At 49.6% G+C, this 72,089-nt stretch overlaps 1 protein-coding gene across 1 annotated transcript; it reads left to right on the plus strand.

The window, feature by feature from the left end:
- The first annotated feature begins 16,346 nt into the window (after nucleotides 1–16,346).
- LOC125940822 (uncharacterized) lies at nucleotides 16,347–36,040 on the plus strand. The gene is made up of 4 exons (XM_049657417.1): nucleotides 16,347–16,716; nucleotides 17,121–17,378; nucleotides 35,584–35,803; nucleotides 35,865–36,040. The coding sequence occupies exons 1-4, from the start codon at nucleotides 16,363–16,365 to the stop codon at nucleotides 36,038–36,040; spliced, it is 1,008 nt and encodes a 335-aa protein (XP_049513374.1). The 5' UTR covers nucleotides 16,347–16,362.
- Nucleotides 36,041–72,089: the final 36,049 nt, after the last annotated feature.

Here is a 72,089-nt window from a genome sequence, read left to right on the forward strand (position 1 = left end):
ACGAAACGACCATGAGAGCACCAAGACGCAGGTAGCTCTTTCATGACCTACATGACACACGTGTCATGAATCATGATATTCATGTCATGACCTGTCATTTATGTTCGTCGTACACTATTGTCGTAGTATGCCAATTTTGGTAAATACCAAGTTGACGATACGACCATGAGAGCACCAAGACGTAGGCGGCTAGATAGATAGATAGATAGATACTGTCAAAGTGGCAAATGTTCGCCAAGAAATGCTTCGCATTTAAAAATTGCTATAGCGAACGGAGAGTCGCGCCGCTTTTCTTTTTTTCCTCCACCGTAGTACCGTCATCCGTCCGCTAGGGCCTAACTGAAGTGCATCTTGGCGCTAGCGTCGACTGAGCGTCTGCTATACGAGAACCAATGGGAGGTATAGGAAGATTCACCCCCCTGGCTTGAGTGCGTGTTTGTTGGGCTATGCATTTTGTTCATTCTTTACTTCGTCGACATGCACAGCCAAGTTTAGAGTAAAAAGAAAGAAAGACACAGCCGTGATGGTTAATAAATTTCGCATTGGTTTGAATCTTCTGGAATCCTATGTTCGCTTATTATGTATAAATTTCAGTTGTGAATGAAAATTGCTTCTGCAGGTTGTCACTTTCGCACTGAGTGGAGGTGAGTCTTTTTCCAGTACGAAATATGTGAATAAAAAGAAAAATGCCTGACCCTTATTTGTATTGAATTTTGGCTGACTGAGAAATCGGCCAGCTTTAGTTGATCCACTTCACAGCACAAGAACAGAATGAACGAATTATGATGCCAGGAAGTTATTTTCTTTATGCTAGCACCCACTTTATCTACGGACTAGTTGAACTGTAGCCCTAAAATTAAGTACGTTAGAAATTTTAAATTGACTACTTTCGCGAAATGACGAAATGTAACATGTTAACCGCAAATATTGGTAGTTAACGATGGTTTGCTATATAAATATCTCTCATAATTGCTTGGCGCTGGTGTGTACGAGCGATGCCCCAGTGATTTAAAAAATGAATAGAAGCTTGCAAGGTCCGGCAGAGAGAGAAACGAGAAGGGAAAGGTTAACCAAGGACGACGCTTGGGGAAAGAGAGGGGGAAGAATATAAAGTCATTCACAGAGATCAGTCGCAGAGGAAGGTCCAGTCTCCTTCAAGAAGTGAGCTTTTGTGGCCATGCACGAATGCGTCGGCCATGGTCCCACAATCTGTTCCTCTGCCATCTAACGTGCTGAGTTGAGCTTGAAGAATCCGTCGTTGAGCGTCAAAAGCTGGGCAATGAGCACCCGCACGAATTGCATGCCGCACTGTTAGCCATTCCTATGAGGAATGAATAGGAATTTGTAAAAAGGTCCGGCAGAAAGAAAGCGCTTCCGAAACACGGTACACTTGAGCGGGTTCCCCTCCGCGATTTGGCCGCCGCGCGGCCAGCGGACCTGCACGAACATAGCCCGCTTGCATGCGAAGTGGGAAAGGAGGGCTTCCGCGGCAACCATCCCGGCTTCGCGTCCTCTCCCGCTACCTTCTGACCTCATCAGTGACGTCATGGAGACATTTTTTTTTTGTTTTTTAATTATTTCCAGTTGGATATCCGGCAACCGCCAATGATGGAAGCGCCGCCGCCTAAAGTTCTTTTCCAGGGGCTTTTCTCCGTGAGTGTCCGGTGCGTTCGCGCCACTATACGCCACCACGGCGGGTGATTAGCACCAACAGTACCGGGTGCGAACCCTTGAGTATTAAATGTTTTACGGCAGGCGATGACTCAGGATGCATCCGAACGCTTAACAGGTAAAAAAAAATAATACTACGTGGGAATAGCCGGGTGGCGTGGGGTCTCCCTTGCGTCTTCTCTGGACCTCAATAAAGTTATTATTGCGATATCAATTATATGGACACTTCAACCGGATTTCTGCCGTCGGCGTCGCCGTCGCCGTGAGGTTCCCTATAGATAAAATCTTCGCCGGGAGGGGGGGGGGGGCGCACTTTTACTCTGCCGACATCCGCGCTCGTCGCTCCGCCCGCACCGTCTCTTATCTCCCCATGGCTCTGACCTTTATGCGCCGTGCATTCGCCGCTCAGTTTCCGTTGAAGCGATAGACCGCACGTACTTACCTTCGCCGCTGCGGCGTTTGCGCTTGCTGCCAGCGCTTTGACAGTCGTTGTCTGCGGTCATTCAGTGTGATCTATTCATGTTTGTGCGCGCTCACACCACGCTTGTTCATTCAGTTAGTAATACTCGGGCCACATTTTCCAACGCACGCTACACATGCAATTAATGCTGCCCGGATCGGCAGTGCAGCGCTACAGGTGTGTCTCTTCGCACGCGCTGCCCACGGGAAGCGCTTCTCATCAACACCACCGTTTCACACGCGCCTTCTCGTGGTCATCGAGTCTCTCTTCATGTCGGTCTACTTACGCCGCAGCACACCTGCTTACTTAATCAGCTCATGTTTACTACAATTCATATTGCTACCAAAGCCGCTCACCTTACTTCGTATGACATTGCTGTGTTGCTATCGCATTCATCGCTTCGCCCTTAGGGCGAAACTGTGACATTTTTTCACTCACTCACTAAGAAAGGTATCGTTCGCCTAAACCTACTGAAAGTAATTTACGTACGTTCGACCTGAGGCTCAGATAATCCACAGATAGCTGCCCTCTCGAGAAGTTGATCAGCGCTTCATCGGGATATGCTCAACTGATTCAGTCAAATGAGCGCATGCTTTTTCACTCACGTCTTTGTCAATCAGACTTGGAGTGTTGTGTCTCTGTCATTTGCGCGCGGCAGTTTCTTGATACGAAGCTTCATTTGACCGTACACGGGGATGCATCCAACGCTACATATTCCACACCTCTGCGGATAGAGAGCGGCCAGCTTGACGTCTTGTTTGTCATATGACTGCATTATGAGCCCTCAGGTGGCGCAAGCTGTGTGTGCTGGCCATCATTGCGTGACGCTATATGGAGTGACCGCGTCGGCAAGGAGACCTCACAGCATCGCACATTCGCGCCGTGGTCCTCTGAACGAGGCGCAAGTGCGTGGTGTAGTGATTTTCTTTCTTCCTTTCGTTGGGTTCTACTTACCGAGCCTCTCTGACCGTTGTAATGTTGAGGCGGCTGTACCTTTCACGCTCCTGCAAGGTTCAGAGTACAAATAAGTGATTTAATAATGAATGAATGAATGAATGAATGAATGAATGAATGAATGAATGAATGAATGAATGAATGAATGAATGAATGAATGAATGATCTATTCCCGCTTTGATAAAGCGTGAAAGCCAACACAGAACAAGTAGGGCGCTTTAACTTGAGGTGGTTTTGGGCTGACTCTTAGAAAGTCGTAACTGTAAGTCACTACCTATAGTGTACTAGATTAGTACACTATAATCTAGTACACTATAGTAGACTATAGTTGTGCTCCTCTCGGTGGCAGTTGCCAGCTTGCTCTGTCCATATTCCCCTCTCTGTCCATTGCATGCATATGAGTGCTTTTATATCGAATAATAATGTCAATATCATGTTAGTAACTGCAGTTAGTAATGATCACACTAGTTATATTAACTTACTAAAAATGTAACTTATGCTAATGGGGCTCAACTACAAAGTGATCAGTGGTCTAGTTAGACCTATGTGATATATAAGCAGTTTCAGGTTCATGAAGTCGCTTCTATTCTGAAAAAAGAAAGTAAATAATCAGGAGATGCACTGTTCCGTTCGTCATATCTTTTGTGTACCTTCAGTTAATAGTGGGACTGCTGCGGGTGACTGCACTGCGCAGATACGAAGAAACGCGAACACCCAACAAACAAAAACGGCTGCTATACTCCTTTACAGTTGATTTCATTGTTATTTATAGCCGTATTTCTGGGTTTGTTCTAGCGAGCGACTATGTGCATGTGAACTTGTAAGCCAAAATTTCTGTTAGCCTCGCGCTCGACTGATGGCAGTGACGTCAACAAAAGGTGTCTCCGTGGCTGTAGTCACTGAAATTAGTTTTCTCTCAACGCATGCATGCATGGCATGGCGCTCTCAATCGCTCTGTATACTTTTTCTAGAGATAATTTTGTAAATGACAGTGTTAATGGGTGAACAAATTGGATACTTTTAAACCTATTTTATAAAACCACATCCGTCATTGCCAACGAGTTTAGCCACGATTCCATGCGACAGTCGCGAAATGGCGCGTCGCGCTAAGCCACAGTGTAGTTAAAGAGGCCATGACACAGTCTTCTAGCTATTCTCAGTTTATCATCGTGAGTAGACTGGAAATTTCAATTGCTGTTAAGGCCCTCCTACAGACAGCAACCATCATTTTGGCGTGTGTTGTGCGACGTTGGAAATTGTGCCTACTGCGTCAGAAACCGCATTGGACGTATTACTTCTCTGGCGTCCAACGGCGCAGCAAGGGCGTGCTGCTCAGTTGTGCTCGTAAACTTCACACTCGTGCGATAAAAGCAGTATAAAGCAGAGAGTGCCTGCAGAAACTATCTCTGGCTGACAGCCGTGACGCACATGCAAAAACAAAATAACACATGGCGACCCCGACGTGTTTCGGTTTCTATAATCGCTTCCGGTGATTGCAGTACACAAAATAGTGGCCTCCAAAATAGGCTTCCGTTATTTCTAGGCAGCCGCAGCTTGGGGGTGCCAGTCATTTTGGTCACCAGTCTGTGATACCAGACTGCTATCGGTTCAGCTGCGATATTCAAATATTGAAGTACAAATTTTGTACCACCGCCAGTGCGCTCTAATTTTTCCAGCTTATACCGTGGGACGCGTACCGTATAACATGCAATGCACAATTCAAGCTCAAAAATTGGGCTCATATGGCTCCCTTAAATTCATTATATAGGATCCGTTCATAAAGCCCACATCTCTGTGCTGCAGTTAGAAGACGGTGGTTTTCGGCGGCCAGACCATGGAAGAAGGAAAGCGTAGGAGAGGCCCGGGCAGAACGGACGTGATGGAGAAAGTGTGCCGGAAGTCACGTGCTGATTTCCGCAAAGGAACACTGGGACTGGTACCCAAAACGTCAACGTTGTCATAGCAACCGCGCTCCCGAAGCTCTTGCTGCTGCTCTAGGGCTTTGAAAAGTGAGACAAGTTTTTTTTTTTTTTCTGCCCGTCTCTTTCTCGCAGCATATTCTGTTCTCGAGACAAGCTGACTTTGGAGTGTGGTGTGTAAGCTTGAAAGTTGTGTTTAGGGTCTATCATTGTGTCAGCCAGCAACAGAGACACTCAAGTAACCACGGCGCGGGTCTCCGTCGGCTTCTTCAACATGCCGCGGAAAAACACTCCAGGAGCTCGCCTACTTCACTAAAACTGTTACAGAACGTTCTCTTTGTTCTGACGCACGTTGGCAGCACACACTTCCGGCGGCTCGTAACAATGCAAGTGAATTCAAAAGCTCGCGCTTATCTTCTCCGGCGAGCTGATTGGAGGCGCAAAGAGAGATGTCACACCAGCATGGCTGTACTTCCGGCTTGAAAAACGTCACGTTAAGGCCTCTCCTATTTTGTTCCTTTCCTCCATGGCGGCCATATCCCATTGTGGTATATAGGCACGGGTATAGTGCCTGATGAAGTTAGGAAATTGCAAGCCCAAGTTGGAATCAGCTAGCGCAAAACACGGATAATTGGAGATCACAGGGAGAGGCCTTCGTCTTGCAGTGGACATAAATATAGGCTAGTGTGGTAGTGTGTTTAGGGAGGGCTCACGGCTGCCGCACTTGATGTCGAAAGCCATGAGATGGCGCCACCAGAGTATGGGCATCATGCACCGATGCGCTACGGCGCTTGGCATACATCGCGCCTGATAATCTGCTTTTTAATTGCTAACACGTCCTGCTTCGATGGCATTCTGGCTGAGCCAGGGTTCATTCTGGGAACAGAGAAGAACTGTGGAAATGCACATGCAATTCTTACAATTACGTATCACACATAAGAAAAATGTATAAATGAAAACCTACTCTTTCATATGCAGATATCACTCAAACAATGCATGAATATTATGTAAGGAGACCAGCTACTTCATTTCTAAAAGCCACAGGGTCATAAACCTATTGCACATGGCTAAAGAAATGAATTAAAATGATTATTTACCTAATTACTAAATTATTTAGGTAAGAAGACTAAAGCAAACCAACAGTACAATTATTTTTAATTAATTAATTATTCGTTTAATTACAAGTTTTTATTACTTGACCTATTTCAATGTAATTAATTAGACACATTCAGCTCTTTATATTGCGGTGACAACCGCTGTGTATAATTCAAACTGGAATACCTCCGGTAATATCGATCAAGCCTTTATTTTAAACATTGCGTCGTTTGAGGTACTTAAACTACAAATAATTACGGGGGATGCTTAGATCTTTTTAAGAATGTGAAGGGGAAAGCCTAGTTGGACCTATAGCGATGCGGAATGAAGCTCTGACCCATGCGGCGACGTATAAAAGGTGCGCTGCCGCCGTTTCCAGAACTATAGACTGTAATGCGGTTTATTGACAACTCAGAAACGCCACCGTCTCAGTCGAGCTTCAGACACCGAGAGCGCCAGCCCATCTTCGTCGGCGGGCCGGTGATGATAGTGCGTCCATAGGGCGCGCCAGTCTTCTTCGCTACAACTGCCCCCTGGAGAAGAAGGAGCCATCCTGGCAACTCAAGGAGAGGAAAGGACAAGGGGGTCGTAATAGGGTTTAAGCCTCCGGACGTCTCGCGTCCACGACGCCTCAAGTCAGTAGATGGCGTTAGCGGATCGACGACGTAGTTGACTGGCGTCGTCTGTTGTACGACGCGGTAGGGACCGTGGTATTGAGCGACGAGTTTAGAGGACAGACCAGGGGTGCTTGAAGGTATCCACAGCCAGACTAGTGAGTCCGGCTGGTAGGTCGGTCATCATCGCGACGGAATTTTTGGAGACTCTGGTCTTCCTCCGTGAACGAACGGGTCAGCTGACGGCATTCCTCGGCATACTTGGAGGCTTCAGACAGAGGCGTGCCCTCTGATGGGTCAGGCCTGTAAGGGAGAATAGTGTCGAGCGTACAGGTAGGTTCACGGCCATATACGAGAAAGAATGGCGAAAATCCCGCTGTGGCCTGTGAAGCGGTGTTATAGGCGTACGTAAAATATGGCAAAACGAGGTCCCAGTTGGTACATACCGATATCATGTACATGGATAGCATATCGCCCAAAGTACGATTGAACCGCTCAGTTATACCATTCGTTTGCGGATGATAAGCTGTAGTGGTGCGATGGACGGTATGGCACGCGGTCAGAAGGGCGTTAAGAACTTCGGAAAGAAACGCACGCCCTCTGTCACTCAGAAGTTCCCGCGTTGCCCCATGACGCAGTATGAAGTGATGCAGGAGGAAGGACGCAATGTCGTGGGCTGTCGCTGTTTGCAGACAGTGACAGTGCCAGTGACAAGAACTTTTATTGGTCCTGAGAAACTGGCCAGGGGGAGCCGAAGGCTCCCTCAGGTCAAGTCGGTGGCTCCGCCCACGATGGCACCGGGAGGCGAAATCCCGTTGCGATATTGTGGGCCCTCTGGACTGCCTGGAGTTGGATGTGGTGGTGGTCGCTTCTTAGGAACTCCTCCCACTGTTCCTTTGTGGCAAGTATAGAGTTTTCTATGGTTGGGCACAGCCAGAGCATGTGATCGAAAGAGCATGAGTCGGCTCCGCATTTGGGGCACGACTGCGGGAAGTGCTGTTTGCAGTGCCGCAGTTTCTGGATAGCGGGTGAGGTGGTCGACAGCGACAATAATTCAGCGATTTCCAGCTGATGTGCAGGGAAGGGGGCCGTAGAGATCGATGCCGACGCTGTCGGGACGGACAAGGAATGGGCTGCAAAGGTCCAGAAGGACAAGGAGCAGGCGCGCAGCTTGCGTCGTTGGCACGCTGTGCACGAGCGAATGTACTTTCGCAGAAAATTATACATGCCACGCCAATAAAAGCGGGAGCGAAGCCTGGCGTAAGCCTGGCGTAAGAGGTCGGCATGGGCGCATTGCGGGTCTGAATGGAGGGCGGAGCATACATCTGCGCGCAGATGGCGGGGAACGACTAACAACCATTTGCGACCGTCGAAGCGTAATTTCGAGGATAGAGAACACCATCCCGCAACCCGAAATGAGAAGCTTGGCGGCGGATAGCGCGTGAAGGGCGTGTTGTTGAAGAGTCAGAAGTGCAATCCATAAGTGCCGAAATCCAGGGATCTTTGCGTTGCTCCACAGCCACGTTGACGTGCACAGGCGACGAAAACGCCGATTCGATAGCTGAAATGCAAGTCAGGTCACTTGGTGTAGGCGACCGAGAGAGGGCATCCGCGTCGATGTGTATACGGCCAGACCGGTAAATGACGCGTATGTCGAAGTCTTGTAACCGTAGAACCCATCGCGCAAGGCGGCCAGACAGATCTTTTAAAGTCGATAACCAACATAGAGCATGGTGATCTGTAACGACGTCGAAGGGGCGGCCGTACAGGTAGGGTCGGAATTTTCCAAGGGCCCAGATGATAGCCAGACACTCCTTTTCGGTGACGGAGTAGTTGGATTCCGCTTTCGTTAGTGTTCGGCAGGCGTAGGCTACTACGTATTCATCATGCCCACTTTTTTGCTGTACAAGCACGGCACCAAGTCCTACGCCGCTGGCGTCGGTGTGGACTTCTGTGGGGGCCGTGGGGTCGAAATGGCGCAGTACGGGAGGCGAAGCGAGCAAACGCCGCATAGTTTCAAAAGCATCGTCGCAAGCTGTGGCCCAAGTAGAAAGTCGTGTGTCGCCGCGAAGCATCTGAGTCAACGGAGCAATGATAGAAGCAAAATTCCGGATAAAACGGCGAAAGTAGGAGCAGAGCCAGATAAAGCTCCGAAGTTCTTTCAGGGACGTGGGTTTTGGGAATTCGGCGACGGCGCGAAGTTTGGAAGGATCAGGGAGTATGCCATCTTTCGATACGACGTGTCCGAGTATAGCAAGCTGCTTGGCTCCAAAGCGACATTTCTTCAAGTTGAGTTGGAGGCCTGCCTCGGTGATGCACTGCAGGACTTGTTCGAGGCGGCACAGATGTGTGGGAAAATCTGGAGAAAGGATGACGACATCAAGGTAACAAAGCATGTCTTCCATTTTAGCCCACGAAGCAGATTGTCCATCATTCGTTCGAATGTAGCAGGGGCATTGTAAAGCCCAAACGGCATAACGTTAAATTCATATAGGCCATCTGAGGTCACGAAGGCTGTCTTCGGGCGGTCGGCAGGATCTTGCCAATAGCCTGAGCGTAAATCGAGCGAAGAAAAATACTCCGCGCCTTGCAAACAATCCAGAGCATCGTCGATGCGCGGTAAAGGGTAGACGTCTTTGCGAGTTATCTTATTAAGACGGCGGTAGCCAACGCAAAATATAATTGAGCCATCTTTTTTCTTAACCAGGACTACAGGCGACGCCCAGGGACTATTAGAAGGTTGAACCACTCCACGCTCAAGCATTTCGCTTACTTGGTTTTCAATAACACGGCGCTCCGCAGGTGATACACGAAAAGGCCTCTGGCGCAGTGGTGCGTGGGTGCCGGTGTCGATCTCGTGACGTCGATGTGCGGCCTAGTGGGACGTGTTGACAGTCGAACGTAGATTGGTATTTCCGTAAAAGGCTGAGAAGCTGCGAACGCTGCGTAGGGCTCAAGAGGGCATCTACTGAACGATGGAAGACGTCTTGCGTAGGCTGGGAAGAAGGCAAGCTATAACTCAACGAGTTCACGTCTGAACAGGTGTTGTCAAGAGGCGCGTTAAAGATGGTTAATGAATCGGCAGACTGAAGACGTCGAAGACACTCGCCACGACGTAAGACGAGGGGCGTGGCCTTAGCGTTGGAAACGAGCAGTCGCGTGCAGCCACCGCTGACAGTTAGGACAGCGAAGGGAAGGGAACATCGTCGGCGAACAAAAATGGGACAAACAGGGCAGCAGTGTCAGTGGCGAAAGTAGAGCAGGCATGCGCAATCACCGAAGAGTGCGGAGCGATCGTAGTGTCTTCTGTAACAACCAGTTTGTCACCGAGGTCGTGTGAACGGGTATCGGGAAGCGGAGAAAATTCAACTTCGGCGCGAGAACAATCAATGACGGCCTGATGATCGGAAAGGAAGTCCCACCCCAAGATGACGTCGTATGAACAGGATGAGAGGACGACGAACTCGACTGTATACGTGTATCCTTGAATGACGATGCGGGCGTATCATGCGGCAACAGGGGTAATGCACTGGGAACTTGCTGTCCGGAGTGACAGCGCAGATAAGAGCGTCATTACTTTTCGAAGCTTGCGGCAAAGTTCTTCCGTAACTACTGAAACGGCGGCGCCTGTGTCGACAATGCCAGTGTGACGACTCCTTCAACAGGTACTTCGATTACGTTCGTCGGAAGAGAGCGAGGCCTTGTGTGGTTCGACTGGTCTCGCCTCTTGAACTGCGGTAGCTAGTTTTCCTGCTCCGATGGGGCCGGACGCCGCCGCAAGGGGGAGAGTGAGCGGCGACGAGGGGATGGCGAGCGACGATCACGGGCCGAAGGAATGACGTCGCGCGTAGACGGCAAGTGCGAATCATTTGGCGGCGAGAAGGACGAAGCTGGCGAAACGTAGGAGGAGACAGGGTGGTCATGACCTTGAGGCCATAAGCGACGGCGACAGTGCCGTGCCACGTGACCAGGGATACCACAGAAGAAGCACACGGGGCGATTGTCGGGTGTAGGCCAGGGTCCCGTGCTAGCTGGTGATCTGGTGGTGTACACTGGAGGGATTGTATGTGGCGGTGCAGCAAACGGTGGTGCTGAAAAAGTCGATGGAGGTGGCCGTGCTGCAACCTCGGCGTAGCTGAGAGGTATAGACAATGGTGGCGCTGCACGAGGGGACTGTATAGCTTCGGACACTTGTTCCTGGAACATTTGACGCAACGGAGGAGCCAAGGACGGTGTGGGTCCGGGGACGGCGGTGAGGGCGGGCGACTTCGGAGCGTATGAATTCCTTGATTTCGCCGAGCAGATAGTCGTTGTTAGTGACAGCGGGTAAACTTGCAATCGAAGTATCGGGGATAGAAGAACGTCGAGTGAGCAGACGTTGCCTCCTGAGTTCGTCGTAGCTCTGACAAAGTTCAGCGACCTCAACCACGGTCCACGGGCTTTTCGAGAGGAGCATTTGAAATGCGTCGTCTTCGATTCCCTTCACCACGTGACGGATCTTGTCAGACTCAGTCATCGATGAATAGACGGGCTTGCAAAGGTCCACAACATCTTCTATGTACTTGGTGAAGTTTTCACCGGGTTATTACACAAGTCTTCGGTCGTCCTGCGGTGCGGAAGCTCCGTGCCGAAGAGCGCTTGTGCAGCCGTATCCAGCACCTCGACCAAAAATTATAAGGCGGTTTACTGACAACTCAAAAACGCGACCGTCTCAGTCGAGCATCTGACACCGAGAGCGCGAGCCCATCTTCGTCGGCGGGCGGATGATGATAGTGCGTCCATAGGGCGCGCCAGTCTTCTTCGCTACAATATATATATATATATATATATATATATATATATATATATATATATATATATGATGTGAGGGCTGGGCGTGATGGCTGAGGCGTGAAGGCTGAGGCGAGAATAATAGGGTACGAACTATTTATTAGAACATAGTGGCACGCGCCAAAAACCGTGACCGTCCGTGGCGGCGATCGTAGCGAATGGGAGAGAGCCCTGCCTCCTTTGGGCTTGGCGTTGAGTCGGCGTAACAGCGCTGTAGGTGGCGCTAGCGATGAGATAGGCGGCACATGTGGGCGCTCACCTCACATCCCACCCCAGTCTGACTGACCACGTCTCGTGGTCAATTGCTTCTGCACACTGTCACACGCGCGATACCACACCCACACACATGCGCGGGAACGCTGCAACTTCACTCGAGCACAAAGTCGTCGAGGTGGCTCGGTAGACAGCGAGTGCGTTGGGGCCGTTGAGGCTGTTGCTGCTCTGTAGAGGCGACAACATTTGCTGCTGAGGCAGGCGTGGTCTCTGCATTGACGACGGGCTGTTGTTCGATCACTGGAGAAACTGGGGGCACGTAGGGCTTGAGCTGGGACACGTGCACTGTTCGTGGTTGATTAACAAGACGAGATGTCAAACTTGACACACGTAAAGCTCTAAATGTGGATGGTGTAAGCTGCTCGATGAGGCGGTAAACACCATTGAAGCGAGGTGCCATTTTCTCATTGGCAACCGGTGCCTGTCGCCTCACCCAGACCATATCACCGACGGTAAAGGTGTGAGAATGGTGGCTGCGGTCGTAGCGCTCTTTGCGTGCACGTTGGGCTGCTTCCGAATTGGCGGCTGCTTCGGAGAGCTGCATTGTTGTGTCGCGGATGCGCTCGGCAAGGGCGGATTGCTGGTTGATCAAGGCTGGTTGTCCATCATTTCTGAGGGAGCGGGCGTTGACGCAATAGGCGTCTGTTTTCTGCGTCGTTGTCGTCGTGGTCGTTTTCTTTGTGGCTCCTACCGGCGTCGCAGTGTTGGGTGACAACACCCTGATGTCAACGTCACCACTTCGAAAAATGACCTTGGGTTCCGCGGTGTCCGTCGTCTCAGTCACATAAGTAGAACCGTAGCCCATGGCGAAGAGTGTGATCAGTGCGCTGACCAGTATCAAGAAGATGATGGTGGCACCTGCCACAGTTGCGAACGTGGCGAAGCTCCCTTTTTGAGCATAATCGTCTCTGTGCTGGACTTCGTCAACCCGTACGCCGTCTGGCCATATGCCAGGGTGCCGTATGACGTGGGGCCGTAGGCCAAGTTTCCGTAGGTTGTTTGGTGAGCCACCGGGTCGTAGTGAGCCATGCTCACTGATTGAACCTTGGCAGAGCAACTTCTTGACGTGAGTTTGCAGGAACTGCCGGTCTTCTGCAGCGTACTGGTAGGGGCTTCGACTGTATGGCAATGTGTCATGTAGTAGGTCAATGCGGTGCTGCATGCCAGTGAAATGGCCAAGATCATCATCGTGGCGAGCAAAAACAGCGTTGTGCTCAGCCAATCTACCTTTTATAACTGACCGCTGGCTGAGAGTGAGCTGGCTGCCAATTTGGGCTGGTGCAATATCGGAATAAATGCGTATGGGCACCGTGTCAGAAGGGAGGGCATCTGATGTGATAGACGTACTCGAGGGCCATGTCTGGGCTGCTAAGGCTTGCCATGGTGGCTGTTCTGACGAAGGCAAGGTATCTCGTTGCAGGCAGTCTTTGAAATTGGGTCTGGCTTGTGGAAAGAGGCTTGACCGAGCTGAGATTACAGCGTTTGCCATTCTTGGGACCAGTTTTTGGCTAGCGGTAATGGTGACGTTCGTGGCTCGATGCTGCAGCTGGGTTGGTTCTGGCGGCTCGAAGATGAGACGTGCCTGCGCTGCCGAGAACCAATCCTCACCAAGAATGAGGGGGAGTACATTATCTTCCAAAACAGCAGCTTCAACAACTCCTGTGGCTGGGCCGATGGATATCTTCAAAAATGCAGCACCAACAGGTAGCACTGTGCTTCCTCCTACCACCACGAGTGGAGGCTCGGTCCATGGGATGATCATGCTTGCGGGCACAAGAGCTTTAGAGATTAATGTCACCTTGGACCCAGAGTCAGGAAACGCTTCACACTCACCGACTCCATTGAGAGTTGCGTTGAAGAAGGGGCATTGCTGTTGTGAACCGTCAAGCGGAACGGTTGCACTGTGCAGTGCTGGGGGCTGGTGTGTCTTGGGCATGGTTGGAGGCGCTGGTGATGATAAGCGGCTGGTGCGTGTAGGGCACTTGGATGCCAGATGACCCAAGGCATGACATTGGTAGCAGACAGCTTGAGACAGGTCTTGACCGCTACGAAAAGCTGGAGCGCCATACTGTGCCGAAATAGCTGCATAAGTAGCTTCTTGTTGCTCTGCGGGCAGCTCTGAAATGCGCGTTTTTGGTGTGGCTCCTCGGGAGGACTGTGGTGTCGATTGTTCTGAGCGAGGCTGCTGGCGCTCTGCGGGCTTAGCGGCACGAAAGGGTTGCGACGGCGGTAAAACAGAACCGGCAAATGGTGACGGGCTTGCTTTGGCGTGCAGATGTTGCGCACTCTTGTCGAGGCTGGTGCAAGTAGAAATAAACTCAGCTACCGTGGGCGGCCGGTTGGCTGCTATGGCGGCGAGGATGTGTTGTTCCCGTAAACCATGCAGCAGGTAGTCAATCTTTTGTGCCTCAGAAAGGTTAACGGGGCAACGCTCAATGATCTTCAACTTGGCAAAGGCATATTGATGTAAGCTTTCGGATGGGGCCTGGGTTACCCTCATGACCTGCTCTTGCCACTCAATGAGGGACAATTCTGTACAAAATGTGTCCTTCAGGGCGGCACTCCACGTGGCCCAGGTGCTGTACTGGTTGCCGAACGCGAGATGCCAGTCTCGCGCCGTGCCTTTCAGCTTGCTAGCTGCAATCAGGCGTGTGGTGGCGTCGTCCCACGAGGCGAGCTGCTGTACTCGTCGTACGTCGTCAAGCCATGTATTGACACTGTGACTGTGCAAACCAGCGAATTGCGGGATGGACGATGACAGGTCTGGCAGTGTCGTCACCGTTGTTGCAGGGCGAGGTAGCTGCTGGAACAGCATGGTGAGGCTCTGTAGAGTGGCTGGGTCCAGCGTCAAAGACGCCGCAGCGTTCGAGGCGGATTCATTCGCTTCAACCGGGGGGGTAGCTTCACGCTGCTGCTGAATGTCGGCTTGCAAACGCTGAACGAGCTCCTCTTTCGAACCTGTGATGTCCAGCTGTCGACGGGCCAATTCTTCGCGTATAAGGTCGACGCCGAGACGCGACATGGTCACCGCGTCGAGATTCTGCCACACAATTCCCGGCATGGCGTTGCGGAACGAGGCTGGGCGCACGGGAGACTAGGCGAGTGATCGCTAAGCCTAGTTGTCGACTAGGGCTAGTCAATATTCACGGCACTCTTCCTATGACGGCCGTGCTTTACACAGACGAGCGGTAAAATGGCAGGAGTATCTTCAGGCGTGAGTCTTCGGCGGCGTGAGTGCGTAAGTACAATGACGGATGCAGTTGAGAAGGCGTACTGACCGGCGTTCGACGCTGGCGATGTTGCTGGCGTTCGACGCTGGCGTTCGAAAGGCGTTCTTGCGCTGCCGTGGCTGTATGGCTTGGCTGAGGTTAGGGGTCGACTGCGCCAGATGTGAGGGCTGGGCGTGATGGCTGAGGCGTGAAGGCTGAGGCGAGAATAATAGGGTACGAACTATTTATTAGAACATAGTGGCACGCGCCAAAAACCGTGACCGTCCGTGGCGGCGATCGTAGCGAATGGGAGAGAGCCCTGCCTCCTTTGGGCTTGGCGTTGAGTCGGCGTAACAGCGCTGTAGGTGGCGCTAGCGATGAGATAGGCGGCACATGTGGGCGCTCACCTCACAATATATATATATATATATATATATATATATATATATACATACTGTACATGTGCACAGTATATACAGTGCTTATATAGCACTTGTGCACTGCAGCGCCCCTAGCGGTCTCCATGCAAACCAGGGCTACGGACGACGAGGGACAAGGCTGCTTCGCCCCTGAAAGCACAAGTCTTTCGAGATAGCCATTGCTCAGCAGCACTGCCATACGCAGCGCCCGGCGGAGGAGAACGACGCGGTGTCTTGCGCGTGGTGGAAGACGGTGCGCTACCTTCCCTCCTTCTTCACTCGCGAGATCGAGCAACCATCCTCGGCTCACGCTTTCATTCGCACCCACAGTGCACGGCCGCGTTGTTATCGTAATTATACGAAACATCACGGCGACGACGAAAAGTCGCCTGGAATATCCATATAATTGCTATCACAATAATAATTACAAAATAAATAAAATTACGGAAGTAAGATACAATTTCGGAAAAGAAACAATGTTGTCCTTTTGTGTCTCTAATAATGTTATTATAGCTGCAATATACAGGCGTCCCTGTGGCCCAGGGAAGGCGCTCAAAAGCGCCTTTAGTGCTGTTGTCCGGCGAGCATGTGGATGCGCTGTGGGTGATTGGCCGAGAAATGAGTGGATTATTCCAAGTTATTGAAAGCCCGAACTGAGAAACGGTGCGTGACGGGTGAAGCTCCTCGTCTTTCTTTAGCTGTGCAGCCTCCGACAACGCATAATCTTGGTCTTAGGCAGGCTTGTTTTGATTTAAATCGTCGCGCTTGACACAGGTTCTTCGTTGAGATGCTTCGGCGATAATGTGTCGTGTGCGTCACACCCACGAGAAAGCATCTTCGGGAAGAAGCGGTAAGTATCATCATCCGCATCGCCACGGTGGGTAGATGGGTAGCATCGCGTTCCATAGGCCGGCAGCCATGGCGCAGCTCGTCGCCTACCCGCTGATCCTGGCGCTGTGCTGCTGGACGGGCCAGGCTGTCGTGTCGTCAGGCAAGGCCGCCGCGTCGGGCCAGCCGGCGGCCGCGCTGGCCTCGGTGCTGACGGTGCTCAAGCGTGCAGCTAGCGTTACACCCAAGAACTTGAGCTTGGACGAGCGCGAGCCAGTGCTTACGCTTACCTGCACCGTGGGATACAGCAACTTCGGCGCAGTCTTTTGGACGCTGTACGACCGCGACCTGCGCGACATCGGCCATGTCGAGGAAACAAGTACACTCATGGACGACGGCCGCACCATCGCCAAGGTGTCCGTGCTACGCATCGGCGGGTGGCAGGCGAGTTGTCTTTGACCATGTTTTGCATCATTACGCATACCGGCTGAATGCACATTTGGGGAGCCTAATTTCCCTTCTCACATTCACCGCTTTAAACGAGCTCGACGCATTCAATTTACTAGAACCGTGCACGCCCATGGCGTACGAGTTTCAACACTGGCTTACCTGTGCCGATTATGTAAGATCGGCACGCCGTGCCTCTTCGGTCAGGGTCGGAGAGCGTCTCAATATATAAGCGGACAACACCCCCCTCTGGCCGGGTATGTAGCACAGACTACCAACGTTAATTGTTCGTGCACGTTCACTTAGTGTTCCGAAGCTTTTCCACCCAGGTGAGCAATTTTATAGCGTTCGTGCACCGTGGCTCACAAACAATCGTGGCAATAAGGGCTACATGGTTGCAGGTGCTGCCCACCGAGTCCGGCGCGTACCCGTTCAAGTGCAACACGTTCGCGGACTTCAAGGTGGCCTCGGACACGGCCCTTGTCCACAGCGAGCTGACAGACACGTGCACGCCCTCGGATGGCAAGTGCGAGGCCCGGGGTGCCCGCTGCGTGCAGGGACAGTGCGCATGTGTCGACGAACGCCACCCCCTGCGCCTGCGCTCCGTGCACACCGTGTGCTGGCCCAAGGTCCGGCTCGGGGGCCACTGCTACTTCCAGGTTCACTTTGTATCACTTGTCTACCGAGTCGGACCTCGACCGTGTCATGGCCGTACTCGAACGCAGCAGCAATGTAGCATCTACGTTGCTGCCGCGTTCGAGCGTGCTCTTGATTTATGCAAGCTGCGAACGCGTTCCACCGTGCTTGGGATCAGCGGAAAGTGAGCGCAGTGCAGAGCAGCATGCGACACGGTCAGCAGGGACAAGAAGTACTGCGGATTGGGCAAGTTGGTGCATCGTATTCGTGACTTCCTTTAGCGCAACTCAGTTTGAGTATGAAGGGAAAAAGGGGCAGGTGACAGGGTGAGCGCAACTCAGTTTGAGTATGAAGGGAAAAAGGGACAGGTGACAGGGTGAGCGCAACTCAGTTTGAGTATGAAGGGAAAAAGGGACAGGTGACAGAGTGAGCGCTCACCCTGTCACCTGTCCCTTTTTCCCTTCATACTCAAACTGAGTTGCGCTAAAGGAAGTCACGAAGGGACAAGAAGCCCTTCACCGGTTTGCGGGGCTAATTTTGGGCTCATCTAAAAACGAATCTACGCGCAATGCATGTCAGCGTGAACAGGACGACACAAGGAGACAGGACAAGGCGCGCTACTCTCAACTGACATCTTAGGGGCGAAGCTCCTTATAGCGGAACCCGTTCCGTCCCCGTCGTCGTAGTAGTGGTGTGTAACCAGTAGTGTGTAACCAGTCTGAGAAGAATGAGAAAAAAAATTCCGAAGTTGTGTCCGTAGCGCGGAATCGAACCAGGGACCCCTCGCTACCGAGCGCGCGGCGTTAGCCCACTACGCCACGAAGCTTTTTTTTTTTTTTTTTCTTTATTGCCGGAACTTTCACTTTGTGGACACCAATTTCAACAGTTCTTGCCAAAAAACAAAATACATAATCATACATATACACATACTTTCACAGTTGCATGCATCCATGTTGTGCGGTCAGCCATATTTTGGCTGCCATGTCATGTCAGGTTTAAAATTCTTTTAAAGTTGCGAGGGGCTCAATCCTCGTCAGCCAATCCGGGGGGCATTCCTGATCTTTAATTACATCGATGAACTTGGAAACATCCTCCCGGAAAAGTTGTCGCGCAGGCCTTCGGTCAGGCTCACAATAAAAACCTGCCATTCGAGCCCGCCATAAACAGTGGAGGCCCATTAGCATAATGAGATCCAAAGGCAGTCCGTCCTCATTTTCTACAGTTAAAAATCTAATACCTAATGAATTTAAGGGCAATTCTTTCTGTAGTGTTCTTTGAAGAACGTCCCAAAAATAAACCCCTTCCCAACAATGCAAAAAAACGTGATCGATTGTTTCCAGTTGTTTACATATAAGGCAGTTTGCTCCCCAAGGTAAATAAAAACCCTTTTCTTGTAAAAAGCCCCGTACTGGCAAAGTCCCGGTATGTAATTTAAAGAAAAAGGATTTTGTACCTGGCTGCACCTGCATTTTTTTAACACGCTTTAAAACGTCATGTCCCTGTCCTCCACTGTTTATGGCTCTATACATGGGAACCGGTATGATCATGTCAAGTGTATCCCTGTATAATTTCTTCCGTGACACCGAAAAAAAGCACTACGCCACGAAGCGGACATGGACACACGCACCACGATGGCAATAAATACCCAACATTAACGAAAGGCCGCGTTTCTAGCGCGTTTCTAACGCGTTTGTGCTAGCGCGTTACGGCCCGTGTAAGAAGCTGGTGTAAGACGCTGTGGCCTCTCCGCCTTACCTTCAACGCGTTTCGAACGCGCTGCCCAAAGCGGTGGCAAGTCAAGTTCAAGTCGAGGAGCGTTTATGAATACGGGGGGTATACTCTCTCAGCAGTCATGTGATGGCGTCGGCAAACGCGGTGCACGTTCCGGCATGTGTAAATGGCTGCGTAAGACGCTGTGGCCGCTCCCCCTTACTAGAGAGTACTGCACGTTTCTAACGCGTTTGTGCTAGCGTCCCCTTAAGCGGGAGATCCGATGATTCCCTCCGGAGCTTCGCCCACTCATCATCATTCACCCCGTGGATATGCTGTGATTTTTTAGGGGCGAAGCTCCTTAGGGTGTGGGTCTGTCCCTCCTCTGTAGTAGTAGTAGTCGTCGTAGTAGGTAGCCACGTCTACTTTTATGAGAAAAAAAATTCCGAGAGTTGTGGCCGTAGCGGAATCGAACCACGGACCCCTCGCTTCTGAACGCGTGGCGCTAACCAATACGCCACGAAGCGCACATGGACAGACGCACCACGATGGCAATAAATACCCAACATTAACGAAAGACTGCGCGTTTCTAACGCGTTTGTGCTAGCGCGTTACGGCCCGTGCAAGAAGCTGGTGTAAGACGCTGTGGCCTCTCCGCCTTACCCCCGTATTCATAAACGCTGATGGCGTCGGCAAACGCGGTGCACGTTCCGGCATGTGTAAACGGCTGCGTAAGACGCTGTGGCCTCTTCCCCTTAGAGTACTGCACGTTTCTAACGCGTTTGTGCTAGCGTTCCCTTAAGCGGGAGATGGTGCAATTATAATGAAGGGCGCTGTTATAAAATAGGAATGACGTCACATATGGCGCGTGTCATTGGTGGAAGTCAATTGTTTGATTTAGTGCGGCGAGACTGGGCGAATTACACGGAAGATTCACAGTTTACCGATGATTCCCTCCGGAGCTTCGCCCACTCATCATCATTCACCCCGTGGATATGCGGTGTTTTTTTTTTTTGTTAGGTCACACATTTACTTATGGGAAAATATGTATAAGGAGCATGCGTAGAGAAGGACAGATCAAGAGAGCAATGTCCAAAAAAAAAAAACAAAAAAAAAAACGTTCTCAAAAAACAACACTCAGTGTTGTACGGAGCAATAGCAACACTGACACATTTTGAACCAAGTGATATTATAAACACTGAAGATGTATGCACTGAAAGATAACCAGGGTAATTTCATCAGCAATTTTGATGATATAGCAAAAGTAGTGGAATAATTCTATACTAACCTTTACAGTACCCTGAGCAGCCACGCTACCTTTATTGGAAGTAGTGATGGACTGGATAGAGGGGCTCCTCATATAACTAGCAATGTAAAATGGCCTTGCAAGACATGTCCCGGGGAAAAGCGGCAGGAGAAGATGGAATAACATTCAATCAAAGATGGAGGAGATATTGTCCTGAAGTTAGCAGCCTTGGCAAAACGGTGTTCTTTTTAGTCAAGGCTGACACTCTGGGAGCGCGCGTTCCAGAGCACGTACACTTCGTCGTTCTCGTTGAAGCGGCCGCAGGTGCCAGCCTATCTCGCGTCAATATTATGCTTGAAAAAGTCCGATGACACCTAAGCACTGGTTGTAAGTTGTAAATGCGAAAGCATTAATTTCCAAGTGAACGGCGCTGAGCGGTTCTTCGAGTTCTTGACACGCTTGGCGCGTTTTGATTTGGCCTTACTGAGGCACAGTTAGAACGCGGGCGCGGAGAGCGATTTGGCGTCGCGGTGATGCCCTCATGCCATTGAAGCGGTGTTCCCTGCCGCTCTTATAACCGTGGCGTCGTAGCCAATGGGAACTCCATCGAGGCGCGCTCGTGACGTGGCGTCGCAGCCAGTGGGAATTAAGGTGCCGTTTCGCATGCTACAGACGCCGGCCGTCGGCTTTTTCGCTCAGTGAGCCATTTGAATTACTCACAGGCGACCTTGATCATGACAAGGAAACTTACAGAAGAATAAAAATGGGTTGGAGTGCATGCGGCAGGCATTACTAAATCCTGACTGGGAGCTTACCGCAGTCGTTGAAAAGAAAAGTGTACAATCATTGTGTTCTACCGGTGCTAACATATGGGGCAGAAACTTGGAGGTTAACAAAGAAGCTCGAGAACAAGTTAAGGACCGCGCAATGAGCGACGGAACAAAAAATCTTGGGCGTAACGGACAGGAAGAGAGCGGTGTGGCTTAGAGAGCAAACGGGGATAGCCGATGTTCTAATTGCATTAATTTAGAGAAATAAATTGAGCTGGGCGTAGATAACCGGTGGAGTTACAGAATGGGTACCAAGGGAAGGAAAGCGCTTTCGATGACGGCAGAAATCTGGGTGGGGTGATGAAGTTAGGACATTTGCAAGTTGGAATCAGCTAGCGCAAGGCAGGGGTAACTGAATATTGCTGGGAGAGGCCTTCGTCCTGCAGTGGACATAAAAATGGTTGATCATCATATTATAAATTATGCTTATAATTCTCGCGCAAGTGCTATCCCCGCTCCTTTTCAATGTGGTGATCTGTCTAAACGAGCTTTATATGCGCATATTTTGCAGTGTCGTGCTAAATACGAGCCTGTTCCTGTTGGTTAAGACCACTTATGCTCTTTCAGGCACTCATTAAAGTGTCCCTGAAACGCTTAGGATAAATTTTGCAGACGCATAGGGTACAGCTAAAGTAAAACATTCGCGCCACAATTTAAGTGAAGCGTTTCATATTACGAGAACTAAGGACGATGACAAGCTACCGTCCACCCTAGCCGTGCCTTTTCTACTAAAACTCGTTCGCCGAGTGATCGGGGCTAAGCGCCGCCTTCACTGCCTCATGGTGCCTCATGGATAGTAGTCGATCCCCAGCGACTGCTATCCAAGCAGTGTCCGTTGCGAGCATTCTGTTGCAGCGCCGAGCGTGTCGGGCATCCCGGTAAACACAGGCCAGCTGGACGTTTCGATGGGTTGGGCGGAGGCGTAAACTAAAGCCTCTCCATAACACTGTAGTGAAAGGTCTTTAGCGCGAACGTGAGCGGCCTGCACGGTGCGGCACCTGGTGGCGCAGAGCTTAACAAGCCAAACACAGAGCTAATATTGCTCGAACCTTTAAATGCTCTATTGCCCTAACTAAGGACTCTTATGAGAGATTCTCTGAACTTTGCCAGCTTAATCAGAGCCCATATTATCTCTGGAAGTACTTTAATTTTGTCATGTCTCGTATACAACAGTATATACCTAAGCGTATTAATTAAGGATAAATAGTAATAGAAGTCCTTGGATAACTAGAGAAATAATGCACGTAAAAAGACAACTAAAACGCAAACGTAAGAACTGTAAGAATAATCCTCGCACTCAGCTTCGATCCACCATTCGATGTCTCGGCAAGGAACTCAAGCAACCAAAGAACCCAAACAAAAGTTGTTCGGCGTCACAATCACGATATTTTTAAGAGGCACCTGACAAACTTTGGAGATATGTCAACCCATCGTCGAATGCTCGCCGCTCAACGGCGCAGCCGCTGAGAGTTTCAACGGATATTTGACATCTGTGTTCACAGAAGATAACAGTATTATGCCGAGCATCTGAAAGGCCACCTATTGCAGACGTCAATTTCCGAACAAGGTGTGCTGAAACTCTTGCTAAATTTGAACGTAAAGAAAAGCCCCGGACCCGATGGCATCCCGAATGAGTTTCTGTGCCGGTACGCCGAATGGAATTCAAACATCTCACATTAACACTTCTGTCTCCTCTTCGTAGCGGTTCTTTCCCCAAGGTGTGGAAGCAAGCTAATATCCTCAAAAGCGGCAGTCCTGTCAATTTATAAAATCGCCCTGTCTCGATTACTAATGATTGCTCAAAGCGGCTTGAGCAAATTATCTCGAAACATCTTTAAATTGTATGAACGAACACAATTTATTGTCTAATTGCCAACACGGCTTTCGACAAGACTTATCAACTACTAAATCTCACCTCATCGAATTAGTACACCACCTTTTGGAAACCATAATCTCTCGCGGACAGACAGACATTATCTTCAAGGCAAAAGCATTCGATAAAGTCTCTCACCGTGAATTGCTGAGAAATGTTGAGGTAATGTTTAACAATGCTACCATTACAAATTGGTTCTCACCTTATTTTCATTCTCGCGAGCAGTATGTCGAGACTAGAGACACGAAATTTCGAGTTTCATCTGTTGAGTTAGGAGTACCCCAAGGTAGCATTCTGGGCCGCCTACATAGACGATTCCATCGGGCTCTTTGCAGATGACTGCATTATACACAATAAAGCAGGAACAGTAGCTGACCAGGAAAACTTACACGGCAACTAACATATGATTAAGAAATGGTGTGATGAATGACAAATGGAGCTAAATACACTACGAACCGTAGTTACGCCAGTCTCTAGAAAGAAAAAATGATCCCACGCCCGTTGGGAATCGATGTTATGCGAAGCAGTGTGCCCTACCAAGTTAACGAAACGACCACGAGAGCACCAAGACGTGGGCGGCTATTTCGTGTCCTACATGACACACATGTCGTGACCTATCATTTATATTTGTCATACACTCTTGTGACACTGTGCCAATTTTGGTACATACCAAGTTAACGAAACGACCACGAGAGCACCAAGACGTGGGCGGCTATTTCGTGTCCTACATGACACACACGTCGTGACCTATCATTTATATTTGTCATACACTCTTGTGACACTGTGCCAATTTTGGTACATACCAAGTTAACGAAACGACCACGAGAGCACAAAGACGTGGGCGGCTATTTCGTGTCCTACATGACACACACGTCGTGACCTATCATTTATATTTGTCATACACTCTTGTGACACTGTGCCAATTTTGGTACATACCAAGTTAACGAAACGACCACGAGAGCACCAAGACGTGGGCGGCTATTTCGTGTCCTACATGACACACACGTCGTGACCTATCATTTATATTTGTCATACACTCTTGTGACACTGTGCCAATTTTGGTACATACCAACTTAACGAAACGACCACGAGAGCACCAAGACGTGGGCGGCTATTTCGTGTCCTACATGACACACACGTCGTGACCTATCATTTATATTTGTCATACACTCTTGTGACACTGTGCCAATTTTGGTACATACCAAGTTAACGAAACGACCACGAGAGCACCAAGACGTGGGCGGCTATTTCGTGTCCTACATGACACACACGTCGTGACCTATCATTTATATTTGTCATACACTCTTGTGACACTGTGCCAATTTTGGTACATACCAAGTTAACGAAACGACCACGAGAGCACAAAGACGTGGGCGGCTATTTCGTGTCCTACATGACACACACGTCGTGACCTATCATTTATATTTGTCATACACTCTTGTGACACTGTGCCAATTTTGGTACATACCAAGTTAACGAAACTACCACGAGAGCACCAAGACGTGGGCGGCTATTTCGTGTCCTACATGACACACATGTCGTGACCTATCATTTATATTTGTCATACACTCTTGTGACACTGTGCCAATTTTGGTACATACCAAGTTAACGAAACTACCACGAGAGCACCAAGACGTGGGCGGCTATTTCGTGTCCTACATGACGCACATGTCGTGACCTATCATTTATATTTGTCATACACTCTTGTGACACTGTGCCAATTTTGGTACATACCAAGTTAACGAAACGACCACGAGCGCACCAAGACGTGGGCGGCTAGATAGATAGATACTGCATGTCAAAGTGGCAAATGTTCGCCAAGAAATGCTTCGCATATAAAATTATGTAAACTACACTTACTATATTGACAATTATGAACTTACAAGAGTTGAGCAGCATAAGCACCTTGGCAATTGATCTTCAAAAATGATCTCCGCTGGAACGATCACATAAATTATGTGTGTTCTAAGGCCAGCAGATCGCTCTGGTGTCTCAGGCGTAATTTGCCGTTTGCGACAGAACAAACAAAACGTTTAGCGTATAAAACACTAATTAGACCAATAATTAAATATGAAAATTAAGGTAGTCTTGGATCCTTTCTCTGCTACAAACGTTTCAAAAGTCGAAAAAAGTGCAGCCTCTAGTAGTGAGATTTACATTCAACAAATACCGGCGGTCGGACTCCCCTTCTCAACTGTGTGTACTTGCAAACCTACCCACATTACAGGCTAGGACTGAATACGAAAGGCTGAAATATTTTTTATCTTACTGTTAATAGTCAATTTCATGTAAAATACGCCGACTATTTTGAAAGTCTTAGCAGCGAGACCTCTAGGCACCGCCATTCAATGTTTATTGTACTATTGCTGCTCGTACTGTTTGTTTTAAGTATAGCTTCTTTCCAGGAGCTATCAGCGAATAGAATTCTCTGTCCGAAACCGTCTCATCCTCATCAACTGATTCATTCATAAAACACATAGCTGACATCCTGATTTGTAACTGCGAATACAATGTTTTGTCTATATGTGACTTGGTACGTTTATTTGCTAATAATTTGCTTATATTTCATTTAGTGCTATTAATTTGTCCCTTCACATGTTATATTGGAATGCAAAACATATTTTACGATTGTTTTCCAGAATGCTAACTGTTATACATTTCTATTACACTCCTGTAATAGCCCTGTGTAAGGACTGACAGTAGCTGTAAATAAAAACAATAAAACATTTTAAACATTTAAAAAGACGTTCACATTTAAAAAGTTCACGATTACACTGATGCCGAGAATTTACACCAGCGGCAAAGTAGAATACACTTGATTACTGCTATATTAGCTATGTGTTTGTCTTTCCTGTTGATTCTGTGTTGACTCTGCTTGGTTTCCTATTGATTATGTGTAGTCTATGTCACTGAGGCAATCGTCCTCTAGCTGCAGTCTGTTGAGCTCTGTGCCATCAGGTGTCTGCACCCTGCAGGCCACTCACGTTTGTGCATTCGCCCAGCTGGCAAAATGCCCAGTCCGCCTGCGTTTACCGGAAATTCGGACGCGCTAAAACTCTCTATTGCGGCAGTAATCCTCCGGCGGGAAGTGACAGTCGCAAACCTGATGCCGATCGGATACCACTCCGCTCGCCTGTTGCCTTACGTCACAGCTTGACATGTTGCCAGTCGCTAGGTTCGCAGCCCAATACGCAACAAGGGCGATTCAAGGTGCTCGCGAAAACAAACTGCGAGACCAACACTGGGCGCGTAGCTCGCGTCAACAAGGAGCACGTTGTAACACAAGCAGACGATACTTGTTGTGTGCCGCAAGTGCTTGAGTGTAGTGATAAAGTGCATTCTCTTTCTGGTACTTTATATTTTATAGAAACAAGGTAACATTGCAACTATTACGACCAACATTTGTGCACCATAAAGTGAGAAAAATTATTGATGACGTAACCTAGGTAGCCAATCGCATAGCTCGCCCAAATGACATCGATTGCGCTAACCATTAGGATTTGAACGGGGCGGCTTAAAACTCAGGGGAGCGGCGCCGCTGCGATCGGTAGCGACGCACATTTTAAAATGTTATAACAAATTGCACGCTTTACGCGGAGCGCTTAAATGCGTAACCTAATTATCAGAACGTTTGTACAAAATCGTCAAAATCGTTTCAGGGTCCCTTTAATACAGCGGCCAGTCTGACTGACGTATACTTTGCCACATGATACAATTCGCGAACCTTACGTTCTAGAATCTTGACAAGTCTAGTTCCTTGATCATTTGTGATACACTGTTTGACTGTTTGAAAGGTGCAGAAAGAATAACTGGAACATGGCATTCTTCAAATTATGAGCGGCCCTATGACGCTTCAGGCCTGCGTGACACAAGTGCGGTTGCTGTAGCGCCGCTTGCCTTCCAGTTTTTGAAGCCTCAGAAATCGATCTCAGTACTAAGGTGAGTCGCCGCCTTCAACTGTACTTAATAGGACACTAAAGAGAAACACTAAATGAATTCAGCCTGATAAAGTATTCGTTAAAACGCTATTGTCGTTAGTTTCGCGATAATGGGCTGATGGTCAGTAAAGAAAATGATGGCCGAAGTTGCATTTTTGAATTTTGCACTGAAACCTCAACGCCTGCACATCATTGTGCCGTTACAGATTTCAAAATATTGTTCCGCAGTTGGACTGCGTTGGCTGAGTTCAGTCCTTGGCTCCCTCCTCCTTTAGAGTACACTTGTAGATAATTAACTAGGCCCTGCAGGTGACGTCATGGCGAGCTGGTATCTCAAGGCGGCGTTGCCGCCAATGTTTGCCCTCCTTGCGCCTTTTATGGCTAAGCGTCTTCTCGTGGTTCGTGGTGTTTTACAGGTAAAATCATCCTCCTCTTTAGTGTCCGCTTAACTATACTATGCTTTTAACATAATAGAAACAAGAAATAACTTCTTTCAGGTTTATATATATATATACGTCGACGATTTTCTTGTTTGGATAAAACAGTAACAAAGAGTGTTCTTTTCTTGTGGCTTAAGTTTTGAAGGGACCCTGAACTCGGGCTTGGTGAAAGAACATATTCCGCGGGTAGCTGCTGTGAACATCTCAGCCAAGTTTTGCTGTCGTGCGTGGAGCTCGCAAGCGGAGGGCGAAGTCACCTTTCTCTCAAACGCTCTCTTTTCAACAGAAGTCATGATCCTCACTCTTTTCTGTGTGATTTATTTCGCAATAAAGCCCATTCCAATACGCGGCTGCTATTGGTCGCTAGTGGACTCGTGGCGGCACCCACTGGTTAAGCGCGCTGCGGCTCGCTGAGGCCAACCGCATTCGGCTAGCGCGTCGTAGGCACCAAGTTCGGAAATCGTGGCGTCTACGTTAACATTCACAATGAAATTTGAATTGCGCGTCACGGTGACATTTCAAAAGCCGAGCGTTGTGGCCCCGCCCCGCCCCGCCACAGCCTTCGCAGTGCAAGGCGTTGGAGAAGGAAGGGCAGCACAGCGAAGTTTGATTGTCAATAAGTACGCTTGTGCTGAACGCATTCAAGTACTTTTTGCGGCAAACTACTTTTGAAATAGCCTGTTTTCACTTCAAATGTCTTTCTCCACTTCGATAAGAAATGGTTCAGGGACCGTTTAAGTGTTTTTAGACACAACTGCGAAGATTTAATCTTCACACACAAGCGCCCGAAGAATGTCAAAATGCAGTTCTTTTATGCGAAGCATTCTGTGCGAACTTTAGGCGCTTTGAATCAATCAATCAATCAATCAATCAATCAATCAATCAATCAATCAATCAATCTCTCCGCCTACGTCGTGATGCCGTTGTGGTCGATTCTTGAAGGGGATATATCTCAGAACAGGGATGAGGGACATGCGTACATAACATTTATGATATGTCGTGACATCAATGACATCACATGGATGTCATTGATGACATACATGTCATCATGACATACATGTATGTCATGACATAAATATAGTATGAATGAGATAATTGAAGCCGTCGTGCTCGTTTTTTATCTCGATATATATCTGGATATTAGTGACATGACATGCGCGCATGATCAGCTGACACGAATGGCATGCCATAGATGCCATTACATAAATGGCATGTGTGTTATGACATGAATTACACGACATATCATGTAAGTCATGACATGACGAATGACGGAAAGACATGCAGTATGTCATGACATTTCATTTTTGTCATGTCATGCACGCATGTCTCGCCACATTTCTTGATGCATATCCAGCTAAAGAAACAACCACGACGCTATCATCTCCTGTCATATATGTCATTCATGTGACTCATATGTCATTTCATTCATGCCATGGATATCTTCACACGTTAGATAATGAGCCTGATATGAATGACAATCATGCCACGACATGAATGTCATAAATATATTAATAGATTAAATGACATGATATGCATTTCTTAAACTGGATATATTCTGACTATGCGCGTCTTGACAAGCATGTGTGACATCAATCCTAGTAGTAAAACATAAATACCCCAGGAAGTGGATGGGAAAATGGCGCCGCGGTAGCTCAATCGGTAAGAGCATCGCAAGCATAATGCGAAGACGTGGCATCGTTCCCCACCTGCGGCCAGATGTATTTTCATCCATTTTTATTTCCATTAATTTATCATTTCTTTAATTCAATTATTAGGTACAAGCAATTTCCCATATGTTGTCCTTGGTGGCTTCTTATGACATTGTTACGACGCGAAAGAAACGGGGTTTATCGAACAGGCTTCAGGGCGAGCCTCCGCGCACGCGTCTTCATCTTCCACTACATTGACTGTAATAATAGGATTAAAAAACTGTCAGCCCTTCCGCTGGGGTGGAGATGGAAGTCCAGCGAAGCTGTACTATGGCGGCAATTATGTATCTCCAATTATGACTATTACGATGTGATCGTGTAATTGGTTATTTGAACTATTAAAGAATGAGAAATATGTATGATCCGGTGGTTTTCATTTATTTAGTGACTACAGGGACCATGGCCTTATGGTCGCTACGGTACACCACCATAGGGTGTACGGCAAAGGTTGGCACGTTCTTCATAAAAACGTCACCAACGCCGCGCGCGTTCGGTGCGAACGCGGGCAAAACGCCGCCGCCGTCGACAACAGTTCTGCGCGTTGTTTGTGTGACCGCACACAACTGCTGTCAAAACGCTGGCCTGAGCAAGCGCGCCAGCAGCAGTCAGCGAAGGTTCATGCGGTCTGTCGTTTCAACGGAAACTGAGCGGCGAAAGCACAGCGCATACAAAGTAGGAGCCGTGTTGCAGATCGCTTTCAAGATACGGTGCGCACGACCGCCCGGCGCCGCGCAAAGTACATGTTGCTCGCAGAGCAGAAGCCGCAACCCCTCCCTCCCGCGCTGCCTTCCCGCTGTCCTCCTTTCGCGTGGGAGATTGAGTCGCCAGTTCCCCTTGCGCCCGGTCGCAAGATACGCATTTGGTGCCGCAGCTAAACGCCCCCCACGACCTTTAGCACGACGGAAGTGGTGTTTGCTCTCCGCCGTGCGCTTTCACTCGCACATACAGCATACGGCCAATGTGAGTTTTTTTTTTTTTGCATCCGGACGCGACCATCGAAGACTGAGCCCTTAACAGCTTCGCGGTATAAAAAATCGGGCCCTTCGGTTCCCTTTTATCTCGTTCATTAATCCTGTAAGTCACTTTGTACACAATTCTGTACGACAAGGTTAGTGCGCATCAACAGCAAAATCATTGATGAAAGTAAGGATATTTGAAACATGTCGCATAGATCTTGGAAAACTTCTGATTAGAATTGTGCTGCAAATTTTAATAACGTGTGCGAAATGTTTTAATAAAATGAGTGGGATGGTAGACGGCGGGGTGTGATCATGCTTGATGTATACCGTTGTATTTAGCGGATTCACTTCTTTCATTGTTTTATTTGTTGCACCAGGCATAATTTTCCGGTGGTTGGATAATTGCTTGACCTGTCATGCCCGCTATAGACATGAAATACTTGATATTTTCATATCTGATGTTCCTGCAGCGAGTTTTCGCATAGAGTTCATATTCTGTAAACTTAGCAATTAAAGCTCACTAGAAATTGAAATTCTAAATTGATTTTGAATGATAATTTATTTACCATGAAACGAATTACATGGTGGAGTTCTGAGTAAAACGTTGCGCGCAGGCAACTTTACCAGCCCAAAAATCACAGCCTTTTATAAAAAACCCATCAAAGGCAACAGAAGGCGTCGGGTGCTCACATGCGAGTACACAGACGGGTAGGCATCAATTTACAAAAATCTATGCATACAAACAGGAAGTAATACATTTTAATAATTAGAAAAACAAGTAATCTGTGTTCACAAGGAAATATTCAATTTAAATTAAGTTTTGCAGGTGTATGCTTTTTATGATTCTGAAGATGCGAGAAATTCGGTGAAAGTAAGATTTTAATCAACAGAAATAACTTGACATGTCATGCCATACATGTCATGAAATGATTGACATGAATGTCATGAATGCATATCATGACATATTTGTATGTCAAGCCATGACATGATTCCCATGCATGTCATGGCATGCATGGCAATTTAGACATAAATCCATGGCATACATGCATGCACAGCATGACATTATTACCATAATTACCATAACAAGACTCATGATGACCTAGTGAACCAAGTTGTCTACTAATTTGGGCCGATGGCTGTATGCTCGTGTTTGTGATGCCATTATGGTCGTTGCATCGTCTTTCCAGCTTCGTAAATACGTTTGATCGAGTCAGGTGGCAAGCGTAAGAAGATCCCGGCATCTCGGCAGCAGGACACCGGGCGGTGGTTGCATCCATTCAAACAGCGATTAAAAAGCAACTTTTCCACGAGCGTTGATTTCTGAGCTCCGATTAGCAACGCTACGCGTCCTCGTTTCTCCCGACTTTCGCGGCCCTTCTCGTCGTTGCCACATTGCTTGATCGAACATTGAGGCCTTCCTGGTGCACATGGTGTCCGAGCACGGCAACGCTGCTTCGTACTTGGCAGCGTCATCACGGCTTGGCCCAGGCTGCACCAGGCCGCTCGTCCTAATGGCTTGAAAAGGACACGGGCTGTGTTGCAGTATCGCCGTCAAGTCGCCCGTTGGCGTCCTCCAAGTGGTACGACGTGCTGCCGCCAGTGAGCATTTCGTCTCAGCGCTGCTTACTCAGCTCGCACCTGCATGCCGCTCGTTCACATCACTGCTATCGTTCGTAGAAATCATGCACTCGTCGTCGTTTTGCTGCTGTCGTCATACTCTCTCGTTAATGTCAGTTCAGTGTACTCGCGCCACACACTCACACATACTGGATTTACACAAACGCATTGGTCACCTGGTAACGCTTTGCAGGATCCCAAACTATGCTGCACAGCCAGCTGCCTGCAAAATGCTTCGAATAACGTCGATTCCCACAGTGCATGAGATGTGCGCAATTTTTTTAATTTGCAGCTATCTTTTCGATCACGTCACGCCCGCTGGCTGTATTCGCCACGCGCACGTATAAATTGACAGGGGTAATCGCACTCGAAAACTGTGAAATGCGCCATTTCGTTGATTTGTTTCGAATATGCTCTGATGAAATCGTGCACACACACCGCAAATAATAGCTTTGTTGTGCAGTTAAGTACCCAGCCATGTTTCGTGTTGACATCGGTTTCTGAGGCATCACTTGAGAAACTGAAAGGCAAGCGGCGCGATAGCAACAGCAGTTGTGTCACGCAACTGAAGAGGCCTGAAGCGTATAGTCATAGGGTTGCTCACAAGTTTAAGAACGTGGCAACCGCGTATCATGTTCCAGTTGTTTTTTCTGCACCTTTCAAACTGTCATGGTTATGCAAAAGTGTATCACAAATGATTAGGAACTAGATTGCGAAAAGAAACATGTAAAGTTTCTAGAATCTACTGTTGGCATAGTTTATAAGACACCCTAGAAATCTCGCAATGTTTGTCAGCCAGACTGGCCGCTTTATTAATGAGCGGCTACCCCGGCGGTCTTAACCGCGACACACACCTGCGAACAACTACAAAATGTGCACCTGTCAAGCACGTCTCAAGGAGAAAAGGAGCCGGGATACCACGGCCCGAGAATTATGAGACGCATATTTTGCAAGATCAGAATACATGAAGGTCTATTCTATTGGTCTGCACAACGCTCAATTTTCATTTTTAGACTCTCTTGTGTGGCATTGTTCTCTCGATCCGTGTGTCATGATGCGCATGCTCATGCGCATGCTCTTTATGCCTGTATTTTTTTAAGTATTGGTATACCGTAATAAAGATGTCAATTGTGAGTAGCACCTTGTGCTCTCTCCGTCCTAAATTGAAATTTAATTTTGCGGTTCTACGTACCAAAGCATTGACCTCATTATGAGGCACGCCATGGTGTGAGACTATTTGGACCATCTGGGGGCCTTTAACTAAGTACACGAGCATTTCGCTCTTATAGAAATGCGCTCAAGAATTTAACGAGTGGCCTCGTACTCGACGCACTGAGCCACCGTGGCGGGTGTACGAGCAATAAATTGTCAAAACTTTCAAGAACTAACAACAAATCTGGGTAACCTGAGAACATTTAGCCCTATTTTAGCACCTCCTATATAATACATTGGAGTTAACCGCCTAATTTCATATAATTGGTGATATGATTACATGCACCTTGTATTGCAATATTTCCACATCGGAGAGTGCACCATATAATCATCGCCGATTCGAGAGGTCAAGAGGTCTCTGTAATCGAGGTAAAGCAAAATGAAAACGGAGATGACTTATGAGCTTCGGTCAGCACTTTCATTTTCCAACGTGACTGTTTCCATTGCTCCTCAAAGAATGTTGAAGCTTTTGGAACACGCACAGCTATGTTCGCCCACGTTCCAAGCGTCAGTCGCACAGTGGTAGAGAAAGGGCGTGGCTACACAAAATGTGACAATTGTCGTTGCACTTAGCGTTGAGTATTCTGCGGACAGAAGTTACTGTGCAAAAGTACGCGACTCATTGCGTGTTCACTTTACTTATTTATTTATTCATATTACCCCACAGGCTCCAGTGGAGCATTGCGTAGGGGGGGTTACAGAAAAAAGGCAATAAATACGGCATAAAAATAACTACATAGTAGGAAAGAACAAGTAAATTTGTACCTTGGAAGGGAAATAGGAACACTGGTAATCATAAAAAAAATATATTAATACAGAGTCAAGAGAACATATGAAGTTGCAATTGTTCACGAAATTTGGCAGAATCGTTTACTGAAACAATATCATTTGGAAGGTTATTCCATAGTGCGATGGCGCGTGGCAATGCAGAATTATTGAATGACTGTGTGCGGCCAAAAATGCGCCTGAAGCTGAGATGATTATGAAGTCGACTAGATGTGCGAGAAGGAATTTCAAGTGACAAACGGCTGGACCACGAGTTATAGAAGTATTTATGAAAGAGGCATAGAAGGGCAACAGAGCGGCGGGAATCCAAGTCGGGAAGGGAAATATCACGTTTAATTTGGGTAATGCTAGATTGACGACTGTAATTAGAAGTTATAAAGCGGGCAGCACGATTTTGGATGGATTCCAATTTGTCTATTAGGTACTGTTGATGAGGAGACCAGATCGATGAAGCATATTCTAGTTGAGGGCGTACCAATGTTTGGTAGGTCTGTTGTCGAATGGTAGAGGGGGAAAGGTGCAGATGACGACGTAAAAACCCTAAAGTTCTGTTAGCTTTAGCGCATATCTTCTCGATGTGAGTACACCAGGAAAGATTAGTACAGAAATGAACACCAAGATATTTGCAAGTAGAGCCACGAGGAACTTCAGCCGAACAGATTTTGTACGGGAACTTAAGAGCTGATTTCGCGCGAGTGAAGGAAAGTACGCAGCATTTAGATGTGTTAAGTGACATTTGCCAACGGTCGCACCACTGATTAACTAAGTGAAGGTCATTTTGTAAAGTTAAATGGTCACCATGACAATCAATGGTTCTGTAAATTACGCAGTCATCCGCAAAAAGTCTTATGCAGGAAGAAATGTTGCTGGGTAAATCATTAATAAATGTTAAGAAAAGAAGAGAAGAAGAGGGCCTAATACACTACCCTGCGGTACACCTGATGTTACTACTGATGTGGAGGAGCTGAATTTATTAACACATACGAACTGCCGCCGATTAGATAAGAAATTACGAATCCAGGATAATGTTAATGAATCGATCCTAAGAGCAGTTAATTTAGCTATTAGGCGACAGTGAGCGACTCTGTCAAAGGCTTTTGCATAGTCAAGGAAAATGCAGTCAATAAGTTTGCTATTATTCATGCCATTATGTAAATCTGACGTAAATTCCAATAGTTGAGTGTCACAAGACAACGCTTTACGGAAACCATGTTGATTTTGAAAGAAAAAGTTATTAGATTCAAGATGGTTGAAAATATGGGAGGCAATGATGTGCTCGAGAAACTTACAACAAATGCATGTTAGCGAAATGGGGCGGTAGTTACCAGGAGAGTGCCTGTTTCCATCTTTGAAAATCGGAATGACTTTGGCTATCTTCCAGTCAGCAGGAAGAAGACCAGTTGATAAAGACTGCTGAAAAACGTGGTATAAAATCTGACTAGACATAGCTGCCGTGTTTTTTAGGATTTTAGAATTAATATTATCAACGCCGCACGATGTAGACACTTTCGAATCGCGTATTAGTTTCGAGATGCCATCAACACTAATACTTATAGGAGACATGAAGCGATAATTAAGGTCGGAGACACAGGGAATGGAAGAGCAGTCTTCATTAGTGAAAACAGAGCAAAAAAACGAATTGAAAGTTGAAAACGAATTGAAAGTGAAAATTGACCCCCTTGTTTCCTGCTTTGCCTTCTGAAAACGTCTTCGCTGCGCAGTGTTGCGAACACATCTACATAGACCTGCTCCAGGCCATGACGTCATAGCTGCCCTTCTGGTCCTGGCTCATGATTCTATTGGTCCTCAGCCTTTTATCGTCGCATACAAGCGGCAGATTATTGGCGGCGGCCACGAATTCGAAACGGCTGTACACGCTTGAGAAGCACTGCGCGCGCGCGTCTGCAGGAGCAGTGCAGCGCGTCGCAGAGCGAGTGCCTGGTCAACCTGGGCTGGTGCGCGTGCCGCGAAGGGTTCGCCCGCTCGGCCGACAGCCTCGACTGCGACGCGAAGCCCGAGGGTGGACTGCGGGCTCGCTGCGCGAAGCACGCCGACTGCCGGTCGGCCAACGCGCGCTGCGTGTACAGCCACTGCGAGTGCCCCAGCGGGACGGTGCTCGCCACCAACGGTGAGCCTCGCTGCTGCGCTTCGCGCCAGCAGTGCGAGTAACGCCACTATTCGTGCTGCAGAGTGCCTGAACGCGACCACGGCTCCATTGGCGTCTCCCGAGAAGATGTTGGCGCCGGTGGGCGTCGTCATACCCTGGCACTTGGCGCCCATTCCGGCCTTGCAGGAAGCGCCCGAGACGCCCTCGTTCGGCAAGCCGCACAAGCATATTCGCGACTCACCCATCGCCGATGATTGAGCGCGCCATTGGCTAGAGAGAGAATAAATTCATTCAAGAAAGCTCGGGGCGTAACATGTAAGGGGGGTGCAGCGCTATCTAGTCCTGACATCCGCTGCGCGAGATTAACCTGTTTGTCCCTTTCCGGACAAGTCCTTCCTGAATGTGCAATACTCTAGAACGCCTCTTTGGTGGTCATGCATAGGGTTGGTAAATATCGATGAATGATTAATCGATTAAAAATATCCCGCAAAACGATCAATATTCATCGACGTCCACCTTTCATTTAATCGACTTAATCGATTAGACATGTTCGATTAATTGTTTTCGGGAGTTTGACAGGAGTTGCGCGAAAATTTTGAAATGGTACTGGAATGGCGGCGCACGAGCAGTGACTGTGCGGCTGTGCTAGAGCGACTGTCGACTGTTCTTCTGAGTCCCGAGTGATGCCGAGCGGAATGCTTTCCCCCACTTCACCCACACGCCACCCGAAGCCGGAGGCTTGAAATGCCATCGAATTCAAAGCGTACTATAGCAACCCAGTGGTTGATCGTCGTCCCAGTCCACGAAAGACGCGGCACAGCATGCACGACGGTTTGGAGCACGTATTTGACATAACGATCAAGTTCCCGATTCCAGCAAATCTGTAGCTCCCGAGCGTCTATTCTCGCATGCTGGTTGTGTGGTCATTCAAAGAAGGTGTTGGTTTCACCTGAACATCACAGCCAATTGACATTCCTTCGCTCTGTAGAAAGGAGCACGTGGCTTAAAATCGTAAACCATGGTTTTCGGGGTGGTGGCGGTGGTGTTGCAGCAGGCGGGGTTAGCCTGGCATACATAACCGGCAATTGTTCCGCCCGAGCCTCCTATGAGTTGAGATCAGGGTTGAGTCACCAGGTGTCGATGAACCCCGTGTCTCACAGGAAGGCAATCATCATTAGTTGTACTCTCTTCCTGATTGCCGCGAGCATTCCAGGGAAAACGACGTCTGCAAAGGTCCTGTGCGAAAGGCCACTCTTTTGCAGGCTGTCGACCATCGCGTTTCTTTCTGTGTCGAACTGTGGGCACAGCCAAATGAAATGTTCAATGTGGCGGATATCATCACAGAAGGCACAGAGCGAGAAAGCATGTAGCGCCCACCAACGCCGCAGCGCGGAGCGCTTTGGTCGGCGCTCTCAGCCGGTGCCTTGGCGCCGGCTACCGAAGTGAAAAATAAAGAAGCGCAGCGCGTGCTCGGGGCGCAAGCTCGGCACGCGCAGTGTCGTTCTGGAAGCCAGCCACGCTGGTCGTCGCAGCCGCCGCTCCGCTAGCCGCCTTCTGAGTAGGAACGACGGCACGTCTCACCTACAAGCACAACGTCCAGTCTTGAATGACCAAACCGGGGTGTACGCAGAGTCGGTTCTGATGCGGCACAACAGCGTCGCTTCCTCGCGAGTAAGTAGATGGATCACTCAGACGCAGGTTTTGTGTGGATCACCCTGAAGTGATTACGGATTGCATCCTTAGAGTTCTGAAAAATGCTTGGTGCTCTTACTTTTGGGACACTTGTCAGCGCTAGGCGTGCAAGAGCGTCAGCTTTTTCGTTTCCTTCAATTCCTACGTGGGATGGCATTAGATCTTTGATCAGTGCTAGAGACTGCCTTGTAAACTTCTCTCGAGGTAGGCGAAGATGTTATCGTTGTAATGCTGACTTTGAGTCCATCAGCACCACGATATCTCGTGCAGGATAGGCCCGTAGTTTTCGCAAAGCCGCGGTATTGTTGCGGCACTTTGTACTGTTGTAGACGAAACTACGCGATCCCGGCGGCCAGTCCATGATACATCAAGGGAGGGTATGCAGAATGCCGCTACGCAGCTATCTGTTTGTGCACACACCGACCCTCTGTGCACGCGTGTAGGTGGCTTTGGTACGCTGTGCTCAAGTGATCCAGCACAAGGAACTTAGCTTCGGCAGTTGGAATGGTGCGTTTTGCTGGTAGCCGTTGAGGCTGCAGGTGATGTCCGAAAAAGACCACGGTGGGTCGAGACTACTAGCAGGCCATCTGCAACCGTGCAGCAGGCCATCCGCGAGCAGGTTGCAGAGGCCCTTCCACCAGTCCAACAGATTGCTGCAGCAGCTCAGATTGCTGCACCTTTGACGTACGCTGAAGTCGTGTCGCGTCCTAGACCAACGACACTCCCTATACTCGGCGCCGCCACCGCGCCCAGCGCTTCTCCCTGTCCCTCAAATGCCCCCTCAGTACTTCCGGCCGCAAGATCCATGGCGCACGCGGGACAATCGGCCGATATGCTTCTCTTGCGGTATCGCGGGACATGTGGCGCGCTTTTGTCGCCGTCGCCTGGCGCGTCAGGACGTCGTCGTTGAGCCACAGGTACCTGCATCCCACCAGCATGCTGATTCGAACCCATCGCCGAACTTCTGGACCGGTCGTCAGAACTTCAGCCCCCGTCGTTCACCATCACCGCGTCGCCGTTCGATATCGCCGATGCGTCGTCGCCCGCCTTCCAACGAGGGAAACTAAATGCTGCAGCTTCGGAGGCAAGAGCTGCACGCTTGTCGAAATGCCCAAGACCTCCGCTATCGCCGCAAAACATTATAGAAATACAGGTTGAAGGAGCCGCTACATTCGCACTCATCGACACGGGCGCTGCGGTTTCCGTCATACGTGAGACTCTTTGCCGTAAGATTAGGAAGGTCACCACATCACTTTCTGGCCTTGTACTTCGTACTGCCACCACGGAGCCCATCGAACCTTCAACCGCATGCACCGCTAGGATCGTTATTCAGGACGTAGTTTACACAATTGAGTTCCTTGTTCTGCCTTCCTGCTCCCATGATGTCATCCTGGGATGGGACTTTCTGTCGCGCCACTGTGCCGTCATTGACTGTGCCCGTGCCGAAGTTGCTCTGTCTGTCGTTAACACCACTCTGCCTGCCGCCTCTCCCGCCCCTTTACAGATTATTGTCGCCGCCGATACTGATCTGCCACCAAGCACTTCAACACCAGTCGCTTTGTTGTGTCCATCGGCGCCCGACGCCTCGGTACTGTTCACGCCTTCATCTGTTTTTCTTCACCGCAAATCTCTACCACTTCCATTCGCCGTTCTTGACGTAGCCGCTGGTACAACAATTATGCTAGTGGACAACCCGTTCCAATACCCGCTGACTCTGCTTCGCGACGAGTGCCTCGGCTGTGTCGAACCTATTGACATGTCTGAGTGTTTGGACGTGCCTGGCTCCTCTTCTGGCCTTTCGCTCGACGCCATGACACCATTTCCGAAAAGCTCCCGATTGGCTACCGAAATCTTTGATTCATGCGTTGACGCCAACCTTTCCCTAGAGCACCGCGAGCAACTCCTGTCTCTCCTAGATACTTTCCGTTCTTCGTTCGACTGTACGGAACACGCCTTGGGTCGTACGAACAGTGTTTCCCACCACATCGACACCGGGTCCCACTCTCCCCTCAGACAACGCCCCTATCGCGTTTCAGCGGCGGAGCGTCGTATAATCAACGACCAAGTGAATGACATGCTCAAGCGTGGCGTCGTTCAACCATCCCAGAGTCCGTGGTCTTCTCCAGTTGTGCTAGTGCGAAAAAAAGATGGTTCTATTCGTTTCTGTGTCGATTACCGCCACCTAAACAAAGTCACGCGGAAGGACGTCTAGCCTTTACCCCGAATTGACGATGCACTCGATTGTTTACAAGGCGCTGAGTACTTCTCGTCATTGGACCTACGATCTGGCTACTGGCAGGTTCCCATGGCCGAATGCGATCGACCGAAGACAGCGTTTGTCACCCCTGATGGGCTATATGAATTTACCGTCATGCCATTCGGGCTCTGTAATGCGCCCGCAACTTTCGAGCGCATGATGGATAACATACTTCGCGGTCTCAAATGGAACATTTGCCTATGCTACCTGGATGACATCGTCGTGTTTTCTTCAGACTTCTCGACGCACCTCTCACGTCTCCACCAAGTTTTGACATGTCTTAAGAACGCTGGTCTTCAGCTGAATATCAAAAAGTGTCGCTTTGCAGCTCGCACCTTGACTATCTTGGGCCACGTTGTGTCCAAAGACGGTGTACTCCCTGATCCTGCGAAACTTCGAGCTGTCGCCGACTTCCCTAAGCCGACGTCACTGAATACCCTCCGGAGCTTCATCGGCCTTTGTTCTTATTTTCGTCGCTTTGTGCGCAATTTCGCGACCGTTATCGCACCTTCGACGCGACTTCTCACCGTTGGCACCGACATGTCTCACTGGTCTCGTGAATGTGATGACGCATTCCAGACACTACGCCAGTTGCTCACAGCTCCTCCGATTTTCCGGCACTACGATCCCCGGGCGTCTACGGAGGTGCACACTGATGCAAGCGGCGTGGGCCTTGGTGCGGTGCTCGCGCAACGGAAGCCTGGCTATCACGAGTATGTTGTCGCCTACGCGAGCCGAACCCTCACAAAGGTCGAGAAAAACTATTCAACCACTGAGAAAGAGTGCCTGGCTATAGTCTGGGCTCTTGCCAAGTTCCGACCCTACCTTTATGGCCGCCCGTTTTATGTCGTCACGGACCACCACGCTCTTTGCTGGTCGTCGACTTTGAAAGATCCCTCGGGCCGCCTCGGTCGGTGGGCCCTCCGGCTTCAAGAGTATGATATCCAAGTAGTGTACAGGTCTGACCGCAAGCATTCTGACGCGGACGCCCTTTCTCGCTCTCCTCTACCCCCCGATACAGCGTCTCTCTCGGCACAGTACACCGCTATCTCAGCGCTCAACGTCGAGTCCATGCATTCGGAGCAACGGAAGGATCCGTGGATTGTTGCCCTTCTCGACCTTCTGTCGGATTCCACCGCCAATTCGCCTTCCCGCGCGCTCCGCCGTCAAGCCTCTCATTTTACCGTGCGAGCCAACCTGCTCTACCGCCGCAACTATATACCGGGTGGTCGGAAGTGGCTTCTCGTAATACCTCGTCACATGCGCTCCGACATCTGTGCTGCTTTTCATGCCGACCCACAGAGTGCTCACGCAGGCGTGCTGAAAACTTACGCAAGGTTGCGCCAACGCTTCTACTGGCGCGGTATGTACAGCTTTGTCCTAAAGTATATGCGTGCTTGCGAAGCATGCCAACAACACAAGGTTCCTCCGCAACGCTCGACCGGCGCTCTTCAGCCTTTACCTTGCCCTGCGCGGCCTTTCGATCGGGTCGGCATCGACCTTTACGGCCCACTCCCATGCACTACGTCTGGAAGCTGGTGGATAATCGTTGGTGTTGACCATCTCACCCGATATGCTGAGACTGCCGCCCTTCCTGCCGCTACAGCACGTGAGGTTGCTTTCTTCATCCTGCGCAATTTCGTGCTTCGACATGGCGCTCCTCGAGAACTCCTCAGTGACAGAGGACGTGTCTTTCTTTCCCAAGTGGTCGAAGCTCTGCTTGCCGAGTGCCACGTCGTCCACCGTACATCAACCGCGTACCATCCGCAAATCAATGGATTAACTGAGCGCTTCAAACGCAGTCTTGGCGACATGCTCACTGCATACGTCGCGTCGGACCACTCCAACTGGGACATGGTTCTCCCATTTGTGACCTACGCTTACAATACCGCGACTCAAGCGACCACAGGCTTTTCACCATTCTTTTTATTGTATGGACGAGAACCCTCGTGTACGCTCGATACAGTATTGCCATACCAACCTGACGCCTCTGAATATCGACGCTTATCAGAAGTAGCCAGGTACGCTGAAGAATGCCGCCAACTTGCTCGTACCTTCACGACGGAAGGTCAAGCCCACCAGCGGAATCAACATGACATCGACCTGAGCCCTACTACTTTCCGAGTCGGCTCCCTCGTCTGTTTGTGGATTCCGCCTCACGTTCCCGGTCTTTCGTCTAAGCTGCTGGCTCAATACATCGGACCCTACCGGATCGTCGCCTGTACATCTGCTGTAAACTATGTGGTCGAACCTCTCACGCTGTCTGACGATCTGCGGCGTCGTGGTCGCGAGACTGTGCACGTCAGCCGGCTTAAACCGTATTACGATCCCTCTATCGTGTCGTCACCATGAGTCGCCAGGATGGCTAGTATTTTCTTGTGGGGCCATTGTAATGACGAAGTTAGCACAAGCGTCGCTGTGGTCGCGTGGCTCCTGAAGTGAGGAAGAGAAAGACGAAAGGATCGGTGTCGCTGGTTTTGCCTTGCGCTGGCGTTTGGCTGGAACTGCTCGGGTGCTCTTTGCGCTGGACCTAACGGGATTAAACGCCAATAAACCCCATATCACTGTACTTAGATTTAGGTGCACGTTAAAGAACCCCAGGTGGGCCAATTTTTCCGGAGTCTCCCACTACGGCGTGCCTCATAATCAGATCGTGGTTTTGGCACGTAAAACCCCAGGTTTTAACTTTTTTAGTTCAAAGCTATACGAAGTAAGGATAGTAGTTTTATCGGCCGTATAAACTTGTAAACACTGGCATACTAGCAAAATTAACAAGCATGGTGCCATGCGCGCACAAACAAACATGAAAACATCTCACTCGATGACTGCGGAAACCCCTGTCAAAGCGCTGGAGTGAGGAAGCGCGTCAGAAGCAGCAGCAAGCGCCTGCCGCCTCTCCCGCATCAACACGAACTAAGCCGCGGAAACACAGCATGTGCGGACTCTGTCCCCGTCGCAGATGGTGTTCAACATACAGCGGCACGGGCGGGCGCGGCTTCCTGGACCGGACCCAATAATTAAATTTTTAGGCGCGAAGCACCTTAGGGCCGAGCCTTGTCCCTCGTAGTCCGTTGTCCGTTCGTAGCTCTGGTTTGCATGGAGACCGCTAGGGGCGCTGTGGTGCACAAGGGCTATATAAGCGCTGTATATACTGCACACATGTACAGTATATATATATATATATATATATATATATATATATATGTATGTATGAATATGTATAGTATATGTACACCAAGCTCCGGTTCCGCTTCTGGTTCGGGAAGCCGGCTTCCGGATAACGCTTCCGCCGTTTTGCCCGAATGATCCCCCGGTGCTTCGCCCACTCATCATCATTCACTTCATCGATATGCGGTGTTTTTTAATATATGGGAAGGGAAGCGTTGGTGAAGTGTTTTAATAAATGCTATACCACTAATTGCGATGCGTGCAATTCTGTTTAAAGGGTCCATCACCAGGTTTGACCATCTTGAGCTGACGAGCGGAGTGCATACAATACGCGCTCACGATCATGTCTGCTAAGCAATACTATCCATAGCAATACACCGCTACGCGCCGCGGAAACAGGTCAAATTTCAGACTAAACGCCGTGTGCCCTTCTCCTCGACGTATATCGCGCAAGTGTGCCTACGTAGATCTCAGTGCTGTGACATCGCTCGAAGTGACACGTGACTTCGAGAATTATTGGAGGCAAAGTCAGTTATTTGTTCAATGTGTTGCTTCAATAGACGAAAGTTTAGAGAAATAATAAAACATACAAACCGAATGTCTGCGTGTTTTTGTTTTACTTCTCACCGCAGCAAGAGAGATGTACTTCCGTTTCGTCTGGCAATGCAGCGCATGCTGCATTGCCTAGGTTGCTATTTCTGTTGTTTTGAGAGGGCCGCCAGGTTCTGTCCACTGTGTCACGTGGTCCGCATAAATGGTGAAACGGACGCCGTGAACCGGTCGTAGACGCACAGCCAGTCCTCGCATGACTAGATTAAACAGCGTAGGCGATAAACTTTCGCCCTGAGGGACACCTACATTGTTCGTGAATGTCCTTGGACATGTTGTCACTACGGATCCCGAATGTCCGATGCTCCAGGAACGATTTCACAATGTTTACAATCCGTATTCCAGGGTGCGCTTCTTCGAGCGCCGAGATTACGGCTTCGTGTGTGACACTGTCGAATAGCTTCCGTAGGTCCACGGCGACCAGGATGCCGGGAGCCTTCTGCCTACCCCGCCGCTTCCTGGTGCAACGACGGAGCTAAAAGGGGCTGTCTTGAGTGCAAAGGCCTGCTATGAATCCAGTCTGACTTGGGTCAAAGTATGGTTCGTTGTGACTTTTCTCGAGATGGTAGGTGAGCCGCGTGAGGACTAAGCGTTCGAGAAGCTTGCAAAGTGTTGTCAACGAAATAGGCCGCAAATTGCTGACATAGTTTGCAGGTTTGCCTGGTTTTGGGATAGGGCTCACCACGGAGTGCTTCCACTCGGCGGGAGTTTCGCCTGATAACCAAACTTTGTTTATCTCTTCCTTTAACTGTTATTTTCCTGGTTCGCTGAGGTTCCGCAACAACTGCCAGGTAATACCATCCTTGCCCGGTGCACTCTTGGCGTTGACAGAATCAAGAGCCATGGTCAGTTCTTGCATAGTGAAAGCCGATTCAATATCTGTGTCCGACGTGGGAACCATGCGTTGGTAAATTTTAGCATCAGGTGGTAAATCTGGCTGAGGGAAGAAAGTGTGCGCCGCGTTCAGTTTGAACTCTGAGGGTGAACATCCAGTAGCCAGCATTACATTCCTGACGGTATTGCACTTCTTTCTCTTTCCAGACATGCCCTTGAAAGTGGACCACAGCTTCCGCATCCCAGTCCGTTCGTCAAACGAGGCGCAGACGTCGCACCATCGTTCTTGGTCAAGTTCCTTAGCATAACGACGCGCCTGCGCCGTCTTGTTAGGAACCTTGAGCAAGTCGACGTGTTGCTTCCCGTTCTGGATGTACACCTGATGTACCACGGCTCGCGTGTCCCACAGATTGAGGAGATGCTTGTCAGGTGTGGGAAGATGCTCGTCCACTTCAATATTTCTAGTGGCTTCCCGAGCTGCACTTGAAAGCTTCTCTAGGAACGGTGTGTTCTTGTCGCAGGCCTCAAAACAGGAACGGAACATGTCCCAATCTACGGCTGACGTCATTCTTTTCTTCTTTCCGGCGGCCTTCGCCTCGACTTCAATCCAGATTGGGTAGTGATCGCTGCCCATAGGGTCGTCGCCACACCTTCCGTCATTCACAAGTCCCGGTGTCGTCCAAGTCAAGCCAGGTGTGCTGTCATGCTGGCCCGGATGGAGTGCGTGACGAGTGGGGTAGTCCAGGTCGTTCGCCAAGATAACGCCGGCTGTTTCAACTTCTTCAAGGTGTATACGTCCCCTTTCTGAATTCATGTCATATCCCCAGCTTTGATGAGGAACATTGAAGTCTCCTCCAACCAATAGTCAATCCTTAGGGTAAATGTTTCGCAGTTCCCGCAACCATGCGAAATTACCTTTCTTCGCACCATCTTTCTTGTAGCAATTGGTTTCTGGGCGAAGGTATCCGGACACAAGTAATGTTGACGACCTCTCAATTTACATCGCACTGCCACCACCTCTTACATCTTGCTACAATACTTGCTGTGTCGAGCTTTGCGTGCGGCACATGCCTACGCACAAAGACAGCCGCCTGTGCTTCAACTTGCTCTTCTCTCTGTTGGTCCAACTTTTTCTTTCCAGTCTGCGCATGTAATATGCTGGGTTGAAAATACCCTTCATAGCCCCGGATGCCAGGAGTGGCGCCCCTCGTTTCTTGCAACAGAAGCAGTGCCGGCTTGCCCACACGTTCAAAAAGGGCGTTGAGTTCGGCGGCGCACTGGTTGAGCGAGCGGCAATTCCACTGCAAGACATCCGGGGACTGTTCAGGCACTGCATTGCGACCACTGCTGTTTGGTGAGCTCTCCATGATGGGACAAAATGGCCATCATTTGATCCTGCTGTGTCTGCAGGGTTTGCATAAACTGTTGCATCATATCCTGCTGTGCCTGTTGCATTTGATGCCATTGCTTTAAAGCTTGTTCTGTCTGTAAAACTTGCCTGTGCGCCTGAGCTTGTTGTTGCATTACCTGGGCTCTCGTATCGTTCAGACATTGCGTGACGTACTCGGGAGCGTGGTATGCCTGTGGGACGACTTCCACTGATCTTCCTGTTTCTTCTTTTGACGGCTCATGGGGTGGGTTCTTGAGCTTTCCCCCGTTCTTTGGGTGCGGCCGTGTATGTTTAGGAGGTGGGGCAGAGCCTCTTCGTGGTGACAGAGATTGTCGTCTCTTCGCTTGGTCAATGAACATTATCTCCTCTTTCCACTCTGCTAGGCGATGCTGGAGTACTAGCTTTTGCTCGTTTCGCTCCTTCAGTTGTTGCTTAAATCGTGTCCGAGCCGTGTCTATGGATCGCTGGATTTCCGACAGCTGCTTCTGGAGATGAGACCATGTATTCTCAAAATCACGGGTGCTGACTTCGGTTTTCATGTCATAAATCTGCTCGAGCTCCTTGCGATCTCTTCTCCGCACCACGGAGTGAAACGAGACGTTTTCTTCGAAGTCTTCTGAGCACCAGAGGTTACTGAAGCGTAGGGCACCGGAGAAGGCTGTGATGTTGACAAATGAACACCAGAATCCGGGGATTTGCTTGATGGTCTTGAGTTTGAGCTTGCCTTCGGCTGCTTACGGCTTCCACTCCTGCCTTTAGATAAGTAATTTGATTGACTAGACGACTTGCCATTCTTGCCTGTTTGTGTGGCACTGCGGGACTGGTGTCCTTGTGCAGTCTTGGCGTGTTTGGCAAAAAGCTTGCGCTGTGTGCACGAAGCGTTTATAGCCAGGTGGCCGTGACTCAGGGAGTTCCTCATGCTGGGAACCACATCGAGGGCACACTGCATTCGCCGCAGGGCACACATCTCGCTTATGGCCCAACCCATGGCACTGGAAGCACACCACGGATCGCGGCTCGTAAGGGATGACATTCTTGAGAAAATCCCAGTATTTAACGTATCGAGGGGGGCGGGATGATGCGAAAGTAATAAACACCGACCCGCTCTTTCCCATATGGCGGGCAAGGAGTATCTGCACATTATCACTGACAAGTGCTTCAGCCAGCGTCTCCGATGTCTCATCAGGTGTGCATCCGTATATAACACCACGTGACATGCCCTCGCTCGAGACCTGGTGCACAGACACTGGGAGAGGTGGCGCCGACGGAATTTTCAGGGTATTCAGCTTTAGTAAATCTGATGCTTGTCTTTCGTCGCACGTCTGGACTGTGAGGGTGTTCGATGCGTCGTTGAACCACAGCAGTTGATGTTGAGCCAGCCTCTTGTCGTGCGATAGTGCGCTAATGGCCTATTTCACCTCACGGGCGTTAAGCGAAACGATACTGCGTCGTTCCCTAGGCCGTATGGCTAAAACGAAGCAGCCAAGTTCGGTTCGCTCGACAACTCTTGCAGGTCTAGTTGAATGCCGTTGTTCACGCTGGACCGTCTGGAGTGAGTTGTGGCGCGTTCCCGTAATCCGTCCCCTTCGAAGCCTCCTTCAGAGTCATGGCTGGACCACTCGGCTTGGAGACAGGCTGCCTTGCGTATGACAGCATCATCACCGAGCTGCTCACTCTCCCATTCTTCGTCATTTACTATCGTATATTTCTTCACGTGCACTTTGGCGCCTAGCTTCTTGCATGCCTGCTGCAGAAGCTGGGAGCGCGCGCTGCGTTCGAGCTTGCCTTTTAGATTCGTCAGTCACAGACGCAGCTGCGGATGCTACATCCATCAGCTCTTCTCCACGTGGTGTCGTGGAGATAAAGCATGAAGTTCCAAGTTGCACAATGATGACCCTAGATGGTGCTGCCATAACACCGGACTCGGATGCCGGTAACGAAGCCAAGCCTGTTGTCAGGCTTAGCATTCGTTCCGACGTCGCAAACGAAGTGTCAAAAAATGTTCTGACGAGCTCAAAACTCAGTGAAACTGCGCTCACTTGTTCGGAAGGTGAAGTCCTCCAACTGGTAAGAGCGTTGACGAAGAGTGTGGACTTGAACCACGGGATTAAGACTTGTTCTCGAGAGCACCAAAAAGCGCGGCCTTTCCTGTCGGCGTCCAAACCGGAAGTCACCATCCAAGAAAATTTCACGACTTGGGCCACGGTGTAAAAAGGAAGGTGATCCGACGGCGGCGCGAGGCGCGGCCACTTAGTGTGACTCTACGCACGCCGCTGCCGCAAGGGGCAGCACCTGTTTTGGGGGCCACTTTTTCGTTCGCTTTGCTGACGCTTTTATGGACACGCGCGGCAGAAGTGCTTTATTTCGACGAATATATGTCGTTAGCCTGCTTAAAACGACTCTACTTGGTTGGAGGAACGTCCCTTTATATTTCTGCCGACATTCCGATTGACTCCGACGCGGCGCGCAGCGGTAAGCGCAGCGCGCCGTCTGCTCGAGCAGACGACGCGTCTCTCTCGTGTTCGAAATAACGGTATTTTGACTGTAAGTGGCATGAAACCTTCTACCTGCTCAGGATTTGGCGTCTAAATAACGAAAAATTGCATATCTTTGGGTATGGGTGTTTAAATGCTGACGGAGGTCGTAAATTATCCACTTTTGTGTTGCTGCTCCAAGGCCTCCTGAACACGTGCTGCTCCTAGCGGCGGCGCTCACTTCCGGTCACACGAAGTGGCCGCTCTCTCGCCCCAGCGCGGGCGCGCCGTCGGAGCACCTATCTTCCACCGTGAATTGGGCTCTGCAGGTCGCCTCAACCAAGGCCACCTAGAGGCCAAGGCCTTCAGATCTACTGTCTGAAATTTTGAATCAAGTTTTTCCTCCTCTTCCGAGAAAGAAAAACGAAAGAGGCGGGGCCCGTTGCATTACGCGATTCTCCAGCTTCGGCATGAGAGAACGCAGGGAAGGAATTTCGCTTGCAGAGGCTAGACGGGGCAAGGGGAGAGAGTGGGCTTCTTACATTTTTGGAGTTCTGGCAGCCAACCAGTTCCGGTCCTGATAGGAATACACGTGGGCTGGGACCTCAAGACAACCCGAAGCTGCCCGAAGTTTGCAAAATCGAACACCAGGACAGCTGCCCACGGTATAAACGTAAACATGCTACCAGCATGGCTGCGGTGGGCGTGGCTGGTGCTCCAGGCGCGCGCTTGTCGTAGTCGGCCCATTTATGTGTTGCCCGCTTGATCATATATAATTGCATTCGGGAATACGATCACTTTTGCGAGATTTGGCGCGACTCCGCACAGGACGCGCACTGGGCACCTCACTTTGCACAGCGCAACAAACGGCCTCCCGACACGTCCGATGCCAAGACGCGAACTCGCGCTAAGTGATCGCCAACGCGATCGCTCGAGGATTCGCTCGACAAAGACATTCGCTCGATTGCTCGACAAGGACTTTGTGCTTCCTACAAGCACAATAGCACCAAGTGCCGCTTTAACGCTCCCTTCATGCCCATCGATGAACCCATAGTCGTGGCACCTTTCCCCAGTGTGGAGAATGAGGCGCAGAAGAAACACATCGAGAACCTCCGAAACAAGTACCAAGCCATGCGCCAGGCCCTCGAAACGACCATCTATGATTCAATGGAGCCGTTCTGGGAGCATGACGGCATCACGGACAAGACAAAAAATGTCACAGTTTCGCCCTAAGGGCGAAACAATGAATGCGATAGCAACACAGCAATGTCATACGAAGTAAGGTGAGCGGCTTTGGTAGCAATATGAATTGTAGTAAACATGAGCTGATTAAGTAAGCAGGTGTGCTGCGGCGTAAGTAGACCGACATGAAGAGAGACTCGATGACTATGAGAAGGCGCGTGTGAAACGGTGGTGTTGATGAGAAGCGCTGCCCGTGGGCAGCGCGTGTGAAGGGACACACCTGTAGCGCTGCACTGCCGATCCGGGCAGCATTGCATGTGTAGCGTGCGTTGGAAAATGTGACCCGACTATTACTAACTGAATGAACAAGCGTGGTGTGAGCGCGCACAAACAAACACGAATAGATCACACTGAATGACTGCAGACAACGACTGTCAAAACGCTGGCAGCAAGCATACGCCGCTGCGGGCGAAGGTACGTGCGGTCTATCGCTTCAACGGAAACTGAGCGGCGAATGCACGGCGCATAAAGGTCAGAGCCGTGTGGAGATAAGAGACGGTGCGGACGAGCGACGAGCGCCATTGTTGGCGGAGTAGAAGTGCCCCCCCGCTCTCTCCGGCGCTGGCTTCCTGCTTCCTTGCTTGCGCGTGGGAGATTGAGTGCGCTCGCTCTCCGTGATAGCGCGCGTCCCCGCACGCTTCCGCTCGGGCATACGGCGCGCGGCGAAGATTTTATCTATAGGGAACCTCACGGCGACGGCGACGGCAGAAATTCGGTTGAAGTGTCCATATAATTGCTATCGCAATAAAAACATTTCGGTTCTCCGAGTGGGTACTTCTCGTCCCAGCCTCATGATACCCCGTACCGTGCAGCAAAAGTCGGTGAATCAATTTAATCCATGGTTGGCGTCCATCCTAGATTCAAACATGGATCTTCAGATCATGCTTGACATTTTCACATGCGCTGCTTACGTGGTTGCATATGTAAATAAGGCCAACCTAGGTATTGGTAATACACAGCGCGAGAACAAACAACTCTTCCGTGTCTGCTATTCGTCTCCGTATTTTTTTCTCGCGCTGTTTATTACCAGTATGAATAACCAACTAGCCCAATCAGCCACCTTAACAACCGAGGTATGTCCAATCTGAACCGGGCGGCGCAAGAAATTGTCAAGGAGAAGGGCGACATGGATAATAAGTAGGCACTGAGACATCTGGTTGTGAAGATGCTCATTGCGATCGAGCTATCCGCACATGTGTTTGTTCAAGCAGGACATGTCGGAGGCGGAGGTGAGCGCGTACTGAGGAAAGTACGCGCTCAGATGGCGGATGAAGGCTTGGATGACACGGATGTTTGGAAAAGAACTATGATCGAGTGCTACGACGACCGCGCCCCTAAATCGTAAGCCGTCACTCTTGCCGAGTTCGCTACAGGCTGCAACCTGCAAGAAAGAGAGTACGCTACCGCGGTTACTGCATCGACGATGCAGTTCAAGAGAGAAGATGCCCTGCTCTTCTATCTGTTCTGTAAGGAGTTGGACATCTTAGATCAAAACTGTTTCGAGCGACTCTACGAGGAAAAAGTATACCTCAATCGAGAGCACAAATCAGGCTACCAGAGTGACGTGAACATTGACGAACTTCTTGAGGTGTTCTATTCTGTACTCCCACCCAATAACGAGGAACGGGGCACAATTTCTGAGCTTGCTGATGTGAGACTGCATCTGCCGGCCATGGAGAACGACGACTCTGGTCCCCTAGGCATCGGTGCAGTCGTGTCCAATGCCCCGTTTAAGTAATGCCCTGCCGTGCCCACGCGCAAAGGTGTGAGCAGAGATTAGTACTTGGACACCACGCGGAAGACAAATGAAGAGCAGTACGAGATCGTCCGAGAGGTCTTGCACCGACTAACCACCCCGGGCTCTCTCTACCACTGCAAATTTTCTTCGCTGGATCCGGCAAGACATTTGTACTGCGCCTCATCATGGACGTCTACAAAGGGCGCTCTAACCCTGCTGACTCAGACAATGTAAACGCCTATGTGGCCTGCGCAACAACAGGAAAGGTGGCACTTGGCGGAGTAAATGTACACGCAGCGCTCAAGCTTAGCCTCAAGACAGACGGCGGAACCTTCCACTTTGCATTCAGAAATGTTAAATGCGTAATTATCGACCAAGTGAGTACGATGTCTGCCTTCAGAGAATTGGCTCGCGACTCCGCACCATCATTTACAAATACGTGCAGCCCTTCGGCGGCTTAGACGTTATTCTCTGCGGAGACCTGCCCCCCGTCCGGCAGCCCAAGTGTTCAAGCGCGTCAAGACGGACACTGTGTTTAACGCGGAAATTACATAGCTCCATCTCTCATATTTTCCACTCACGAAGGTCGCACGACAAAACTATCTCAGATTCTCCACCATCTTATGAAAACTGGAGACGTGTCGAATTAGACCCCGAGGAAATCGCACTGATCGAGAGTCGGTTCGTTACGCAGTAGAAAACACCAGCTTCTTGGGCCGGTGTCATCCGCTAGTTCTACTCCAACAAGAACTCGGATTACTACAACACAAGCATGGCCATAGGAGCCGATGATTTGCTGCAGCATACACGGCACAGGATGCGATCATTGGGTCTACGCAAGAGGATAGAGAGGCAATGCGCAGTGTCGAAACACTACCCAAAGCTGGAACTTGTCAGCTAATATAATGCTGTGCCCTGGCAAATCAAACATGCTCACCCTCAATGTGGATGTTTCGGATAGCCTCGTTAACGGGTCGGTAGGCATACTGCAATACATCCAATACGACCCGCATGGGAAGACGCAATGCATATGGCTGCAGTTCGCTGAGCTTTGCTGCAAACTTGCGATTGGAACCGTGGTGGCCGCAAAATCCCAGCAGTTACGGAAGGTCAACAGAAACATTCAGCAAAACTGGATACCCATTGAAAGGCGCACCTGCGTTATCGATTAGAAGACGAACATATCTGTGAGAAGATGCTGTGCAGGCAAGTGCCATTACCATTCATAAATCCCAGGGTCACAAGTCGTGTACAGCAAGAGTTGGTATACGGGGCACTTGTCGCGCTACAAACATCAGCGAACTCTACCTCACCAATGTTCACAAGGACTTCCCATTCTGCCATGGGAAGCCCAATCCGGAAAGAACGCTAGCCGATCAATTGCAGTCCCACTAACTGGAAACCGTCACCGCCAAGTGCTGCACCATCAGTGCAGCAAGTGCTGCACTGAGCAGCCGCGCTACTTGTCGATCTCTGCCCTTAACGTTCGCTCCCTTGCGGCACATGCCAAGGACGTGCATACATCACCATCACATGCTCTGCCTTGCGGAAACATGGATGGACCCAAAACAGCCCCTCGAAATGAACTATTACAAATACTGCTGTGGCGCTTGCAGAGACCACAACAGAGTGGCGGGAGTGGCAATCTACTTGCGTACGGGTCATCTGCAATACCCATCCAAGTCTTTGGTACATCAGATGAAGTAGGTGAACTGTGTGCCGCAAAGTTGGACAACGACTTGCTGATAGTGGCTGTTTACTTCTCGCCTACCGCGCTCACCAAGATGTCGTGCACTTCCTGCGCCTCTCATTAAGCCAGCAGCAGTTTGTGGTTCGTATTAAGAAACTCAGCAATGAAGAAAGAAATAAAAGAAAGTAAACTTTCTTGCCAAGCCTGGATTCGAACCCGCGTACCCACGGTGCCAAGGCGAGCGTCATAACCACTAGGGTATACAGCCACGCTTGCAGAGCATGGATTTGTGCGAACCATATGATTGCGTTCGAGCGTCGTCGTCTTCGTTAACAGCTGGCGCGTTCGCACGCGCTCGTACCCAATGCTCTGCGAGGTGAAGAGGTTTTGCGCGCTATGCTCGGGAGAGAGATAGAGAAAATGAGAGCGAGAGAGGGACGCATTCACAGAGCGGGTCTGCTGGAACGCGTTGTCGGCATTGCAACGCGGTGGAACGCGGTGTCGCTGTTGCAAGCTGCGCTAAGCAACGCGCAGTGATGGCCGTAAGTCAGAGACGCGCGAAAAGACATTATCATCATCATGAGTAATAAGATGAAAAGTACGCGCGCACTTCCGGAAAATGCTGGGCTACGATCACACAGCTTCGCTGTTTCAAGCCTTGCGCGGCCGAGTGCAAGGTTAAGCGTTTTTTTCTCATGAGATCTTAAATGGAACAAACATGTGGTGTACGTCGCCTTATAAAAGGGCTTGTCCTAAACTTCATCAAAAGAAATTTCAAAAGTTCCGCTTGACCTTAAACAAATGCTATATTTTTCTAGCGTCCGTTCGATACTCGAATATGCTTGTTTGGTCTGGGACCCGAACAGTAAAGTTCTTATTAATACATTGGAGGCAATAAAACATCGTTCCATACGCTTTTTGCCTAATTCCTATTCACGATATGAATTTTACAAATTTAAGGCGCTCTGTGTCATGGGACAGTGAAACTTGGACGTACTTTTTCTTGGTGCTCATTCTTAAAACAGATTTCCTGTGGGGAGATGGCGTTTGATCGGCATCGGTAACTCCAGCCCCCCGCGTTACATACCTAGAAGAAGGCACAACAGCAAGAAAATGGGAGGGTGTTCATGCCGCACATCTATATTTCAGGCGTAATTTTTTCCACAGACAGTTACGGAGTGGAATGCCCTGCTTGATACTGTTGTGTCCGCGCCTAGTGAAATGGTTGCGGCAGCGCTCTGACAACACGTGAGCACAACTGACCATCACTTGCGTGTGCATTGATTGTTTGTGTGCCGTTGTAATCATGCTATGCACTGCCTCTATATTTTCGTGCCTACCCATGCGTTGTTCATGCGTTTTTTAGAGCGCAGCTCCCGTCCGTGCGGCGAGCGGTGGCGTCCCTCGGCGTAACCATGCGAACGAGCACAGCGAAGGATGAAAAAGCGAAGACGTCGGGGAAAGCGGAGGAGGATGGTATGGCGAAAGCGTGAGAAGAAAAGCGTAGCGCCGCGCAGGACGGCGATGATGGAGGCTACGAGATGGCGCCACAGTAGCGCGAGTCGTCTGTTCACCGATGACGCCAACAATAAGATCGTGTCCACCGATACCGTATAGGAAAAGAAAGCGCTGCATGAACGGAGGTCTGTGTTGTGGTGGCTGCTGTAAATCACGCATCGACCAGGCGCTGCATCTCGCGATCTCCTGATTAGAGAGGCAGTCGCGCCACACTTCGGTCCCTTTGCAACATCCCGCATGGGTTGGATTGTCTGCGCCAGCCAATATATTGCGAAATGAAAACACGTATAGAGCAGTGCTCAAATTTCGTATCGTAATTGTCGGGGAAAACTTTTACTTTCTTGTTTTCTTTCTTTTAAGTTGTGACTCTCGTTTGTTTTCAACTTTTTGCAGTCTAAACACCCTCCTACAATAAACTCTGAAGGCTAATGTAGATATGCAAATAAATAAATAAATAAATAAATAAATAAATAAATAAATAAATAAATAAATAAATAAATAAATAAATAAATAAATAAATAAATAATGTCACAGTTTCGCCCTAAGGGCGAAGCAATGAATGCGATAGCAACACAGCAATGTCATACGAAGTAAGGTGAGCGGCTTTGGTAGCAATATGAATTGTAGTAAACATGAGCTGATTAAGTAAGCAGGTGTGCTGCGGCGTAAGTAGACCGACATGAAGAGAGACTCGATGACCACGAGAAGGCGCGTGTGAAACGGTGGTGTTGATGAGAAGCGCTGCTCGTGGGCAGCGCGTGCGAAGGGACACACCTGTAGCGCTGCACTGCCGATCCGGGCAGCATTGCATGTGTAGCGTGCGTTGGAAAATGTGGCCCGACTATTACTAACTGCGGTGTGAGCGCGCACAAAGAAACATGAATAGATCACACTGAATGACTGCAGACAACGACTGTCAAAACGCTGGCAGCAAGCGCATACGCCGCAGCAACGGGCGAAGGTACGTGAGGTCTATCGCTTCAACGGAAACTGAGCGGCGAATGCACGGCGCATAAAGGTCAGAGCCATGTGGAGATAAGCGACGGTGCGAGCGAGCGACGAGCGCGGTTGTTGGCAGAGTAGAAGTGCCCCCCCCCCCCCCCCCCCCGCTCCCTCCGGCGCTGGCTTCCCGCTTCCTTGCTTGCGCGTGGGAGATTGAGTGCGTTCGCTCGCCGTGATAGCGCGCGTCCCCGCACGCTTCCGCTCGGGCATACGGCGCGCGGCGAAGATTTTATCTATAGGGAACCTCACGGCGACGGCGACGACGAGGGTGACGGCGACGCCGACGGCAGAAATCCGGTTGAAGTGTCCATATAATTGCTATCGCAATAATAAATAGAGACAATACAGCGTGGTCTTTGCCAGCAGCCATGGTAGAAAGCGGATGGAACGGCTGCTATACAGTTCTGTCGTGAGGATACCCCGCACCTCCACCAAAGATGCTACGTGGAAGGAAACAAGAGCGAGGCTATTTACATATTTGCACACAATATATACACTGCGCTGAGCAAGACTGAGTCGTCGCCGTTGATGTCGTGGCCTGAAAATATATATGGCGCATACCCACGGGGGGGATTGGCCACATTGGAGGTAATGAACACTGCACATGCCAAAAAGCAATATAAAAAATTAAAAAAAACATTGTGTAACTTCAGGACAATACGTTTTTATAACACATATTTAAATCGCTGTGGCGTACATGCAGCAGAGGTAGAATACCCGGCTTCAAATCTGAATGTCGTAAGTTCGAATCCTACTCCAGTCCACCACATTTTCAGTCATGGAGTGGTGCCTGACACCGGCAAGAAAAAATATAGATTGCCGAGAGCTAGTGGGGCTATACTAGTTCAGGTGCAACCAAACTAGGAAGGCCCACTAAGCTTCATCAAAGTCACTCCCTCACCAGAACAGGAATTGGCCTCCCTAGTGCAGTATTCGGCCACTACCTCCCTCATGACTCCGACTATTAACCCATGGCCCTCAGTCCCCAGTGGCTGCGGAGCACCTGACCTAGGCGGTGGTCAGATCTGCTACGTGGCAGAGGGTGCTAAGAATCTCTGGGTCCGGACAGGCCGCCAATGGAAACTGAACCTGGCAACGTTCAACACGCGCACCCTTTCGAGTGAGCCAAGCTTAGCAGGACTATTTGAAGAATTATCAGGCATTGCCTGGGATATTATTGGCCTTAGCGAGGTTAGAAGAGCTGGTGAGGCTTACACAGTGCTAACTAACGGCCTACGTTCTCTGCTACAGAGTTCTTCCAGATAAGAGAGAATCCGGGGTAGGATTTCTAGTCCATAACAACATAGCGGGCAACATTGAAGAATTTTACAGCATTAATGAGAGGGTAACAGTCCTCGTAATAAAGCTTAATAGGAGGTACAAAATGAAGGTATACAAGCCTACGCCCCAACCTCTAGTCACGACGATGAAGAAATAGAACAGTTTTATGACGATGTTGAATTAGCAATGAGAAAGGTGCAAAGTCAGTATACTGTAGTCATGGGCGACTTCAATGCAAAAGTGGGGAAAAAGCAGGTTGGTGAGCAAGCAATTGGCAACCACGGCGTCGATTCTAGGAATGCAAGAGGAGAGATGTTAGTAGAATTCGCGGAAAGGAATAGGCTCCGAATAACGAATACCTTCTTCAGGAAGCGCAGCAACAGGAAGTGGACCTGGAAAAGCCCTAATGGAGAAACAAGGAATGATGAAATAGATTTCATACTCTCTGCCGATCCAAGCATAGTGCAGGATGTAGAAGTGTTAGGTAAGGTAAAGTGCAGTGACCATAAGTTAGTGAGGTCTAGGATTTCTCTCAATTTGAAGAGAGACAGAGTGAAATTAGTCAAGAGGAAACAGGCCAACCTAGACGCAGTAAGGGTAAAAGCAGACCAATTCAGGCTGGTGCTCGCAAACAAATATGCAGCTTTAGAAAAGGAAGATAAAGACAACATAGAGGTAATGAATGAAACCGTAACTAGGTTGATCTCAGAAGCAGCAATTGAAGTGGGAGGTAAGGCCCCAAGGCAACCAGCAGGTAAGCTCTCCCAAGAAATAAAGGACCTAAAGAAACGACAAAACATGAAAATGTCCAACTCAAGAGATCAGATAGAATTCGCTGAACTGTGAAAACTGATCAACAAGAAGAAAGTAAGGGATATTCGAAATTAAAACGCGGGAAAGATTGAGGAAGTCGTAAAATATGGACACAGCATTAAATCAGTAAGAAGAAAGCTTGGCATAGGACAAGGCAAGAAGTATGCACTGAAAGATAAGCATGGTAATATCATCAGCAATTTCGATGACATAGTAAAAGCAGCGGAAGAATTCTATAGTGACCTGTACAGTACCTAAAACAGCCAAGCTACTTTCATTCGAAATAGTGATGAACCGGATACAGAGGCTCCTTCTATAACTAGCGATGAAGTTTGAAGGGCCTTGAAAGACATGACCAGGGGAAAAGCTGCTGAAGAAGATGGAATAACAGTAGATTTAATCAAAGATGGAGGAAATATCATGCTTGAAAAGCTTGCGGCCCTTTATACGCAATGCCTCACAACTTCATGTGTACCAGAGAGCAGGAAGAACGCCAACATTATACTAATCCATAAGAAGGGAGATGTTAAAGAACTGAAGAATTATAGACCCATTAGCTTGCTTTCAGTATTGTATAAAATATTCACCAAGATAATTTCCAATAGAATCAGGGCAACACTTGACTTCAGCCAACCAAGAGAACAGGCTGGCTCCCAGGAAGGGATATTCTACGATGGATCATATCCATGTCATAAATCAGGAAATAGAGAAATCTGCGGAGTACAATGAACCTCTTTATATTGCTTTCATAGATTATGAAAAGGCATTTGATTCAGTAAAGATACCAGCAGTCATACGTGAATATCTTAGCAAACATCTACAAGGATTCCACAGCTACCTTGGTTCTCCACAAGAAAAGTAGAAAGTTACCTATCAAGAAAGATGCCAGGCAAGGAGACACAATCTCTTATTACGTTCGGCGACCAGCGGGGGCAGCGATCTTGGAAGTATCTCCTGTTTACCTGCGACAAATCGCTTCGGGAGGCTGAAAAGCCTTCCCGCCGGGAAAGATCAGCGGCGACATCGTGTCTCTACACCTTTCAAAGAGTACGAGTCTCGACACTATAGGAAGAGGAGACTCTTGGAAAAGGGCCGCTACTACGACGCGTTCTCACGGCCGCTCGACAGACCAGCTGGCCGCCAAGGCCGTTCTCCAAACACACCCGTCTTTGGCTGGCCAGTCCAGGAACAACAGACGCATCAGTTCAAGTCAGGTGCGAAGCCACCTGTCTACGAGTGTCCCCTCCTTTATGTGGGGAAGTGAGCAGTGTGTGCCCGAGGGCACTTCTCCGAATGGGGTCAGGCAACGAAGGCGCCGGGGGATTATGCGCACCCTCGCCCTCAACGCAGACCATCGGTGACTCTCGACGCTCCGATTGGAGGATGGTGGGACCGCAGCTTGGACAGGGGGGGGGGGGGGGGGGGTTAAGCGAGACTTTGGCGGGCCATCGAGAGTGCTCTCCCATCTGCCCTGAGATGTAGCCAGTGCTTCGATCCAGTCATGTTAGACTGATGAGACGTCTCGTACTCCTACTTCCCTTGTAGATAATGTAAATAAACCCTGTACTCTTCGTTCTCGATGAGAACCTGTTCCTCCCTTCAACAACGTCTTCAGCGTCAGCGTGGATGAGTCGGACGACGGCATGGGCCAGCTACCACTTTGGATATGCCCGACTCCAACTCTTACAACTGCTGGCGAGGCCACGACCCCAACCCTACAACTGGTAGCAGCGGCGGCGTAGGCTAGAGAGCGACCCGCAGTTTGACGTCAGACTCAGATAGACCACGATCCCAGCTCCAACACTCTCCAATGCTATTCACTGCATGCTTAGAAGAAGTATTCAAGCTCTTAGACTGGGAAGGCTTAGGCGCGAGGATCAACGGCGAATATCTCGGCAACCTTCGGTTTGCAGGTGACATTGTCCTATTCAGCAACAATGAGACGAATTACAACAAACGATTGAGGACCTTAACCGAGAAAGTGTAAGAGTGCTGTTGACGATGCATATGCAGAAGACAAAGATAATGTTCACTAGCCTGGCAAGGGAACAAGAATTCAGGATCGCCAGTCAGCCTCTAGAATCTGGAAGGAGTACGTTTATCTAGGTCAATTACCAGGGGACCCTGATCACGAGAAAGAAATTTACACAAGAATAAAATTGGGTTGGAGTGCATACGGCAGGCATTACCAAATCCTGACGGCGAGCTTACCACTGTCGTTGAAAAGAAAAGTGTACAATCGTTGCATTCTACTGGTGCTAACATATGGGGCAGAAACTTGGAGGTTAACAAAGAAGCTCGAGAACAAGTTAAGGACCGCACAAAGAGCGATGGAACGAAACATCTTAGGAGTAACGTTAAGAGACAGGAAGAGAGCGGTGTGGATCAGAGAACTAACGGGGATAGCCGATATTCTAGTTGACATTAAGCGGAGGAAATGGAGCTGGGCAGGCCATGTAATGCGTAGGATGGATAACCAGTGGACCATTAGGGTTACAGAATGGATACCAAGAGAAGGGAAGCGCAGTCGAGGTGGGCAGAAAACCAGACTGGATGATGAAGTTAGGAAATTTGTAGGCGCAAGTTGGAATACGCTAGCGCAAGACAGGGGTGATGGGAGATCGCAGGGAGATCCCTTCGTCCTGCAGTGGACATGAAATATAGGCTGATGATGATGATGATTTAAATGTACCGCAGTCGGCACCTCTAAAGCAGCGTGACCTTTCACAGGCTTCACACCGAGCTGCTATCATTGAGCTGTGACTGGTACCCGATTGATATGATATATTCACACCGAGCATGGTCTACAACTTGCGAAGGCGCGTTTGCCACCTTACGCCATCTTTTGATATCCCCACCTATTCTACGCCACTTTGACCCAGACGCTCCAACAGAAATCCACACGGACGCTAGTGGAGTCGGCCTCGGCGCTTTTCTAGCCCAGCGTAAGTCTGGCTTCGAAGAGTACGTCGTCTCTTACGCCAGCCGCACTCTCACCAAAGCGGAAATGAACTATTCGGTCACGGAAAAAGAATATCTTGCTATCGTTTGGGCAATCACCAAATTTCGGCCTTAAGTATATGGCCGTCCATTTGATGTCGTGACTGATCACCACGCCCTGTGCTGGCTGTCGTCATTAGAAGACCCATCTAGTCGCCTAGCTCGTTGGGCGCTTCGTCTACAGGACTATGACATTCGTGTTGTCTACCGGTCAAGCCGTAAGCATTCGGATGCCGACGCTCTTTCGCGCTCACCACTGCCTGATGAGTATGGTGCTGCGTCTGTCTCAAGCTATGATTCTTCTTCTCTTACATTCGCCGACATGCCATCTGAGCAACGCCGGGATCCTTGGATAGCCTCTCTTCTAAAGTATTTACCTCAGCCGTCACCCCGCACCACCGACCGCTCGCTTCGGCGCACTGCTTGCCACTTTGGCATCCGCGAAGGGCTCCTGTACTGCCGCAACTACCTCTCTGATGGCCGTAAATGGTTGCTAGTGATTCCTCGCCATCTACGTTCCGACATCTGTGCCTCTTTTCATGCGGATCCTCAATGCGCCCATGCCGGTGTCCTAAAGACGTATGCACGCCTACGGTCTCGATACTACTGGCGCGGAATGTACCGCTTCGTTCGGCAGTACGTCCACTCGTGCTCCAAGTGTCAACGCCGCAAGATCCCACCTAACCAGACAACAGGGCCGCTTCAACCATTGCCTTGTCCCTCCAGGCCTTTCGACCGTATCGGTATTGACTTGTACGGCCCTCTACCGTACACCCCAGATGGCAACCGCTGGGTTATCGTCGCCGTGGACCACCTCACGAGCTACGCCGAAACTTCAGCGCTTCCGGCGGCCACAGCACGTGAAGTCGGCTCGTTCATCCTTCGCAACCTTGTTCTTCTACATGGTGCGCCTCGCGAGCTACTGAGTGACCGTGGTCGTTCATTCCTCTCCGTGGCTGTAGAAGCCCTGCTCCGCGAATGCAACGTTGTCCATAGAACTACGAGCGCCTATCATCCGCAAACCAATGGTATGACTGAACGCTTCAATCGCACTCTCGGCGACATGCTCGCTATGTACGTTTCCGCTGACCACACTAACTGGGACTGCATCCTTCCCTTTGTTACGTATGCCTACAATAGCGCCACTCAGTTGACCTCGGGATTCTCTCCTTTCTTTCTTCTCGAACCTTCCTCGTTTATGGACACGATTCTTTTGTATCACCCCGACGCTTCAGAATTTACGACTCTATCCGAAGCTGCCACTTATGCCGAAGAATGTCGTCAGATCGCACGCTCTCTTACCGCGCAAAGCCAGGACAGCCAGAAACACAGTCGAGACGCCGGCTTGTCTTTTCCATCATATTCACCTGGAACGCTGGTGTGGCTCCGCGTTCCCTCGTCTACTCCCGGCCTTTCCACAAAGTTCAGCTCAAATTATGACGGCCCTTATCGGGTTCTACGACAGACGTCCCCTGCCAACTACGTCACTGAGCCCGTTCAGCCATCTACGGACCAACGGCGTCGCGGACGCGAAACTGTTCATGTCGACCGACTGAAGCCGCACTACGAACCACCAGCGCTGCCTGTTCCATAGGTCGCCCGGATGGCTCCTTTTTCGCCGGGGAGTGATTGTAGCGACAAATACCGGCGCCAGCAGAAGAAGAGGAAGAAGACGTTTTAGGGGCGAAGCTCCTTATAGCGGCACCCGTTCGTCCCCGTCGTAGTAGGTAGCCACGTCTAGTTTTATGAATTGCTCAATAGATGGCGTTGTGTGTCCGTATATGTATGTATACCCATATATACATATATATGTATACGTATAGTATAACCGGAAGCCGACTTCCGCTTCCGGTTCCGCTTCCGGCTTCCGGAGAACGCTTCCAGCGTTTTATGAAAAAAAAATTCCGAAAGTTGTGTCCGCAGCGCGGAATCGAACCAGGGACCCCTCGCTTCCGAACGCGCGGCGCTAACCACTACGCCACGAAGCGCACATAGACGCACGCACCACGATGGCAATAAATACCCAACATTAACGAAAGGCCGCGTTTCTAGCGCGTTTCTAACGCGTTTGTGCTAGCACGTTACGGCCCGTGTTAGAAGCTGGTGTAAGACGCTGTGGCCTCTCCGCCTTACCTTCAACGCGTTTCGAACGCGCTGCCCAAGGCGGTGGCAAGTCAAGTTCAAGTCGAGGAGCGTTTATGAATACGGGGGGTATACTCTCTCAGCAGTCATGTGATGGCGTCGGCAAACGCGGTGCACGTTCCGGCATGTGTAAATGGCTGCGTAAGACGCTGTGGCCGCTCCCCTTTACTAGAGAGTACTGCACGTTTCTAACGCGTTTGTGCTAGCGTCCCCTTAAGCGGGAGATCCGATGATTCCCTCCGGAGCTTCGCCCACTCATCATCATTCACCCCGTGGATATGCTGTGATTTTCTTGTTGTTGGTGCTCGCACTCGCTCCGCTTGGCCGTCGCCTGTTTCTGGCATTCATAAAAACGCCAAGTGCATCTAACCTTGAACGCGCCCTAGCAATATATATATATATATATATATATATATATATATATATATATATATATATATATATAACTTTTTTTCCGATACCTAATCGTGAGCGGTGGTAAGCGGGCGACCTACTTCCGTGCTCACCGCTTCTCACTTTGGAAACGAGTGTGGGTATAAGCGCACTTTGACTGTGCAAATCTGTGTTGTCAACCAGTACCAACAACTACTAAAGCTGCATTCTTCGAAAGAAGCTAATTCGCCTGATATAATTGGGATCTCCCATGTTTTGGCACTTAAACATCTGAGACAAGTACCTCATTTTTATGATTTCATTTATTGCAAACACTGAAGACATTTGCATCACTTTGCGTTGTAGAGTCGATCCAAGGCGTCGTCTATCCGTGGGAGGGGGTATACGTCCTTCTTCGTGATTTTGTTGAGGCGACGATAATCGACGCAGAAACGTAGGGTTCCATCCTTCTTCTTCACTAACACCACGAGGGACGCCCACGGACTCTTGGACGGCTGGATGATGTCGTCGCGTAGCATTTCGTCAACTTGTTGCCTTATGGCCTCGCGTTCGCGCGCCGAAACTTGGTACGGGCTCTGACGGAGTGGGCGGACATATTCGTCGGTTTTAGTTCGGTGCTTGGCGACAGGGGTTTCTGGAATTTTTGATGATGAGGAGAAGCAGTCCTTGTATTGGAGGAGCAGGGCCTTTAGCTGTTCTTTCTTATGCCTGGGAAGGTTCTCATTAAGTCGAAAGCTGGTTCAGGTACTACAGTCGTCGTTGCAGATTCTCTAGAGTCCGTGAAGGCGAAAACACTGCTGGCCTCTACTATTTCGTCGATGTAGGCGACCGTGGTGCCTTTGTTAATGTGCTTGCATTCGTGGCTGAAGTTCGTGAGCATCACTCTTGCTTTCCCTTCACGTAGCTCAGCTATATACCTCTAGCGACGCAAATCTCATGATCAAACAGTAAGTGATGATCGCCCTCGATGACGCCCTCCATGTCTGCAGGCACTTCGGAACCGACGGATATCATTACGCTTGAGCGAAGCGGAACGGTGACTTGTTCTTCAAGCACATTCAAGGCCTGGTAACTTATGTTTGCATCCGGCGGTATCGCTTCGTGCGTTGAAAGCGTTATCGACTTGGACCTTAAGTTGATGACTGCACCATGTTGGTTTAGAAAGCCCATACCTAGGATGACGTCCCTGGAGCAGTGCTGCATGATTACGAAGCTCGCCGGGTAAGTGCGATTGTTAACCGTGACTCGCACTGTGCAGATTCCAGCCGGCGTTATTAGGTGGCCTCCCGCTGTCCGGATATCGTGTCCTTGCCACACCGTCTTCACCTTTTTCAACTTGGCGGCGAACGGGAGCGGTGACGACGAGAGCGGTGACGTTATGACCATCAATTAGCACGTCTAGGTCGGTAGACCGTCGTCTAGCATTGCTGTTAAGCCGTGGCGTCGGATCACGGCTGCGTCGGCTTGCTCCGCTGCAGCTACGTCGCGTCGGCAGGTCTTCTTTCGGCGGCGAAGTGTTGTCGTCAAGGCTCTTGCCAGGCGGTGTGCTGATACCTCGTTGTGATGATGCGCGAATCGTCGTCGTCGGCGGCGGAGGATCTTCGGTATTGCGTCGTACAGCAACCGCACCTCCATCGGTTTCAGCTTTTACTTTCCCGGATAGGGGCTCACGGACCGGCCCTGGGCTGGGTCAGTGTATGGTCGGCGCTGCGGCGACAGATAGCGTCCTGGCGATGGCGAACGCGAAGGACGTCGCGTTCTCCACTGCGTTGCGGCGATGTAGTCGGCGATGTCACGTGGCCGCTCGCCAAGCTGTGGACGTGGTGCGTTGACGGCGAACCCTAGGGCGTAGGCCCATCTCGCGGTATGGGCATCAGCGGTAGACATGGCCGGCTTCCTCGCAGTGATAGCAGAGCGGGCGGTGGTCGGGGGCGCGCCAAATGTCCGTATTTCTCGGGTAGCTGCGCTGGGCGACGGGCGGGCGTGCTGGCGGCGGCGGCGGCGGACGACGGAACTGTGTCGTTACGGGGCCATGGTGCGGGCGCGGAGGGGGACCTTGACGGCGGGCGACGGCGGCATATGTCATTGCTTCCGGCTGGGGTTGCGGCGATTGCGGCCGCACATCGGGAACTCCAAGCGCTGAACTTCTTCTTTGACGATGTCGGCGATAGATGCCACTTGAGGCTGCGACCTGGGAAAGGGCTTCTGCAGTTCCTCGCGAACTACCGCTCTGACGGTCTCGCGCAGGTCGTCGCTGCCAAGTGCTTGAACGCCGATGTTGTTTGCGGCAAGTGTTCGGTGGTTATATGTTACGGGGATGTTGGGGGTATAGACTGGATGTATTTACAACATATACACAAGTAGGTTAGTGTGGTCAAGATGGCTGACCAGCAACAACACGCAGCAGCCAGTGTCTCTCGATCTTCTTTTCTTTCCTCCTATCCTTCCGTAACAATATTGTCTTGTCCGCTTGTCGAGCGTCTTCTCAATGGTTGTGGCCTCGGAAATATAGCAACAGTCTTGGGCGGGTTGCGTATGCCAGAAGTGCCAGAAGCGAACTTTTTTCTCTTCTGGCATATTCGGGTCGGCGTGCTTGAGCAGGCTCATTTCCTCCGTGAAAATCGTGATGTTCTCGTTGGGCAGTTGCACCCGGGCGTCTAGGAGAACTTCGGCCCTTTCCTTGCACACGACGCTTGTAAAGGTCTGCAGGGCCGTGGCGGAACAGGTCCCATGTTGTCAAGGTCGACTCCCGATTCTCGAACCACGTCCTGGCGGCATCTTCCAATGAGAAGAAGACATGGCGCAGCTTGTCGTCACTGTTCCAGTTGATAAATACAGCGACCCTTTCATAAGTCTCCAGCCAGCTTTCCGGATCCTCAAATGTTGATCCACGTAAGGTCAATGGCTACCGGGGGTGTTGTAACACGATCAGTGTAGGTGGCACTGGTGCTGTCATTGTTGATGCGGTCGTTGCTGTGCACTTCCTGGTCTTCTCGGGAAGAAGTCCGTACTCCGGGGGCTGGTTTCGTAGCCTGAGGTTAGCTGGATGGTCCGGGACAACGTTGGTACTGTCTTCGGCGTTCGGGCTTGGATCACGGCTTTTCGGGGGCGTCCGGTGCATGAACACAAAAGTACTTCCACCAGATGTCACGTAGTGGTGACGGTGAAAAAAACAGTCGTAAAACTGTGTATGACGTAACTGATTTTTTACTGCGCGAATCTGTGCCCACAAAAGCAAGCTACACTCGAAGCACAACGATAGCGGCGAACACAGTCGGCGATCGTCGAAATCTGATCAGCGGCGAAACGCGCCGGCTTTTATACACGAGTCACCGAAGGTTCTAGAGTAATCTCTGGTGCCCGCATGTCTTCCAGAAAGTACTATGACAATTCGCGTCGCTCATACAATCAGATTACATAAGCGTTGGTGACAACAGACAACGGATAGAAGCATCTATAACGTACGAGAAGCTTCCGATACATGCAGGCGCGTCCTGTGCCTAGCGATAACGTTTAACATTCGTTAGCAGGTGAAAAGCGGTCACCGGTGAAAGATGAACATGTACACGTGTCAATATACTCTGTATGTTTTATATACTGTTTATTTGTACCACATTATCACTTCCGTTTTGTTTACCACAGCTTGTGTGAAAAATTCCCAGGTGTCCTTAGCTATCGCCTAAGAGATGCGAAGGCGAAAGCCTTGTAAAGCCTACTTTAATTCACCTTAATGCTCCTAATCCACCTTAATCCACCCTAGTTCTCCTTAATCGCCCTTAATCCACCCTAATACACCTTAATACACCTTAATCCTCATTCATCCACCTTATTCGACCTTAATCCACCTTAATCCAATCACTAACTAATCATTACCTTTGTTAATCATTCATCATCTCTTATACACTGCTGCACATACTTTCGTTTGCTTCTGGCATTCCTTGGGTCACGTGACTTTCTGTACTTCATAACGCGACCTTGAAACATGCAGATCTAAGGCTTTCGCCTTAAAACTGTTGTCCCAGGTGGGAGGGGGCCTCGTCAGTCTTTAGTGCCTTTTGTGCTCTCTTCCTAAGTGTAATCTTGCACACATGAATAAAGTCAAAGTCAAAGCTCAACCTATATCTCTTATTGGGCTCCATGTGGCGGAGATGGCACCGCTGTTGGCGTCTCTCATCGCGACAGTTTTGTGACATGCCTGGATCGGGCGATGTTCTCGCTGCGTAGCGCAAGTGGTCTCGTCGCGTGCTGTATCGCTCCATGTCGCCTTCGTGTATCGTTAGTGTTAGGAGCTCAAGGGCAACGCCAAGCCTTGCATTTGCTTTGAATGCTTTTTCATTCGGGCGAAACTGTCTTTTCTTTACCGCTCGTCAGAAATGCACCAGCAAGCCCTAGTCGCTACTTGGCCATTGTAAGGTGTTACGAAACACTTAATAGCCTGAACGTAAGGTGTACGACCTAAGCAGCTGTCAGGAAAGTTGCGATACGGTGCTTAGTAGCTATGAGCTTGGAACCCCTGTAATATCACGCTAAGTAGCACCACGCTGAAACGTTTGCTGTAGGCGAATAGGACTGGATAAATAGACACCATCCGCTTTCTAAAAGACTCGAAATAACTGAGCGTTCATCCTGTTGTCTTGTGCGTGTCTTCTAGCGCCATCACCCCCTCTGATGTACCTGAGTCGTTTAACTCGTTTTGGTGCGGTAGTGTTTGGCAGCCTACGAAGCGTTCCCATAGCATGACAAATAATCTTCGTGACCCGTGAAAAAGCAATAAATGACTCTGTCAGTACGTACCTTTGTGATTACCTCTACACTGTATTGACATCTGCTTTTCTTGTGTCTATTGCCGCGCACGCTGAGAAAAAGGACACACACGAACTAGACAGGCAGAGGTGCTCAAAATTAACTTGCCTGCATAAAGAGAATCTCATCAGGCCAGGGATCCTGGGTGACGGATGTCTCGAACTGGCTCTCCCTGCGAAGAAAAGTCGGTTACGGAATGCAAGTGGAACATTTAATGACGTGGATTCACCCTTGCCACTACAATCTATGTTTACTTGCATTGCTCTGAGGCTGACTCAACGCGCTGAGTGGCCAGTAGTGGCATGGTAGTTGGATCAGGATGAACAGGCAGCATTCGCGGCAAGAAGTGTCAACACCTGTTGTTTTTCACTTATATTAATAGAATCGTTGAATATATTACCGCTCCCATTAAATTATTTGCAGATGACTGCGTAGTGATTAGGGTAATCGAATCACGGAGAGATGCCGAAACATTGCAGAGCGACTTGTGTACAATATTGTTATGGTGTCAAAATGGCAAACGACCGTAAACATCCGGAAATGTTGCTGCATGGAATTCACCAACCGTATCAATAAATTAGAGACAAGTTATACTACTAACAATTCAATAATTAGTAACGAGTCTGACTATAAGTATCTTGGTGTCTACTTTTCTGACAGCTTTAAGTGGAATAAGCACATAGAAGTTACAGTTACAAGGGCGAGTAAGGTGTTATATTTTATACGGAGGAATCTTAGGCAGGCTTCAAAAACCGTGAAACAAACACTTTACTTTTCGTACGTAAGATTCATTCTAGATTATGCTTGCGTAATTTGGAACCCTCATCAGCAGTACCTTATCAACAGACTTGAAAAAGTGCAAAATCACGTAGCTAGATTTGTAAGTAGTAACTATAATTCATTTTCAAGTATTTCGGAAATAAAAAGAACATTGGGATGGAAACCATTAACAATAAGAAGGCAGAAACTTAGGCTTAAATTTCTTAGGCTTAGCAGGGCTAAGCCCTGCTATCGCTGTCATCCCAAATGTCCCACCCGCATAGTTTAAACACAGTCCACGGAGTTGAGCGCAGTGCTAAATCTTGCTATCGCTGTCGCGCCAACATGTTGCACCCACTTGTAGTTGAAACACCCTCGAAGGAGTTCAATGCTGCACTAAGCCCTGCTATCGCTGTCATCCCGAATGTCCCAACCGCGTAGTTTAAACACTGTCCAAGGAGTTCAGCACAGCGCTAAATCTTGCTATTGCTGTCGCGCTAACATGTCACACCCACTTATAGTTGAAACACCGTCTAAGGAGTTCAACGCAGCGCTAAGCCCTGCTATCGCTGTCATCCCAAAATGTCCCACCCGCGTAGTTTAAACACCGTCCACGGAGTTGAGCGCAGTGCTAAATCTTGCTATCGCTGTCGCGCCAACATGTTGCACCCACTTATAGTTGAAACACCGTCTAAGGAGTTCAGCGCAGCGCTAAGCCCTGCTATCGCTGTCATCCCAAAATGTCCCACCCGCGTGTAGTTGAAACACCGTCCAAGGAGTTCAGCACAGCGCTAAATCTTGCTATTGCTGTCGCGCTAACATGTCACACCCACTTATAGTTGAAACACCGTCTAAGGAGTTCAACGCAGCGCTAAGCCCTGGTATTGCTGTCATCCCAAAATGTCCCACCCGCGTAGTTTAAACACCGTCCATGGAGTTCAGCGCAGTGCTAAATCTTGCTATTGCTGTCGCGCCAACATGTCGCGCCCACTTATAGTTGAAACACCGTCTAAGGAGTTCAACGCAGCGCTAAGCCCTGCTATCGCTGTCATCCCAAAATGTCCCACCCGCGTAGTTTAAACACCGTCCACGGAGTTGAGCGCAGTGCTAAATCTTGCTATCGCTGTCGCGCCAACATGTTGCACCCACTTGTAGTTGAAACACCCTCGAAGGAGTTCAATGCAGCACTAAGCCCTGGTATTGCTGTCATCCCAAAATGTCCCACCCGCGTAGTTTAAACACCGTCCATGGAGTTCAGCGCAGTGCTAAATCTTGCTATTGCTGTCGCGCCAACATGTCGCACCCACTTATAGTTGAAACACCGTCTAAGGAGTTCAACGCAGCGCTAAGCCCTGCTATCGCTGTCATCCCAAAATGTCCCACCCGCGTAGTTTAAACACCGTCCACGGAGTTGAGCGCAGTGCTAAATCTTGCTATCGCTGTCGCGCCAACATGTTGCACCCACTTGTAGTTGAAACACCCTCGAAGGAGTTCAATGCAGCACTAAGCCCTGCTATCGCTGTCATCCCGAATGTCCCAACCGCGTAGTTTAAACACCGTCCAAGGAGTTCAGCACAGCGCTAAATCTTGCTATTGCTGTCGCGCTAACATGTCACACCCACTTATAGTTGAAACACCGTCTAAGGAGTTCAACGCAGCGCTAAGCCCTGGTATTGCTGTCATCCCAAAATGTCCCACCCGCGTAGTTTAAACACCGTCCATGGAGTTCAGCGCAGTGCTAAATCTTGCTATTGCTGTCGCGCCAACATGTCGCACCCACTTATAGTTGAAACACCGTCTAAGGAGTTCAGCGCAGCGCTAAGCCCTGCTATCGCTGTCATCCCAAAATGTCCCACCCGCGTGTAGTTGAAACACCGTCCAAGGAGTTCAGCACAGCGCTAAATCTTGCTATTGCTGTCGCGCTAACATGTCACACCCACTTATAGTTGAAACACCGTCTAAGGAGTTCAACGCAGCGCTAAGCCCTGGTATTGCTGTCATCCCAAAATGTCCCACCCGCGTAGTTTAAACACCGTCCATGGAGTTCAGCGCAGTGCTAAATCTTGCTATTGCTATCGCGCCAACATGTCGCACCCACTTATAGTTGAAACACCGTCTAAGGAGTTCAACGCAGCGCTAAGCCCTGCTATCGCTATCATCCCAAAATGTCCCACCCGCGTGTAGTTGAAACAAGGTCTAAGGAGTCAGTGCAGCACTATATCTTGCTATCGCTGTCGCGCCAAGATGTCACAGCCTCGTATAGTTGAAGCACCATCTAAGGAGTTCACTGCAGCGCTAAACGTTGCTGTCGCTATCGTGCCAACATGCCACACCCGCGTATAGTTGGAACACGGTGTAAGGAAATCAGCGCAGTGCTAAACGTTGTTATCGCTGTCGCGCCAAGATGTCGCAGCCGCATATAATTGAAACACTATCTAATGAGTTCAGCGCAGCACTACACCTTGCTACTGCTATCGCGCCAACATGTCGCACCCACATATTGATATTAAAGGAGTAGTAACACGAACATTTGGTATCCCGATTTTTTTATTTGCTCTTTCTATCGGCTTCATAGTTACTCTACGAAGCCCGACTTTCTCGAGATCTCCACACATGAATAATTACAGCATTTTTTCTACGACTTGCCCAAAATGATTGTGAAGCGCAGCGCAGCTTCGGCCGTGAAAAAGGTTACTTCTCACGTTACCGAAAGAGGAGGTGACGGGTTGTGGTGGTTGAAAGGTACACAATGACTGTGTCGCCGAAAGCTACCAAACTGTAGAGTCACTGTCCCTTTATGGAGGCGCCCTAAAGGGAGCTTATACAGGGTTGTCCCAGCTATCACGCAGCACGATTTAAAAAAAGAGGAACGGCGTTACGCGAAGCAAACCTAGTGCGTATTGTTTCCAGTGCAGTGGAGTAGCCGCCAGTAGTTTTTTCGTTGCTGACATTTAATTAGCTAATTGTAATTAATTATCTAACTCGAGAAGTCCTGTCCTAATTATGAAAGTGTCAATGAGAAGATTGTAGAGCAACATGAAAAACTCATGATACAGCTTTCTGTTGCTCAATACCTGCTAGATAAATGTGTTTTTCCGAGCGTGAAAGAAGCCCGCGAATACACGCAGAATTGCTGCGCGAATGGCCGCTTGAGGCATTTTGCGTGTATTCGCAGGCTGGTTTCACGCTCGGAAAAACGCAGTTTATGTAGCACGTATTGAGCAACAGAAAGCTGTATCGGGAGTTTTTCATGTTGCTCTACAATCGTCTCATTGACACTTTGATAATTAGGACAGTACTTCTCTAGTTAGATAAATAATTACAATTACCTAATTAAATCTCAGTAACCAAAAAATTACTGGCGACTACTCCACTGTACTGGACACAATACGCTTCGCGTAACGGCGTTCCGCTTCTCGTGCTGCGTGATAGCTGGGACACCCTGTATAGTAACTGGCACCTCCAATTGTTCGCTCCTCTTGGAAACGCATGCCCTCTCCCC

This window comes from Dermacentor silvarum, chromosome 10, assembly GCF_013339745.2.
Source record: "Dermacentor silvarum isolate Dsil-2018 chromosome 10, BIME_Dsil_1.4, whole genome shotgun sequence".
Classification (NCBI taxonomy): domain Eukaryota; kingdom Metazoa; phylum Arthropoda; class Arachnida; order Ixodida; family Ixodidae; genus Dermacentor; species Dermacentor silvarum.

Coding starts and splice junctions, on each gene's coding strand:
- LOC125940822 (XM_049657417.1), top strand. CDS start 16,363: ATGGCGCAGCTCGTCGCCTACCCGCTGATCCTGGCGCTGTGCTGCTGG. Junction 16,717..17,120: donor TACGCATCGGCGGGTGGCAG/GCGAGTTGTCTT, acceptor ACATGGTTGCAG/GTGCTGCCCACCGAGTCCGG. Junction 35,804..35,864: donor GACGGTGCTCGCCACCAACG/GTGAGCCTCGCT, acceptor TTCGTGCTGCAG/AGTGCCTGAACGCGACCACG.